At 44.0% G+C, this 72,089-nt stretch overlaps 1 protein-coding gene across 1 annotated transcript; it reads right to left on the reverse strand.

Moving 5' to 3' along the window:
- Nucleotides 1-34,331: 34,331 nt before the first annotated feature.
- On the reverse strand, nt 34,332-56,922 carry LOC126443296 (protein roadkill-like). The gene is made up of 2 exons (XM_050090905.1): nt 56,357-56,922; nt 34,332-34,713 (listed from the first exon to the last, which is right to left on the reverse strand). The coding sequence occupies exons 1-2, from the start codon at nt 56,920-56,922 to the stop codon at nt 34,332-34,334; spliced, it is 948 nt and encodes a 315-aa protein (XP_049946862.1).
- Between the last annotated feature and the right edge of the window lie 15,167 nt (nt 56,923-72,089).

The raw sequence follows: 72,089 nt of genomic DNA on the forward strand, positions 1-72,089 counted from the left end.
GAAGACGAGGAGAAATCAAAGTTCTCATGGAAAGATTTAAATGTTCATTTCTCCCGCAGGCTGTTCGAGAAGGGAACACTAGCCACGTAACTTGAAGGTACAATGTAGTTCGATGAACTGCTTAAATATGAACTGTAGAGTGATCATACAAATGTAGATGTATGATGTACTCCTTCGCTGGTGGGCTGCGAACGTTTGACAGCACTACATGTAAGTCAAACAGCCTGTTTGCAGATAATAACTGTGTACTGCGTAACGTCGAGTGAGTCGACGCTGTACGAAGATGTACTCACCGAGGTCTTGGCAGTACGTCTCCCACATCAGTCCATCGCCGTAGCTTATTTCGTCGGTGACGCTGGCGACGTGGTTGCAGACACAGTCGAGTATCGAGGTGTTATTTGCTGCCAGCAAAACCAGCAGCGACGTAGCTACGCCCGCTGGGTCCATTGTCGGCTACTCACGCAGAGGATGGAACGAGAACACACACGGTACGTACCGCGGGGAGCACTGACTGAGTGTGCGCTACGTGCAGCGGTAATGTTTCCGCAGGAAGGTTAAACCGCAGGAAGCGTGACGTCTCTCAGCCGTGACTCGCTCATTTTTCCCTTTACCTTACCAGTCATCAACTGCTGACACGCATTCGTCACAAAAGAGTATTTGTTTCACAAATACGCCTGCAACGTGGACTTAGGACGACATCGTGTTACACTAAGAGACGTGTAGCAGATGTCCAGGCGTACTGATTTACTATTTCGACACAAAAATCTCATGACGTGCCAGTCTTTGATAATGAATTGGGAACTGATACACATTCAAGTGCCAAAGAAACTGGTACACCTGCCTAACATCATGTAAGGCACCAGCGAACACGCAGAAGTGCCGCATGCACTCGACTACTGTCTGAAGCAGTGCTGGAAGGAATGAACACCATAAATCCGCAAGAGGGAGTGGAGATGTCTTCTGGATAGCACGTTGCAACACATACCAGATGTGCTCAGTGATGTTCATGTCTGGGGAGTTTGGTGGCCAGCGGAGGTGTTTAAACCCATAAATGTGTTCCCGAAGCCACTTTGTAGTAATTCTCGACGTGTGGGACGTCGCATTGTCCTGCTGGAATTGCCCGAGTACGTCCGAATGGAAAATGGAGATGAATGGACGCAGGTCATCAGGCAGGGTGCTTACGTACGTGTCACCTGTCAGAATCGTATATAGACGTATCAGAGGTCCCATATCACTCCAAGTACACATGCACCACATCCTTACAAAGCCTCCAGCAGCTTGAACTCTCCCTACTGACATGCAGGGATTCATGAGGTTGTCTCCATACCTGTACACATCCATCCGTCGCTAGAACTTGAAACGATACTCGTCCGACCAGGTAACATGTATCCAGACATCAATAGTCCAACGGTGGTGTCGACGGGTCCTGGAGAGGAGTAAAGCTTTGTGTTGTACCGTCACCAAGGGTAGACGAGTGGGCCTTTGGTTCCAAAAGACCATATCGATCATGTTTTGTTGAATGGTTCGCACGCCGATACTTGTTGATGATGCAGCATTGAAATCTTCAGCAATTTGCATAAGTGTTGCACTTCTGTCACGTTAAACTATTCTCTTCAGCCGTCGTTGGTACCGTTCTTGCGGGATGTTTTTCCGGCCGCAGCGATGTCAGAGATTTGATGTTTTACCCGATTCCTGATATTCACTGTACACTCGCGATATGATCGTACGGGGAAACTCCCCACTTCACCGCTACCTCGGAGATGCTGTGTCCCATCGCTCGTGCGCCGAGTTTAGCACAGCGTACAAACTCACTTAAATGTTGATAACCTGCCACTGTAGCTGCAATAACCAATATAATGATTCCGCCAGACACTTGTTGTTTTACATAGGAGCTGCCGACCGCAGCGCCTTGTTCTGCTTATTTACATATCTCTGTATTTGAATATGCATGCCCATAACAGTTTCTTTCGCGCTTCATTGTAGATCTGCAAAGGGCGTTCAAAAAGTTTTGCACAGTGGTCGCTAATTTTTTTATTTTTTGCAGGAGGAGAGTTAAATTTTTTGTGAACATACTTGGAACATTCAGGTATAAATTGGTATATAAAGGTATTTCCTTTCATTTACAGGTGAGCGATAATGGACAGTGAAGTAGATGCCAGGTGGCGACAACGGTCGATGATGGAGTTCCCCTTCCATACAGGCGATGACTCTGCCACATTCATTCACAGGAAGTTGCTCCCTGTTAATGGGGAGGACAGTGTGAATCGCAGCAGTATCCAGCGATGGTTGCAGAGGTTTAAAGAAGTTGATTTCTCTCTACTGGACAATCCACGATGCGGTAGACCATCGACGGCAGTGAGTGACGTGAATAAGGAGACCATTGACCAAATCATCCAAAATGACAGATGTGTGACGACACGACAGATTGCTGAAATGACTCGTTTGTCATTGGGTAGTGTGGTATCACTGGTACAGTCACTAGGGTACAGAAAAGTCTCTGCACGTTGGGTGCCCAGATTACTGACAAGCGAAATGAAAACGATGAGGAAGAATGTATGCTAGGGTCTCATGAAGACCTTCACTGAAGAGTGGAAACAGTGTCTTGACGGCGTCATTACACAGGATGAAACATGGTTGTTTTCGTCCGAACCTGAGAGCAAAGTCCAATCCATGGAGCGGCAACGTCCAGGTTCCCCTCGGGAGAAGAAAAAAAGACTTTCACGAAGAGCAGGGTGAAAGGTGATGACCTCGTTCTTCTGGAATCAGTGTGGTGTCGTTTTCATTGACTTTTTGGAACCTAGCTCCACAGTTAATCGGCACCATTACTGTTTGTCAATGGACAAGCTGCGACGTGTCATCAAGACCCACAGACCACAGCTTCAGCGTCAGTTCATCAGACTACACCGTGACAATGCCAAACGCCATACAGTTCTTATGCCTCAGAAAAAGATCAGGACAATGGGTTGGAAAATTGTTCCTCATCCTCCGTACGGTGCGGACTTGGCTCCATCTGATTTTTACCTCTTTGAAGGCCCGCTTGCGCGGTAAAACATTTGATAGTGGGACTTATTTCCTGTGTCAAGCGATGGTTAAAAGTCAATCCCCAGAATTTTAGCAAAGTGCATTTACGTCATGGAAAGAACGTTGGGCCAGATGCGTCACAGCTGATGGAGGCTACATAGTGTAGGCTCAATGTAGAGCTAAATGTTCCAAGTATGTTCACAAAAAAGTTCATTCTCCTCCTTCAAAAAATAAAAAAAATTAGAGACGACTGTGCAAAACTTTATAACGCCCTTTGTGCATTATATCAATTCGTAATTGCGAATATGGACAACCATAAGCTGTGGAGTGGAATGACGACAGTGAAAGTTTGTGCCGGACCGGGACTCGAACCCGGACGTCCCACTCGTCGCGAGTGGCCGCCTTGCCATTAGGCTATCCGAGCGAGACCCGCGGCAAGCCGCAAACACCTGTTTGTTGTCAACCATGTCTCTGCAAGCTGTACTCTTACCTCCATTATGTGTATTCCAACACAGGGGAGACATTTCTGTATAAAGTCGCCTGCCTACAGTCGGAGGATGAATACGACATTGCAGAGCCTGTGTTATTCCGAATTACGATGCAGGCACGTCGAAGCGAACTTCACATCGTAATTCGGAATAACACAGGCACTACAATATCGTATCGTTATATAAACCCGTCGATAACTGCGTTTGTAATAAAAATAAATTTGTTGATCAAAATCATTGTCGATCGATACGTTATGCAGGAAATACGCTAATGAGCGAACACATGACCACGATGGCAGTCCGGGAAGTTGAATGCCGCCAGGTACCGCTTAGTGTGTGTATATATTGTAGTAAGTGTGAGGTGTCGAGATGGCTACTATTGGCGAGAAAACTGCGCTACTAGGATATTAGTTGAAAAGACAAAGGCACCACATCAGCTGGGGGGGGGGGGGGGGAGTAGGTGGTGGTTGTGAGGGGAGGGGTGGAGAGGGGGGGATTCCTTCGAAATGGAGAAAGCTCCACCCCTACAGTCGGATCTGAAAATCGCAACACCAAGGAGCAGTTCTGCAACTGAAACGTAAGTTTGGAGGCGTCTTTCTGCTTCAGTATGATGATGTCTGATGATGTCTATGCAGATTTAAGAGCAGTGCCAGTCGCACAAGAGTGTGGCTAGCAGCGCCACTATGGGGATGCAAATCAGGTTTCCTTTATATACTTTCTGCAATGTTCGTGAGCGTTAATTACCTTTGAAACTGTCTGCCCCCGGTAGCTGAGTGGTCAGTGCGACAGAATGTCAATTCTACGGGCCCGGGTTCGATTCCCGGCTGGGTCGGACATTTTCTCCCCTCAGGGACTGGGTGCCGTGTTGTCCTAATTATCATCATTTCATCCGCATCGACGCGCAAGTCGCGAAAGTGGCGTCAAATCGAAAAACTTGCACTTGGCGAACAGTCTACCCGACGGGAGGCCCTAGTCACATGACATTTCATTTATCTTTGAAATTGGACTTTGCCATTTGATGTTTGTCACTGGGGCTGAAAGAGGTTGTGTATTAGGGCTACAAGAAGGTCCATGTTCCTTTTGCAACATTACAGAAAAACTTGCCCCGAATGTTGCCACTGTACATCATTGTTGCCAGAAACGGTCACGACAATGTACTGCGGAGCCAATAAGATTGGACTCCAAACGGCCACGTGGAACTACAGAGAGGAAAAACAATTGTGTTTGGCGTATGGCTCTGGCGTACCGTACTGCATCTGCAGCGGCAGCTTGGGTGGTAGTTGGATACGTTATGGATGCCTTGTAGCGTGCATTCTACTACCTACAGACCAGCGACATTGCAGAGTTGAGTGGTGTCAAGCGAGAACTCAGTGGAGCGCAGCAGGGTGGAGGTGTCGTGTGTTTCCTGGTGGAGGCTGGTTCCACCTCGGTGCCAGTGATGGCCGGGAGTCGACTAGGAGGAGGCGACTTGAGTGCCTGCAGCCGACCCGCCTGCCTCCTAGACACCCGGGGTTACGGTCTGCAGTGTGGCTTCGTGTGAAGGCTGGATCACTCTCGTGGTTACTCCATGCACCCTGACTGCTAAGTTGTACGTCAGTCTGGCGATTCGACCTGTTGTCCTCAGAAGCGGCCTCCGAGTTCTGCTTTGCTGCCGTGAGGCGATATGCGAATGAACTATTTACTGAACTCTGCATTCCGTTATAAATTCCCCAACGTGATTCTTATGCACTTAATGATACCAAGGTAATGCTGTTCCTTATCTATATAAACGATTTCGGAGACAATTGATGAATCGTCTGAGGTTGTTTGTAGATGAGCACTATGGGACTTAACTTCAGACGTCATCAGTCCCCTAGAACTTGGAACTGCTTAAACCTAACTAACCTAAGGACATCACACACATCCATGCCAGAGGCAGGATTCGAACCTGCGACCGTAGCGCTCGTGCGCTTCCAGACTGAAGCGCCTAGAACCTCTCTGCCACTCCGGCCGGCTTGTTTGTAAATGATGCTGTCATTTACCATCTAATAAAGTCATTAGAATATCAAAACCAATTTGCAAAACGATTAGAAAAGATATCTGTATGTTGCGAAAATTGGCAGTTGACCCTAAATAATGAAAAGTGTGAGGTTCTCCACATGAGTGCTAAACGGAATCGGTGAAACTTCGGTTAGACGATAAATCAGTCAAATTTAAAGGCTGTAAATTCAACTAAACACCTAAGAATCACAATTAAGAACAACATTAATTGGGAAGCACACATAGGAAATGTTGTGGGTAGGTGAGCCAAAGACTGCGTTTCATTGGCTGAAGATGCCACAGATCTACTAGAGAGACTGCCTACACCACGCTTGTCCGTCCTCTTCTGGAGCGCTGCTGTACAGTGTGGGATCCCTACCATTCAGAATAAACGGACTACATCGAGAGTGTTCAAAGAAGAGCAGCACATTTTGCATTATCGAGAAATGGAGGAGACAGTGTCACTGACACGATACAAGATTTGGGGCGGACATCATTAAAACATAGGCGTTTTTCGTTGCGGCAGAAATTTATCACGAAATTTCGATCACCAGCTTTCGCCTCAGAATGCGAAAATATTTTTTGACGCCGACCTACACGGGAAGAAACTATCATCATCATAAAATGAGGAGATCAGAGCTCGCTCAGAAGGATATAGGTGTTCGTTTTTTCCGCACGCTGTTTGAGACTGGAATAATTGAGGATTATCGTGAAAGTGGTTCGATAAACCGTTTGCCAGGCACGTAAATGTAATTTGCAAAGTATCCCTGTAGGTGTAAATATAGATTAAGGGTCTACTGCGAGTGATATTACGGACTTAAAAGGCCGTCTATGGTTCTTACACTTGCTTGCATAAACTGTGAGAATAATTAATTTAATGCATGAAACTTCCTTGCACATTAAAACTGTGTGCCGGACCGAGACTCGAACTCGGGACCTTTGCCTTTCGCGGGCAAGTGCTCTACCAACTGAGCTACCCAAGCACGACTCACGCCCCCTCCTCACAGCTTTACTTCTGCCAGTACCTCGTCTCCTACCTTCCAAACTTTACAGAACCTCTCCTGCAAACACGGGAAGTTTGGAAGGTAGGAGACGAGGTACTGGCAGAAGTAAAGCTGTGAGGAGGGGGCGTGAGCCGTGCTTGGGTAGCTCAGTCGGTGGAGCACTTGCCCGCGAAAGGCAAAGGTCCCGAGTTCACTCATCAAACAACAGCGGACAATTGATACACTCGTTAATATTTCTGTCAAACTGATTTCATGCCTAGAGCATGTCCCACTAAGGTCTCGTTTTCAAGACCCAACGTGAAATGCCTCCCCCTTGTTTTCTAACACAAGATTTACTAAGAAGATAGTAATAACTCAACATTATTGTAAAATGAATAGAGCACATCCACAACTCAAAATATCTACAAAAATAATAACAATAATAATAATACCATAACTAGTAATAAGTAAAATTTCCACAAAATAACTTTTTTCTACTAATTTTCTCTGAAAATAACTAGATCGTACAATCAATGCTTATTCCCAATCCATTCTGCCACACGTACAGATGTAGTGAACAAAGACTCAGAAAAAGCTAAACTGCAACAGTAAACAGTGCAAGAAACAACTAACGAAATGTGACTGACAGACTCTCGAAAAATATATATAAAAAAAGCACCAAATGAAATAATTACCTGGACAGTACAGTAACAGAAAAATAAAAGCAAAGAATGGATTGTCTCGTCTTTACAAGTAAAACGCAAACTGTAATTGTAAAACGAAAATTGTTATTTTGTAAGGAAAAGTCTATATACGTTCAAAAAAAAAGTTCGAGTCTCGGTCCGGTACAAAGTTTTAATCTGCCAGGAAGTTTCATATCAGGCCACACTCCGTTGCAGAGTGAAAATCTCATTCTGGAATTATTTTATGCCTGTTTGTTTTTAATGTTGTTACTTTCTTTTTTATTACCACAATTTCTTTGCGATATAACTTGTGGCTATTTAATTCTCGTGAGCTGCTATGAAATTTTATTGTATGTATGTCTACTATCTTTCTTTTCTGCGATACATTCTTTGCTTTAGGAATAAACCTCATTGCCTTCAGATGTAGCGTCTGTGACTTAGATATGACGTCGGTCCAAGCCATAGAGTAGAAAAATCTCTGGAGTGTGCACTGCGTGATGCTCACGTTGTCAACATTAAGCAGAAATTATCACGTGATCTCGGCATGACTGTTTAAGAACAGTTCATCTTGGCCATTGAGTCCTGTCAAAACGTTCCACAATGCATTTCAAATGGCGGCATTCAGTCAAGCCGTCAACAGACCGTAACGTCTCGTCACGTCACGGCAGGTCAAGGTTTCCCGGGAAGGAAATGTCGACGGTATCATCGTCTGCTAACGTCGTAAGTTAACCTATTTTGCCGCATTCACGTGTATTATGGTAGTGGATATTGTGCTTTTGTATCTACTTAATCTTTATTTTTATTATTGTGCTTTATTTTCGTGGCAAATTGTAAATGTTTCATGCTGACTTGCAGGTTTTTTGCATTGGATGTTTTTACACAAGCAGTGTGAGATATCCGAAAGCGACAAACTTATTTAGGTTTGACAGTAACAGAACAGATGCCCACTATCCCACAGCGCAGAAATGTCGACGTTTTGAAATGTTGTTTCACGTCTTAGCACAAACGAAACTGATCAAGAACATGCCTTATGAGGTTTACTTTGGCCATTAACAACCTTGTTTCCTCAGTTGCAATACTATACTCTCACACAGACTAAGGGAACTGACGCTACATGACGTGACAGACAGTGTAAACACACGCTGACTTGACGGTGCAGTTAGATGACGCCCGCTCATTTTACTCATCAAAGCTGAGAGAACAATTTAATCCTGGTATCGAATGCAAATTGCCATGGTGTCTACAAAACACCTGTCCCAAATACACACCACATACGAAGGGTCTCTGTCGGTACTAAGGATATGGCGGCATTCCAACTTTGTGGGACGTTTTACGGACAGACATACGCCGCCCCGAAAATCAAATCCGTCCATCCGAATGTTCACTCTGTGGTCAGAGCCGAGGGTGAAACGGGGCACTAGAATTCATTCACTGCTTTTTTACCGTTTGTGTATCATTAAATGAGGCGTCTTCGTCGTCCTTGCGCCAATGATATTCGTATCCTTAACACCAGTGCAATGCTGGCACGTTATGTTGGCTTCTCATCTCCCTAGAACTGAAATAGTAGAGGCTGCACGAATTCGAGCTGCTGATACGTTGATTCGTTTCGCTGTCGTCTTTGGCAAAGGCAAATTCTCGCAATTTTCTGTAGTATGGTATGTATGACACATGGACATGTTTCTCATTTAAACCTGTGTATGATGTGGGTATTCCTTTCGGCATGGTGTCACATTTTCATGCTATGAAGTGCTGTTTACACCTTGTAGACACAGAAAACACTGATCTTCCAAAGATGTATTTGTAAGTGTATTCACAGAAAACATAGTTCTTCCAAAGATGTATGATTTTATGTACCTATGATCTTCCTGTGAGCATGTGTTACGGTACAGGGGCATACAACCTATGCTATTCATCTTTGGGCGTTAGTCAATGAGTATCTTCCATAGTATATTTTCAGACCAAATTCACTACACATGTAACTACTGTACTAATGTTCATTCTGTGGCTCAATTATTTAATGACTGGAAAACATATTTGCTACCTGTTTGTCATATATTTAGACGATTTTGGATTTTCTGCATGCTGCACAACCATTTCAATAGATCTTAACGATGACTTCACTTAACAATGTCTAATTATACCGAATGAACGTGGTAATGACTTAAGAACAAAACCATGATATTAATATAGGACAAGGAAGTCTGTACAGTCAGAAGGCGGAAGTATCATTCAAGAGCTGTGGTCGTCATTGCTTAATGCTGTGTTTCATTTCGGTGATATGTAAAGTACAGCAGTGAGCATCACTTACCTGTCACCTCTTACACACTTGTGCATCCTGTTATCTGATAGGTTCGCCGACGACGAGTTCACCTAGCAGCCTACACATGAGCAATATCTCGCTGGCAATGTCACCAGCAGTTGTTGCTAGTGATTGGTCACAAAACACACCAGCGATTTATATGGCAATTTTAATCAGTAATTCCAACGCCACTACGTCTGGAACACCTGCTAACGGAAATTATCTGCAGTGATTAGCAAAACGTCGTATGTGGATTAATACTCGCAGAAAAACAAGAGTTGAAATTTATTAACGTTGTTTTGGGATGTTACCGACTGGAAATTGTAACATGTCAACTAAAATGGCGTTCAGACTTAAACTATCTGCTCTTCTTCCTTTCCCATTATTTTGGTATTTCTAACAAGGCGTCAGGATTAACACATTGCAGTTTATAAGTGTTATGGATATTTTATGCTGTACTACATTGTTGTCAGTTAATTTTTCCAAAATTTCCCTGGAAAGAACTACTCACGACAAATCAAACCTATTCGTGAAAAATGCGTGTTTCTCCTAACTCATACACATTTTTAAGGCATAATATCCAGGAACCCATAACAGAGAGAAAAAAATCGTAGATGCAAGTCTGGAGAAAAATGCTCTTCAAAATCTATTGACACTGCTTTTACCGAAATTTCCACTGGAAATTAGATATATAGGGAAAAAGTTTCTGTCGCGATTTCGGCTGGTTTTTCGAATGTGACCACATGCACACGTCCGCTCTAATGTCGAGACCTTAGACTTTACAGCAGGGGTAAGTTAATATAACATACTAAAAATCTGGAACTACCGGAATAAATGCGATCGCGGATAATGGCATTGAGCTACAGGTTGTTCGGAATTTCCCGTTACAAACTTCTAATACTTGTAGAGGGGAGTAGGTACATAATATTTTGAACAAAAACCCATGGCCGAAAACGTACGGTTTGTTTTCAGCTGTTGAATTCATCCACTTCTACTTGAGGAATTGTATTATGCGTTGTTGTTGTGGTCTTCAGTCCAGAGACTTGTTTGATGCAGCTCTCCATGCAGCTATCCTGTGCAAGCTTCCTCATCTCCCAGTACCTACTGCAACCTACATCCTTCTGAATCTCCTTAGTGTATTCATATCTTCGTCTCCCTCTACGACTTTTACCCACCGCGCTGCCCTCCAATACTAAATTAGTGATCCCTTGATGCCTCAGAACATGTCCTACCAACCGATTCCTTATTCCAGTCAAGTTGTGCCACAAATTTCTCTTCTCCACAATTCTGTTCAGTACCTCCTCATTACTTATGTGATCTACACATCTGATCTTCAGCATTCTTCTGTAACACCACATTCTGAAAGCTTCTATTCTCTTCTTGTCTTAACTATTTATTGTCCATGTTTCACTTCCATACATGGCTACACTCCATACAAATACTTGCACAAACGACTTCCTGACACTTAAATCAATACTCGATGTCAACAAATTTCTCTTCTTCAGAAACGCTTTCCTTGCCATTGCCAGTCTACTTTTTATACCCTCGCTACTTCGATCATCATCAATTATTTTGCTCCCCAGATAGCAAAAGTCATTTACTACTTCAAGTGTCTCATTTCCTAATCTAATTCCCTCAGCATCACATGATTTAATTCAACTACATTCCATTATCCTCGTTTTGCTTTTGTTGGTGTTCATCTTATATCCTCCTTTCAAGACACTGTCCATACCGCTCAAATGCTCTTCCAGGTCCTTTGCTGTCTCTGACAGAATTACGATGTCATCGGAAAACCTCAAAGTTTTTATTTCTTCTCCATGGATTTTAATTCCTACACCAAATTTTTCTTTTGTTTCCTTTACTGCTTGCTCAATATACAGATTGAATAACATCAGGGATAAGCTACAATCCTGTCTCTTTCCCTTTACACCCACTGCTTCCGTTTCATGCCCCATAACTCTTATAACTGCCATCTGGCTTCTGTACAAACTGTAAATAGCATTTCGCTTCCTGTATTTGACCCCTGCCACCTTCAGAATTTGAAAGAGAATATTCCAATCAACATAGTCAAAAGCTTTCACTATGTCTACAAATGCTAGAAACGTAGGTTTGCCTTTTCTTAATCTATCTTCTCAGGTAAGTCGTAGGGTCAGAATTGCCTCACGTGTTCCAACATTTCTATGGAATCCAAACTGATCTTCCCCGAGGTCAGCTCCTACCAGTTTTTCCATTCGTCTGTAAAGAATTCGTGTTAGTATTTTGCAGCCATGACTTATTAAGCTGATCGATCGGTAATTTTCACATCTGACAACACATTCTTTCTTTGGGATTGGAATTATTATATTTTTCTTGAAGTCTGAAGTCTTGAAGGCCTGTCTCATACATCTTGATCACCAGATGGTAGAGTTGTGTCAGGGCTTGCTCTCCCAAGGCCATCAATAGTTCAAATGGAATGTTGTCTACTCCCAGGCCTTGTTTCGACTTAGGTCTTTTAGTTCTCTGTCAAACTCTTCACGCAGTATCATGTCTCCCTTTCCATCTTCAACTACGACCTTTTCCATTTCCGTAATATTGTGCTCAAGTACATCACCCTTGTATTGACCCTCTATATACTCCTTCCACTTTTCTGCATCCCCTTCTTTGCTTAGAACTGGTTTTCGATCTGAGCTCTTGATATTCATACAAGTGGTTCTCTTTTCTCCAAAGTTCTCTTTAATTTTACTGTAGGTAGTATCTATCTTCCCCTTAGTGAGATAAGCCTCTACATCCTTACATTTGTCCTCTAGCCATACCTGCTTAGCCATTTTGCACTTCCTGTTGATCTCATTTTTGAGACGTTTGTATTTCTTTTTGCCTGTTTCATTTACTGTATTTTTATATTTTCTCCTTTCATCAATTAAATTCACTATATTTTCTGTTACCCAAGGATCTCTACTAGCCCTCGTCTTTTTATCTACTTGATCCTCTGCTGCCTTTACTATTTCAACTCTGAAAGCTACCCATTCTTCTTCTACTGTATTTCTTTCTCCCATTGTTGTCAATTATTACCTAACGCTCTCTCTGAAACCCTCTATAACCTCTGATTCTTTCAGGTTATCCAGGTCCCATCTCCTTAAATGCCCACCCTTTTGCAGTTTGTTTAGTTTTAATCTACAGTTCATAACCAATAGATTGTGGTCAGAGTTCACATCTGCTCCTGGAAATGTCTTACAATTTAAAACCTGGTTCCTAAATCTCTGTCTTGCCATCATATAATCTACCTGAAGCAGTCCAGTGTCTCCAGGCCTGTTCCATGTATACAACTTTCTTTCACGATTCTTGAACCAAGTGTTAGCTATGATTAAGTTATGATCTGTGCGAAATGCTACCAGGCGGGGTCCTCTTTCATTCCTTACCCCATTCCATATTCACCTACTACTTACCCTTCTCTTCCTTTTCCTACTATCGAATTCCAGTCACCTATGACTATTAAATTTTCGTCTCCCTTCACTATCTGAATAATTTCTTCTATCTCATCATACATTTCATCAATCTCTTCGTCATCTTCGGAGCTAGTCGGCATATAAACTTGTACTACTGTGGTAGGCGTGGGCTTAGTGTCTATCTTTGCTACAATAATGTGCTCACTGTAATGTTTGTAGTAGCTTACCCGCGCCCCTATTTTTTTATTCATTATTAAACCTGCTCCCTATTTGATTTTGTATTTATAACCCTGTATTCACCTGACCTGAAGTCTTGTTCCTCGTGCCACCGAACTTCACTAATTCCCACTATATTTAACTTTAACTTATCCATTTACCTTTTTAAATTGTCTAACCTACCCGCTCGATTGAGACGTAACACATTACAATTATTGGGTAACAGTTCGAAAGGAAGCATAACGAAACATCCACTTATCACTATAATACATTAGTTTGTATCAACACACTACGCCCTTCCTTACACGTCGGTGATTACATACAAGCATCGGAGTCATGCTGGCTTTCATATTCTTTGCAGCAACACCCTCATACTGAAATTTTTAGATCGCTATTTACAGGTCCTCTCAAAATACGGAAAGTAAAGAGCTGGCCGTAGAAGCGATTTGCTTCACGGTATCGAAGATGAAGAAGAGGTCACAGCTCTTAAGGTAAGTGCTTTAGAGCACACGTTTGCTAAGGCTTTTTTGTTTCGAATGATTGCCGCTGGAATATCCGCGAATATCGAACGTCCCTGCTGAGACACCTTCTGCATTTGTGTCTGTCAGGTATATTGTAGCGCTAACAGTAGCCCGGCAGTCATTTCAGGCTTCACAATATAGTTGGCGGCACTGCTGCACCAACTGGTTGTCACCAACCCGACACCACAGCACCACAGCTATCGATTCGTTCAGTACAGCGTTTTCGAATTCAGATCATTCGTGTGCCGCGCAAGGTATGATGAAGATAAAAATGTCGTCAGCGTCAAAGTAGGTGCCATCAAATTCGTAACACGTATTTTCTGATTCGCATATCGGAAAAACCCAAGCCACAAAAGGCATTCGATATGACCAGAAAGGCATGCTGTTATGGCATTGACGACAACACATCAAAGTTTTCTATTTGTTGTGAAAGACAATCAATAGTTACTGTATCGGTTCTGCCTATGAAGGTTGTAATGTATACTGACTATTGTGGAACAGGGAGAAACAGAGAGAGAGAGAGAGAGACAGAACGCTAAAAACTATCTGCTTTTCGAGCACATATGTGATTCATACATGTTAACTGGCATAAGACAAATGTCACCAACGACATACGAACATTTCAGCTCATTTCCCACCTGATCTGGAGGCGAGTAACTCACACCGCAAAAATTCGCAACTGCGACTGGTTACCATCACAGCTGTCTCCGCTCTCCTGCTGACTGGTGAATTATTCTTACCTTTGCGCCGAGAAAACTTCCTTGTCCACACTGAGAACTGAAATTCAAATCTCGTGTTACCGATTTCTTTAAAAGAAAACTAGTAACTTCGAATTCTCTTTTTATGCAGGTGTCTATTACAGAACAACCATGACTAAAGCCGAAAAGGAGTAAATAAGATTTTAGAGCCGCGTTTCTCGACCTTTTCGACTCTTTGGCACACCAACTTACGTGACACCCCTGCATCTGACCATTTTTCGTAGATGCAGAAAAGCGAACACATTATGTTCATACAATACATCTTTTTATTATTATGCGTGTAATAATGATGAGTGATTACTCACGAATTCAGCTATTCCAAGAAATGGTTTGGCGATAAATTTTTTGTGGTCAAGATGTTTTATCTGCGGACCACGGGAACAAAAAGGACTCCGCCCGAACACGCTTTGAAGGCACAACGGTTCCGACCAGCCGCCGTGTCATCCGAGGCTCACAGGCATTACTGGATGCAGGTAGGGATGGGCATGTGGAGAGCACACCGCTCTCCAGGCTGTTGCCAGTTCTGGTGACCTATGTCGCTGCTTCTCACTCGAGTAGCTCCTCAGTTTGCCTCACGAGGGCTGAGTGCGCCCCGCCTGCCAACAGCGCTCTGCAGACCCGGACAGTGACCCAGCCAGGTGCCAGCCAAGCCCGACAGCGCTTAACTCAGGTGATCAGATGGGAACCGGTGTTACCACTTCGGCGAGGCCGTTTGCTGGAAGATCAGAAGGCACTGAGGATCCTACGACACACCTGACGTGTATTTGTGTATATCGCGTCGCAGCGGCTGCGTGTTGTCTAACCACAGTCTGGAGTTAACAGGTTACTCTCACCACACTGGTGCCCGTTTTCCTTATGCACAGCGACGGCAGCGCCCCAAGCGGACAGTAACCAGCACTCCTGAAGACGATAGGGGATGAGAGCCGGCAGTAGTGTGTGTGTGATGACTTACAACACAGTTTTCACAAGAGGCAGCGCGTGTAGTGCAGTAAAAATCGGCATCAACTAAAAAACTGCGCCGTATTTGTCTCTCTTTAGTTTGCTAAAGACCTCGGGAGGTACAGAGTGGTACATTAAGCGGGGTTTACACGGGCAGGTATCGGCCGCGCACGTCAACTTACACATGTAAAGGTGCACGTGTGGACACCTAAAATAGCACGTCGTAGCAACTGGCGCATGTGGAGATGAAAACTGAAACCAGGTGTACCTAGTATCTTGGCTCGTTTTGACTTTAGCCATTTACCTACCTTCGTGCAAAATTTGAACCCATTTATGCAAGTTAAAAGTACAGAAGCTGCACGTTTCAAAAAATTCGCGGAAAAACGTTTTTTCTGAATGCTGTTGCACGCAAAATGCTATCGCTGCAACTACAAATGGTGCCATTAGCTGTGCACTAGTTTCATCCCAATTAAAATCTTTTGCAAAACGAATTAATCGCATTCCACAACTTGCCTGGGCGCCAGCTCGGGGTCGTCGTTCGAATCTCGCTTAATACATTACTCTGTAACGTAGCTGCACTAAGACAGATGTCGAATGGCTACACAAATGGCCGCCGGTTCGAAGTAAACCAAAGGCAGTTAACCCTACGCAGCCAGCTCAGACAGGAACCGAGCACCAACACCTCCCTCCCTCCCTCCCCCCACCCACACACACTGTTACAGTGGTCCTGCGCTGTAACGATAAGTAGCCCGGGACGGGAAAAACAGTCTCGTAGCGAACGTAATTCAATGATTACTGTCAGTCATAACAAAAAAGTTAATCGAACTGTCGATTTGAGAACAACTACGGCGATGGTACTAGTCCCACGTTACCCAGTATACGTATTGGCAAAAATGTTACTCCAATTCTATCCAGTTAATGAATTTTTCGCCCCTGTATTTTGCACGGCGCGTCTTTTTCAGTAAGCCGAAATTAAACCTCCTGGGAGATTAAAACTGTGTGCCGAGATTCGATCTCGGTCCGGCACACAGTTTCAGTCTGCCAGGAAGTTCCATATCAGTGCTGACTCCACTGCAGAGTGAAAATGTCATCGTGGAAGCCAAAATTAGACGCACCTGTGCAACTGTGTTTTGTTAGTCTGCTGAGGATGACAACCAGATTCGCAGTGTGTCTCAAACTAACCGGTGCTCTTTCACCCTGCACTCAACACAGAGCATTTTCTTAGAGCAAGGTTGCCCAATCTGTGTCCTGTGGAACATTGATGCTCCGCGAGGACAGAATATGTGCTCCACGAAAAAATGTTTATAACATGGCCAGTTTTTTCGTGAACACCTTGACGATATTAATTTTTATTTCATTTTATTATGATTACTGTGTTATTAGTCATGAGTTAAATTGAAGTAATCACTGAATAAAACAAATCCTTCTCATTTTTTAAAGTTTTTTTTAACATTCAAAACAAAAAAGGCGTTCCGTAAAAGTACCAGCATTCTCGAAGAGTTCCGTCAGAGGAAACGTTTGGAAACCCCTGTGTTAGATGGGTACTTGATATTACGTTACAGTGTTTGTGCCACGCCTTGTCCGTCTCTGCGCTATATTCGGAGTAGATAAAAGTGAGGCAAAGTACCTTAGGTTTCAGAGCAGTGTGTTCTGTACGAAGCTTAACAGAGCGGCACAACGAATGGAACCCTATACGAAATGGGCAGTGGCGAAATACTCCGTGTTGGTGAAAGAGATGTAGGAGAGACGAGCACTACCGCAAAACACAAGGACAACAGACTCTTTCTCTCTCAGGAGTTTTCCATCTTCAAGATGTCCTCTATGAAAATGGGTAGGTCGTAGATTTGTGTTTACAGACGGGGAAAGTAATATCGTTGAGTTTACTGGATTACAGCGAACGACATTCTGTGCTCCTTCTTCTACATTCGAGGCATACGAGGGTTTGTAAGGGTGAGTGACGCGTGTAGGTAGAGTGCACCACACGAGGACATTAAGACAAGAAATGGAGAACGAAGCAGCCGGCTGCGGCAGCCCTCGAACTGGAAGCTTTGGACCGAAGTTCGCCTCGTGCGCAGCTGTGCGCAGCTGTGCGCCGCCGGTGTAGTGCGCTGCTTCGTGAGGAAAGCCTTCGTAGGGCGAGCACGGCGCGGCTGAGTCCGCGGGGGGCGCAGCCGGGAAGCTGCTCCAGCGGAAGGGGGGGACCCTCACGTCTGGAGCAAGGTGCGGAAGCTTAGGGACGGTACGTTTTTGTAGTACACTCCGCAAACGAAAGTAAAGTAGAATAATACACATTACTTTGTTGTACCAACCAACTAGGAAAGTGTTTTCAAGGCCGTTCCGCTCCCCACACAGGGTGGAATGGACCTCGACTTTTCCTCTTTTTTTTTTTAAGTTTCTTCGATGACACGTCTTAGAGGTGAGCTGGGATCCACCGTCCTCGCTGCCTGTGCCAGCACACGAGTCACCAGCCCACTGTTTGCTCTTCTGTCAGGCAATCCGTCCCTCAGTTGGAGTCCAGTACAATTCCTTGCGATATGTTCATGCCGCATCTTTGTCGTCTTCGTATGTTTCATTTTCTGTAGAGTCAATTTGTTTTTCTTTTGTGTTCCTCTCCTATAAGGGAAGACATGTTTCTTTTCCTTTCTTCTTCTCTTCTCCAGCCAGCAGCCTGATCTCTGCTCTATTCTGTTCAGATTCTTTAGCTTAAGTGGTTTCTTGGTCTCTTGTTGTACCTCATTCTCGTAGGCAGATGATGTGAGAATAGCGGTTCGACCTGTCTTTCTCGTCACTCTCAGGTGCTCTGGATACTGGCTTGACATTTTCCGGGGTAAAACCAGGGACGGTTGACCCAGTGGAGTTACTTATGGACGAATTTGGAGCGTCAGGCGTCAAAGAACACTGACGGCTTTGCTCCAGCTCAGTATTTTATAATCTGGCGCTGCAGTCAGCTTGCACGAGTCCACGAGATGCGTCGGGGGAGTCAGCGGGAGCGTCAGTGCGTGGGTTTTGCTGAACGGTCGGCTGAAGGCTTCTGGGTGGCGGCGGAATACCAGTCGTAGCGGCTGGTGGCAAGTCACCGCCTGAAAAGGCGTCGAGGATCGTTGGACAAACACCAGTCTTCTGAAATCATTTCATTGCAGTTCTCATGTTGGCAGCAAACACGTAGGATGAGATTTGCCACAACATAACATATTTCCCCGGGTTCTATCTTAACCACCTTCTCAGTTTGTCATCATAATATGGGCATTTGGAGCCGAAGGCCCACAAACCTTTACGCCTGGCCTGGGCCCGTCAACACCGACATTGGACTGTTGATGACTCGAAACATGTTGCCTGGTTGGATGAGTCTCCATTAAATTGATCGAGCGGATTGACGTGTAGAGCTATGGACGCTGCGTGTCAGCAGTGGACTATTGAAGCTGGTGGAGGCTCTGCAAAGGTGTGGGGCGTGTGCAGCTGGAGTAACGTGGAACCGCTGATACCTGTACATACGACTCTGACAGGTGACACATACATAAGCGTCCTGCCTTGTCGCCTGCATCCATTCATATCCATTGTGCATTTCGACGGACTTGGGCAATTCCAGCAGGACAGTGCGGCACCCCTCACGTCCAATATCGCTACAGAGCGGTTGCAGGAACACACTTCTGAGTCTAAGCACTTCCGCTGGGCACCAAACGCCCCTTAGTGAGCATATCTGGGGTGCCTTGCAACGTGCTGTTCAGAAGAGATCTCCACCCCCTCGTACTCTAACGGGTTTATGGACAGCAGTGCAGGATCCATGGTGTCAGGTCCCTCCAGTACTACTCCAGACATTAGTGGAGCCCATGCCACGTCATGTTGCGGCACTTCTGCGTCCTCGCGGGGGCCCTACACGCCATTGGGCAGGTGTACCAGTTTCTTTCGCTGTTGGGTGTATTATATTCTGCTACCTCAAATGCTCTCTACTGATTCATATATGAGAAGTAGTAACAGAGTTGTTCTCCACTGATTTACCACAGCAGGTTACCAAGCGTCTTCTGGCTGCCGCCATTTACTCTCCCATCGGCTGCTTTTTGTCTGCAGACAGAACATGCGATACTCGAAAACTGGCTTCGAGCGGTAGAGAAATGAGTACTTCTTTCTTTCATTTGATGAAAAAGATATCTACAGATTCCTATAAGAAATGTAGTACATCTGCATAGGTACCCCTGAAGCCACCGTATGGTGCGTGGCCGAGGGCACCCTGTACAACTACTTGTCAGTTACTCTCCTGTTCCACTCGCAGACAGAGCGAGGCAAGAACGACTCTCCATATGCCTCTGTATGAGCCCTAATTTCTCGTATCTTCTCTTCGTGGACCTTACGAACAATGCTTGTTGGTGGCACTGGAATCGTTCGGCTGTCAGCGTCGAATGCCTGTTTCCTAAATTTTCTGAATAGCGTTTCTCCAAAAGAACTATTATATCGAGTGCGTTTTATTTGGAAAGTGAACATGCCCTACTCAAAAAATAGCTTCAAGAGGTAGGGAAATGAGTACTTCCTTGATTCGTTTGGTAAGTAATAACGTCTGGTTTGCATTGTACGAAACGTAGTAATAGGGTTGTTCTCCTCTTCTTTATCAGCAGGTTAACGACCTTTTGACTGCCAATATTTACTCAGCAATCGACAGCCTTTTTCTTGCGAAGATGAAATGCGTTACACGAAATCTGGCTTTCAAATGTAGAAAAATGAGTACTTCCTTCTATCGGATGTTAAGTAATTAGATCTGGTTAAAATTTTTAATATTACATTCTGCTACGTCAAATAATATCTACAGATTCCTATGTGAAATGTAATTTTGAAAGTTTCCTTTAAAATAATTGCTTTCATTTTATTTGAGATTTCGTACTAGTTTCCTGTTTAGCCTTCGCTGCATTTCCAATAACGAGAGAAACGTAATATAATTGTCTGCCAGAATGCGACATGTTGCATAATCGTTCTAAAAATGTGAACTTTACTATTAATCTCTTTGATTAAATTAAGTTGTTCCTACGCGTTAATGATCTGCCAAATAATGCTGTTCATGAAATGGTCTCTGTGCTCTGATAATTTTCGTAGCAAACAAACAGATCGTGAAATGAAAATATCTCACCTGGTAATTTAACTGCTTGGAAACGCAGTGCTTGGTGCTCTCTGCAAGCCAGTTGCGAATTTCTGACTACAGTTGCTGAGAGCCCAGTGCAATGCTCCAGACAGCAAGTAAACTATTTCACACACATCACTGAGTGAGGCAGTCCTTAAATGAAAATGACTTGGATCGAGGTTGTGGACAATGCTCGTAGATGAAATGTCTCTTTAACCACCTTTTTTAAAAATTATCTGATGTATTATTACTCGTACGCAGTTCATATTACAAATTTATTGACGCTGACAAAGGACGAAACCGATACCAAACTCTCACTCTCATAAACGTTAGACAGATAATCAATAAACATGAAAAATACCTCACAGTGAAAATTACAGAATCTTTAATGAAAAACCTGAAGTTCCCTGATGTGGATGTCTCATTCAACGTGCGACTGCGGTGTCACTAAATAAGTGATGTTGCCTTCATTCCACCTCATACTCTTCCCTGATCTCATTTCATTCCAAATCACTAGTCAAGTCTTCCCCCCCTGTCTCACAATATCCAGCCACAGTTCACTTTAACTCAGACGCGCCCACCTCCACGGCTGCTCTGCCACGAGTCCGCTGCTCGGCGCCTGCCTCGCTACCCCTCTGACGTCACAACTCCCGCTCTCCTCGCTGCCAGGCAGTCTCTGGCCAAAGACTGCCCGTGGAGAATAACAGACTCGAGACTGTCGTTTGGCGTCTCAGGCACACATAGTACGTATAAAGTACTGAAATGCAAATGAAAAACTCACAGAAGGTCGGAAGAAGAGTTTTAAGGAAAATACTGGGAGCTAAAAGAGATGATAATGCTGAATATACGTTAAGACCAGAGTGCTGTACTTGAAAACTGAAAAACTAAGTGATGTAATGTGGAAGAGAAGACTACAGTTTTTTGGAGGTATTTTCGGAATGGATAACAACAGACTAACCAAACGTAGAATCACATTACTCTGTAGCTACCAATCCAAACCCGCATGGTTCATAGAGAGTGAAAAGGACATGGAAAACGCTGGAATTACTATACACACAACAGGAAACAGAATACATTTCAGAAAGTCAGTACAAAAGGCAGAATTTCAGGAGGGAAAGAAAACAACTAGACGAGAGTGGACCCAACAAGAAAGGGAACAACACACTAAAAGGAGGAAGGAAATCTGGAAACTAAGGAAATCTAATACAATGAAGAGTAGCCAAAGTTGATTCATCGTACCCTCCAAATAGGTTATTTGAAAGAAGAAGAAGAAGGAGAAGAAGAAACTTACAGTAGACCTATTTCACAATCTATTTCGCTATCCCACAGCCTCTCCAGCCAGAATTTTGCACGAGGATGTCTACACATGTCAAAGATGGTACTGAAAAATTCGTCTGCGTAATATTACACAAAAATAGTAGAAAACTAGGAAGTAGTGTAGTATATTATAAAGAAACATAAAAAGATAACAGAATATGCAATATATACATGTGACTGGCATATATGCAGTGTAAACAAGTCATGAAAAACTTTTTTGTTTTGTAAGTGGCAGTGCTCCGTCGCTGATAAATTAATTTGCAAAAATCATCGCCCATTTATTGCTCAGGTGCACTCCAAGTAAAGTTACAAATGTTGTGTATTTAGAATACGCTACATTCCGTTTGGAAGCAGTGTGCACAAGTTAAAGAAAATTGTCCACTAGATTTGTGTGCACTAGTTGTAAAGTCATTAACTGCGGGAAAAATGACACTGACGGCATTTTCCTTTGCCGTTATTCTGCACAAAATGTCGTGAGACTGGCTGTGATTACGTCGTATTTTTGTCGTAGCAAATGTGTATCGAAGCAATGTCTTTTCGTGGTTTTCGTACACGAAGCTGCTGGCACGAGTGTTCACAGTACGCTATGCAGATCATGCTGGAGTGTCTTCCAGCACTCACTCACAGCGCTGTGATATCTGACCAGGTGAGAGCGTCGCACCCTGACTGTGTGGGAGGCGGCTGAGGGCGGACTCGGTGGATGCTGTACCTGTCCACAATGAACCCAGAGACAACTCAGAGCCAGACCGCTCTCAAAAGGTACCTCCACGTCACTTTAACAAAATGTCTGTGAAGCCATCTAAAATCACGATAATCGATTTGGCTTGCCGTCGCAAAGAAAACGTCCGTAATACGTCCAACTGTCTCACAGTGCAGAGAATATCTCTACCCGAGTCCATGAATGTGCTGTTTCCGCAAAGTACGTGTATCCTGTAACAACGCAGTGAAAGAAAATAAATCTTTTACATTTATCTAAAACTACATAAATTATGGTGACTTCTCAGATTAAAAAACAAAGGATAACAAGCATTTCTTACGAATATTCAAATTACAATATACACTGCTGTGTTGGCAGTGACATGTCAGACAGAATAATCAAAATCAAAATCGGTTTCACGCTGTGAGAGAAAAGAAACATTAAAATACAGTAACCACTACATGTACAATGCGTTGTGAGAATATCAGTAGGCAAACATTGCCGTCTGCCTTCTTACTGTTCACACGAGCATGCGTCTGCCACTCGTGTTGTTATGCAAGCGTACAATACTGATTTATGCAGCGCGTATGTTTTTATGTACTCGAGTAGATGCCCATAAGGATACAGGCTAAAGGGAGGGAAAGGAATGAAATGTGAACAATATTTTACTTCTGTAGAGAAAAAAAAAAGAAATTATTACATCTGTCTTTTGCTTCTGAGTCACAAAACATAAAGCAAATGAAAATGTGTTCACGAAACCTATGCACGTGCCAATTACAAGTAACTGCCCCAAATGAAAAATTTAAGTGGTATCAGGAAGAGTACTTAATATCTACGAAAAAGTAAAGTCAAGGTGCAGAACGAAAACAATTAAGAATTTATCTCTTTCCGATTAAGTCTGTTATCTAGAGGCGAAAAAGAATGAGAAACGGTATTATCCTATAAATGAGAAAAAAATACACTAGCGCAAGCAAAGTCAGAAATTCATCAAAGCAAGTGCATCGTAATAAGAGTCTTCAACCCTTCTCATTGCTGTTCACAAAAAAAATGCATATTTTTGAAACAATGTGTTTATCTTCCTGTAAATTCATAGCCTTGTATTATCGTTTTGCAACACCTTTTCTCAAACCATTGGAAGTACTACTCGTCAGAGATACAGACCAAAACATGATCAACAAGGAATGCAACAAGGGCAAAATCATCATGTAGTCCGTGACAATCCCTAACATCGATATGCCACTTCATATCATAAATAATAAACGTCTGCATAATAATCATAAAAAGATCACTATTCTCACTTCCTATTATCTCATCGTATTCTCATTATAAAAATCTATAAATCATTGCTACACATATTTCATCTATAATGAAGCCTTGAGTCTTCGCTTCACATACGACACCTACAATAAAATTCTGACAGTGAATGAAGAAATCCTGGTTATATCTCAGGGTTTGAGTATCTCAGTGCAAGACGCTTAAATTGAATATCTGCTCCGATTACTGACAGTACGTGTTATACCTGTGAAAAAAATATATACTCTACCTGTTTTATCAGTACTGTCTGGAATCCGTTGTTCCATACTTCTGTACGTTAGCCTGTAAGAGAAAATGCTTTGCGACGCGCAAAATTCTATTTATTGTTTCTCGTGTTGGTTTTATCTTCTGTGGTGCCTTTGTCACTGAGGGAAAAATCATTGCTGTCTTCTTTTACGTAATCTCTGCTTGTAAAATGATGTAGTGTAAAGATCGGGGTGAGTTACGTTAGAGCATGACGTGATGTGTGCTCTGTTGTATCTATTACATAAAAATCATGGCAGTGAAAATTAACATACAAAGTGGCTTGTACTTATAGTACTGTATGAGAAAAAATTGTTATTTTCATGTACACATACATGTCAGTGAAACAAAAACTGTAGAAAAAGCTTAACTACTACTTGCAAACGCTTGACGTCATTAGAGAGTGAAATACGTGTTGTCAGAACATAAGTGTTGTATATTGGAATGGTGTAGTCATATCAAGGAAGAGTAGAAAGTCAAATAATTATACAATGAAAGGTTTTATATTGGTGAGGTGATGGAAACCTCTGGAAACTTTCGTTCTGAGTGTTTCAAGATGTACTGCGTTCGGAAGTGTGATCCGTCGACTCCGAAATCGTCCGTTATACAGGAATACAAATATTTGACACCTGTTCTTTGCTTTAGAAGACAAAGGGTGTGCTCGAACTAAAACTTTTTGTCCAACTTTGAATTTTCTATTGTGACTTACCTTCTTTATTAGCATTTTCCTTTTCTGAGCTGCCTTTTTTGTATTAGTAATTGCAATGTCATTCAATTCACGATGACGTAAACATTGTGACTTGCGGAGAGAAAGAAGTTCTTTTATTTTGTCTGGCGGATTTTTATTCTTCAAAACTAAATGCAGCGAGAGCAAAGTTGAATCATTAGAAATTCCATGAACGGTGTGCTGAAATATCTGCCCCTTCAGTGTGTTGTTTGGTTCGTCTGTTGCTGCTTCACAAGTGTCTACCTTGGCTTTGATTCTTCACCTGTATTGGCGAGAGCAAAAGACGTGTCGGTGAAAAATTGTGTATACCATTGTGTATTGTTTGTGTGTGGAAAAAGCTCCAATCTGTTAATTTCCTGTTCCTCGATGGAAATGCTCTTCTCAAACTCTAATGCAACTTGCTGGTTATTGTTGCATAGAAGAATAGAAGAGTCTTTAAAGCCCAAAATCGCTTCATCTTCTATCAAGAAATCCATACCCAGCATAACTTCCGTTATTAAATGTGGGATGATCAAAAACCCTGCATAAAATGTGTGGCCATGAAGAGTAAATTTTGAGTGTCCTCTAACTTTAGTCCTTTGTAACGGGATCGTAGAGCAAGAATTACTTGCATTGCGTTCATTACATGCTGCATCACAAAACAGTGTAACTGGAGAGCCACAGTCAGTTGCTGCGGTGAAATTATGCGAGTCAGTTGGTACGTTTATAACCGGATGGTACACATTCATTTGTTGCTGTTTCTTTGCCCTGCAATAGCGTGTGTCTTATGTCTGCCAACGAGATGATACGCTCTGTTACTGTGTTCATATTGTGAAAATGTGCAAACTCATTAAATCCTGAACTTAACTGTTAATCTCTTGAATTGAACAAAGTTGTCCCTGTGCTTCAGTGGTCTGCCAAATAATGTTGTACATGAAATGGTCCCTGTGCGCTGATCATTTTCGTAGCAAACAGATCGTGAAATGGAAATGTCTCACCTCGTAATGTAAGTGCTTGGAAATGCAGTGCTTGCTGCTCTGCGCACGCCAGTTGCAAAGTTCTGACTGCAGTTGCTGAGAGCTTACAGCCGATGCTCCAGCCAGCAAGTAAACTGTGTTATACACACCACTGAGTGAGAGACTGCTTTAAATAAAAACGACATGGACTGAGGATGTGGACAATGCTCTTAGGTGAAATATGGCCCGACAAACAGTTTTTACATTAACTGATACATTATTAATTCTATGAAATTTATGTTACAACATGCATTAACATTGAAAAAGGACAACATTGATGTCAAATGCTTACTCTCACAATTGTTAGAAAAATAATTGACAGACATGAAAAAACCCTTACAGTGAAAATTAAGCAATCTTTAATGAAAAATCTCAATTCCCTTCACATGGCTGTCTAATTCAACAATGAATCTAACTACGCGCGACTGCAGTGCCACCAAATAAAAAAATGTTTCCTTCATCCCAGCAGCGATGACAAAAACGAACACACCTTCCAGCGACACAGTTGCCCTGAGGAAAGACTGCGAGCGAATAATAAGCGACTCAGAAGTGTCTCTCAGCGTCTGAGAGATACGTAGTAGGTACAAAATCCAGAAGTGCAAATAACAGACTCCCAGTAGACCTGTCCAGTGACAGGTTTGTTCTCCTGCTCTTTCTCGGCAGGTTAAGCTGTGTATTCTGGCTGCCACCATTTACTCTGCCACCTGCTGGGCTTTAACTCCAAATAACGATGAGCTACTGGAAAACTGGCGTTGAGAAATGGGCAAATAAGTACTTCAGTCTTTCATCTGGCAAGCGATTACATCTGATTAACGATTTTAATATTACATCCTGGAACCTCGAATGCTGTCTACAGATTCCTATATGAAATGTAGCAATGGCTTTGTTCGCCTTCTTTTTATCAGCAGGTTAATGAGCATCTTATGGGTGCCGCCACTTACTCTGCCATCGACTGCGTTTTATTTGCAAAGGGAAGACGCGCTGCTGCAAAGCTGGCTTTCAAATGTAGAGAACTGATTACTTCCTTCTTTACTCTGGTAAGTAATTACATCTGGCTACATTTTTAACATTACATTCTGCTATCTGGAATGCTGTCTACAGATTCCCTTATGAACTGCACTAATAGCATTGTTCTCCTGTTGTTTTTCAGCACATTTATGAATTTATTCTGGCTGCCACTATTTTTTCTGTCAACAACTGTGTTTTATTTGCAAAATGAAGATGCTCTGCCCGAAAGAAAGCTTTTAAACACACAGAAATCAGTACCTCCCTCTTTCATTCGGTAAGTAATTACATCTGGTTAACATTTTTACTATTACGTTCTATATACTAAAAGCATCACCTCGGTTCCGAGACTTCCGGAAAATTAATAGATGCAAATTTCTCCACAGAACTCACAGAAATAGCTTAATTAAGAGATTAATGGTTGATTGTTAATAACGTCGAAATAATATATAATCAGAAAATTGAAACTACTGACTTATTTTAGTCTTTCATTATCATAAGAATGTATATTAATTCACTTGATGGCTGCCAGACACAAATCCGTCTTGTTTTCATTTGATGTGGAAGCTGTAAACGAAGAGAGACCGGCAATATCACGAAACATACACACGGGTCACGTGGAGAATGACCCCGCACTGTAACTCAGCTTGCTCTGCGCAAGCGCGAATCTGGCATTATTAAAAAAAAATTTCTGGGTACCATCTGGCTGCTCGCTGCTGCTGCTCATACGGCAAACAGCCGCGTTTCAAGTAGCCAGGAGCGGGAGAAGGCACTGCACATACGCGAATTCAGCTCTGCGCATGCGCACGAACGCGCTGGCAGCTGCTCACAGGAACCTCGGGTTTCCTACGCAGTCGCCGCCGCGCGTGCGCAGTGGCGCCTGTTTGCTGGCGCTGCCTAGCAGCTGCTCAGACGGACGTAAGCAGCCGTAGCAAGACGAAAGGCCCCACAAAATTGTCGCCAGAAATAGAAAATACTTTTTTCCGTTACAGATGTGACACAGGCTGAACTTAATTTAATGTTTATCAGCGTATGACGCGGAATGTACAAAGTAGCTGTTTAGCGGAAGAGTGGAACTGTTTTCTGGCAACACTTCGATGATTAATTCTGGTTGGGAAAGACGGTAGCTTTTTAGTTTCATTCCGTTCAGCTAAACACAAATCTAGAAAGAAGAGGGATTTGGTTCGTGAAAGCGGAAGGAAAGCGTGACGCATTACAACTGTGACAACACTCATGTTGCCATTTTTCCAGATGTCGATGAGTCTATCACTACTTTGTGTGTGGGTGACGTTGACCTTTCCACAAGTCCTGCACTTTCCAGCCGATTGACACAGGTAACAATGAACACCTGACCCACCCACAGTGATAATGTGTATTACCCTGTATCCGCGTCTTAACGCCTCTCAATGAAAGCGTCCCTTTATCGCAAATTCAGGGACTGGTTTCATTGTTCACGGTAGAGTCACTGTGAACAGCGATCGTATTCTTTACCATCAAACGAAACGTACTAACACCGAAATTTGAATTATACAGTTTTAAGACCTTCTTCTCGCTACCTTCTTTATGATCTTTCTAGACGTGATTTTCTGCGATGTTTTCGAAGCGGGTAGTCCAACTTGGTGAAGCTACAAATTCTTTCGCTCCTTATATCGTTAGCAATATCGGAAACCATGTCCTGCAAGATGGTGTTTCTGTCACTGATTCACTTTTTTATTGCTTCATAGAAATAGGTCCAAAGTGTGTACACTAAACGTCGTGATTATTAACGACCGGATTTCACGTTATTCTGCATCTTCCTATTCATCGGATTGCTTTCCACCAGGGCTACCAGTATGTAAGCATTCCTTACCACACACTTCTCAGCACGTTCTTTCATCCCATACACCAACGCTTTCTGTACTTGCGGCATGGAAATTTTAACTCTTAAATTTATTTCGGAAACATTTGCTGGTCATCTAAGTCACTATCGTTGGCCGTTTCTTTACGAGAGTAACTGCCTACGATTTCTTCACTTCGGAGAACCAGCAGTCGGTTTTATCGAGCATTTCAGTCCCAACGAACCACATGCTGCACTATTCAAACGCTCATCTGAGAGGTTAACTACAATTTTGTTCTTCACACAGTCCTTACAGGTGTTTGCCTTTGATGCGTGTTTCACTTTGATGCATTCAGTTTGCGCCAATCCTAAATCTCCGTAGCAAGCTGCGAAACATTCACGGCACTCACTATGACCTGGGTGGCGAGACTGAACGCGAAGAATTTTTTTAACACGAATTACGCTCATGAGGTCATGGTGCGGATTTATTCTTTGCTGGGCGTTGTGTAGCTGTTGCTGTGGATAAATGACGAAACGTGTAAGCAGTGAGCGTGGCGGGAATTGTGTACGACGTGAGATCGACTTAACGGCACTACTTTGAGTTCTGGAGGACACGGTGTGTGTTTTGCCGTAACCTCTCACACCTCGCTACAGCCAGCAACTGGGTACAGGAGTGCGCTGAGTCACCTCTACACAGGGTGTTCAGTACCACGGCGACGGTGTGGAAGATTGCGTGCGACGTGGTACGACATGATTAATGCAGTTCCTATCGCAATATTGGGTATAAATAGCAGAGGACGCGAAAATACAAAACTAAAGCCAACAGGCGCTCGCCATCCAGAGTAGCTTAACTAGGGTCGGCAGACGAGAATCGGTTTATTCAAAGAGGTACGGCCGTGTGGGCGTCTCTCCACACATACAGAATTCACAACTGTCGGCCGAAACCGGGCAATATTTTATGCAAGGATGGCCGCCCTGCATTGTGTAGGATGCGGTAATGAAGTTACGTGTGTAAGTGGTGGTGAAGTGTTGGTCTGTTTCTACTGTACTCCACTCCGTTCCACCCTCGATTTGATTCAGGAGATGATACTGCCACTAAACTGGACGCTCACGCTTTTTGGAAAATGCCCATAATGCAGAAATATCTCGTGTCGGCACTTAAATGAGAAATGGAAACGGGGTGTCCTATTTGCTGTGTCAATTTTCAAGTACTTTGGGCCATAAATCTGAATGAACTTGTGAATTTGATAAATGCACTCAACTTCTGTAGTATCGTTGTAATTACATTCGTTGTAGATCTGTTGCCGACTGTGGTGTCACCGCCAGACACCACACTTGCTAGGTGGTAGCCTTTAAATCGGCCGCGGTCCGTTAGTATACGCCGGACCCGCGTGTCGCCACTGTCAGTGATTGCAGACTGAGCGCCGCCACGCGGCAGGTCTAGAGAGACTCCCTAGCACTCGCCCCAGTTGTACAGCCGACTTTGCTAGCGATGGTTCACTGACTACATACGTTCTCATTTGCAGAGACGACAGTTTAGCATAGCCTTCAGCTACGTCATTTGCTACGACCTAGCAAGGCGCCATTACAAGTTACTATTGATACTGTGAATCATGTACCGTCAAGAGCGACGTTCACCAGATATGGATTAAAGCTAAGTACTCCACCAGCTACGTCCGTTTTTTCTAAATTCTAATATCCTTGACCTGCCTGCCTGAGCTAAAACGCGTGCTTTTCGGCTTCCTCCAGTAACACAGTGTTGGCTCTCCTGCCAACCAAAACACCGACAGCACAGGTGTTGCTTCCTTTCACGGCAGTAGCAGGCAGTGTGTGTGTCGGGCGGTCTGGCTGTGTACTCGGCCTGCCGTGTGCTGGAGACAGCGTTAGATCAGGGGGACTTTGTACCGACATACGTCGAGTAATGAAAACATGTCCGTATTTCACATACTTGTAACTGTGTAGTTTGTTATTGTTGTGACACTGCGTATGGCTGAAGTTTTGAGCAGAAATTTTATAATGCGACGTTTTGTCTCATAAGTGAAACAACTGTTGTCGAAATAGTGTTTAGTGTTTGTACACCGTATACGGCCATCAGGTAGGTGTAACCTGCTGAGATACAACTGCGAAATTACTAGTAGAGCAGAAGAAAATATCTTTGTAATATCGTGACATTAACTGCTAGCCGGACGCTGGTGTCTGCGATCACGGCTGAATTTTGAATTGTTGAGTAGAACTGGAGCTCGAATCGCCAAACAGTGTTGCAGATTTTATATGCTAAGTGATAATCCCGATTTAGTTTCGGCCTCCCCGTCGCGTGGCCGGTCTTCTCTCTCTCTCTCTCTCTCTCTCTCTCTCTCTCTCTCTCTCCCTCTCTCTGCTCGCAGCGCCCCTACCGCCTGTTCCCGCCCCGACCGCTGCTTCTGCGCATGCGCGGCCCTCGGCCGGATTCGCTGCCCGCATTCCGCGTCGCGCCCCCACCTACGACTTTCCCCGCGGCGTAAATGTCGCCCCCTGCAGCTACTTGTACGTGGATAAAAGTGCCGTAAACGTTTTTCCCTAAACCACCAGACCGAATGTTTACGCAGTTTTTCGTCACGTAGAGAGTAACGCAGCAAGTTACAGGTGTGGATCGCTTCCCACAAAGAACTCTTTCTTTGGCTCGAGTTCCATTGTTGACATTCGGATCTCTGTCATTTCTGTACTGTTCACTCGTGTTCTGGCGTGCGCCGACGCGCACTTGTATGGAAATCGGTGCCTTAAACTCATCGCTGTGATCCTAAAGCGTACTGTACGATGCTCTTCAACTTCTCCCACTGACACCCACGCTGTTTGTGCTGCAGAGGAAATTTTAGCGCTGACTTCTCAGGTAGTCTGACGCCTGTTTCTCGTCGCTCTTGCTGAGCAGAACGACCTTCCCACCTTTCTTTGTATTCCTGTTTACAGTCATCCTCAGTGATGCTGTAACGGCCTTGTGATCGCCGATTCCCAGTTCTACACCAACAGATTAGAAAAGTTCGAGTCTCTTTGTTACCGGCAGGTCTAAGATGTTATCTTCACCATTCGCTTCTCAGATTAATGGCTCGAGGTAGTTTTTGGGTAAAGCACTTGGATCAATTTATTATGATTCTCTGGCCCTACCACCATTCTTAGCCACATCAGTCTTACTGTATAGATGGCAGGATAAAGTTTCCACCTAAAACTGTAACATGGCCAGCAAATTCACGCGAAATATTCTCCAGCTTCCGCTCAAACTGTTGCGCCACTGTTGCTGCTGAGTCTATAGAAGCGTCCGATCACCACGTTTGATTCAACTTTAATGCTTGTCTTGACACAAATTATTTTACATTCGGTATCTCCACTGATCTCTCTAATGTAATCCTACTTCTCACTGCTTTAAACACCAGCGATCGACCTGTCTTTACGATCTACGTTTCGACCGGAATTTAGAATCTCGTTGCTACTGACTTCGCGTTTCACCCAGCTTTCCGTCCCTGCTACTATGTGGACATTGTTACCGCTTTTAAGCGAGATTAGTTCTGAGAACTTTCCGCAGACGCTGCTGCAGTTAACTAATACCGTGTTGAGACAGTGAGAACAATTCAAGGCCAAGTTCTCCAGATTATAGCGTGCTGCATGCGTGACGGCGCTGGATCGGTTGTAATAAACACGTCACGAGTTGAGTGGATTCTGGGAGCAATGGCCGCCCAACGTCGGTCTGTCGCCAAAGGACGAAAAACCAGACAGAGCTCTTAACAGACGAGTAGTCGGAAGATATTTCTCGCACCGTCCCTAAGGACTAACCTGCCACGGCCTTTCACTTACCGAATATTCTACAGTCCTCCGTTCCGAATCATTGATACATGGGAAGCATGTCAACAGAAACGGCAGAATTTCAGCTCCGTTCTCGATTGGTTCCTGAGTTACAGTAAGCCTAGCGTCAGAATGAACCTTGTCCACTACAGTTGTGAAGCAGCTTTTTGGAAAAGGAGGACAATGCAATTTCATAATCTCAATACAGTTCAACAGAACTGTACAAAAATTAAATTTTGAACCGAAGTACGTGAAGGATGCGCTCGGCACTTCTGCTAATCGTAATTGGAACTGATACTTTGAGCTAAAACTTATGAAAGCTGTTTACTCTTGTGGACGTGGAAGTTTTTCAGTCGATTTCAAACTTTTTTATGAGAGTACAACACATTGGCGACTGGAACAGGAAAAGGCTGAAACTCCTGTGGTACTCAGAGTATCCTCCATCACACACCAGAATGGATCTGTGAAGATATCATATCATTTCAGACGTTTCTGATCGGTAAATTGTTTCAGAAAGATGTTATCTTGTGAATTTTTAAGCAGTTTGACACAAACTCAGATGTGTTAAATTTTATGTTCATTTGCATTATAAATACAAAAGCAGTTCTGGTACAGTCATTGTTTCCATGTCTAAAGATAAGTATTAACAGTATCCAGGGCCAACATTTTAATCAAAGTCATTAGTTTTGTAGACAAGTTGCGTATATAAATTACATTCAAAGCGGCCTGCTCTCTCGCAGGCAAATCGTTTGATGAACTGGCTAGAGGGGATTTCGCATCGTGTAGCGTGTCCTTCACATACATTTTTATACAGTTCTGCTGCACTGTATTGAGATTTACGCATATCGATATCAAATTTCAACAATTTCGCACATGGTTCAAATGGCTCTGAGCACTATGGGACTCAACTGCTGTGGTCATAAGTCCCCTAGAACTTAGAACTACTTAAACCTAACTAACCTAAGGACAGCACACAACACCCAGCCATCACGAGGCAGAGAAAATCCCTGACCCCGCCGGGAATCGAACCCGGGAACCCGGGCGTGGGAAGCGAGAACGCTACCGCACGACCACGAGATGCGGGCTGTACGAGTCAAAGTAAGTGTAATTTTATTACCTGTAGCTCCATGACTTGCGTCACCGTCTCAGCTGTGCCGTTGTGACCGATGAGTGTGGAGACTCGTGTGCGTCGTTGCGAAATTGCTTTCGTGTGCTGAAACTCGGGCCCCGGTGTTCTGTCTCCAATACAACTAGGATTGCTTTGCTCGTTGCAATCTTTTACGTCAAGTAGAGACAACAGTACCAGATAGAGAGGATTTCCTTCACATTTTGTATGCGTGTCCTGTTCTGGTCTCATTGTGTTTAGTTAAACGTAGACTGACTGTATGGTTCCAGATGATGGTCGCATAATGTGTTGTGAATACTGCTACTAATATCTCATTGTTATTAAACACAACAGGTACGGTAGAGTAGAATGTTTGCTGAATATGGAGAAGTAAATTGAGTCTGATATCAGGAGCGAGAATTCTGGTGATAGAAGTGATACAGCGTTAATCTCGGTATGTTGCAAATTAGAATAGTCTGATGTAGCACCTTGCAGACTGGTGTGAAATACTTTTCAGCGATCAGATGTTATAGAGCAGTTGTGATTGTTCACAATGAACTGTTGACTTTTGCCATGTTTACTCTGGAAGTGTACTCGAGACATTCTTGTTGACAGAAGGATTGTCCGTTGTTACCTGAATTATTTTGCTGTTATCTGGAGTTGTCCGGGTTTTGCTACAACGTTCCGTAGAGTATGTGTGTGCTGTATGTTACTTGAGGAGGCCTGCAATTAGTGAGTCACAATGGGATTGAGTTTTTTGGATCTTTATTTAAAAAATTATGAATATTGCTCTCCTACAAATTGTTTCAGTTTCTGTTTTTTTGCACAGAGTTGGCTGGACTGCCTGCCTCATGACAGCATCTCCACCAGCCGCCTGTGGTTGTGCAGCCTGGCGAAGTCGAGCGCTGTCTCCCCACGACGAGTTGTGGCCCCCCTGTCGGCCCCCGCGACGAGCAGCGCAGCCGCCACTTCTGCGCGGCCATTGAGTGCCGCAACATGCAGCGGCGTCCACCCACCCTCACTCCTGGCGTCCACCGCCGCACCCGCCCCCACCAGCAGCCTCGCCACCTCGACGTCTCCCCTCCGCGCTGCATAGTGCAGGGCGGTGAACCCCCACACGTCCCTCGCCTCCACGTCGGCCCCTGCGGCGATCAGCGCCCTCAGCTCCCCCACTGCCCCCTCCTCAGCCGCCTGGACCAGCCTCCTGTCCCTCTCCTCTGCAGAGAGGCTCCTGCACAAAACACACAAACTGCCACTCTCTGCTGCAAACACACAACACACAGAACAAGGAAAACAGCCATACGAGGAAACAACTGTTGCGAATACAAATCTGTCCTGAAACAAACCTACCGTATTCCTCCTCCCACAGTACAAAACAGTGCGCAATTGTGTGGATGTATTAAATTACGGCAAATCTGTTCTACCCCCCTCATAAGAAAATCTTCATTCATCGTCCGTTACAAATAGCATTATACAACCTCTGAAAGAATTTCATTACCACATTTTGTCACACTCATTCCTGCAAGTTGAAAGGTGGCTACACTGAGCCACAGCGCCAGAGATTGCGCCAAAGAGTTTTATTCCGCCGCCTCCACTGGCAGTTCTTGTCGAGATCTGGCAGTAGTCAGTGCTTGCTGAGATGTCGTAGTAAAGAGTTCTGGTCGAGAGGTCGTGCTGGAGTGTGCTTGTTGAGATGTGGTAGTAGCGAGTCGGTGTTGAGATGTTTTAGTAGCGAGTGCTTGTTCCATGTTTTATGCAGTTGTTTGATGGGCTAGACAGCAGATGTTGTTCTAATGGAGATATTGTAATGATTAGAGTGCTTTTCATCAATGTACACTCCTGGAAATGGAAAAAAGAACACATTGACACCGGTGTGTCAGACCCACCATACTTGCTCCAGACACTGCGAGAGGGCTGTACAAGCAATGATCACACGCACGGCACAGCGGACACACCAGGAACCGCGGTGTTGGCCGTCGAATGGCGCTAGCTGCGCAGCATTTGTGCACCGCCGCCGTCAGTGTCAGCCAGTTTGCCGTGGCATACGGAGCTCCATCGCAGTCTTTAACACTGGTAGCATGCCGCGACAGCGTGGACGTGAACCGTATGTGCAGTTGACGGACTTTGAGCGAGGGCGTATAGTGGGCATGCGGGAGGCCGGGTGGACGTACCGCCGAATTGCTCAACACGTGGGGCGTGAGGTCGCCACAGTACATCGATGTTGTCGCCAGTGGTCGGCGGAAGGTGCACGTGCCCGTCGACCTGGGACCGGACCGCAGCGACGCACGGGTGCACGCCAAGACCGTAGGATCCTACGCAGTGCCGTAGGGGACCGCACCGCCACTTCCCAGCAAATTAGGGACACTGTTGCTCCTGGGGTATCGGCGAGGACCATTCGCAACCGTCTCCATGAAGCTGGGCTACGGTCCCGCACACCCTTAGGCCGTCTTCCGCTCACGCCCCAACATCGTGCAGCCCGCCTCCAGTGGTGTCGCGACAGGCGTGAATGGAGGGACGAATGGAGACGTGTCGTCTTCAGCGATGAGAGTCGCTTCTGCCTTGGTGCCAATGATGGTCGTATGCGTGTTTGGCGCCGTGCAGGTGAGCGCCACAATCAGGACTGCATACGACCGAGGCACACAGGGCCAACACCCGGCATCATGGTGTGGGGAGCGATCTCCTACACTGGCCGTACACCACTGGTGATCGTCGAGGGGACACTGAATAGTGCACGGTACATCCAAACCGTCATCGAACCCATCGTTCTACCATTCCTAGACCGGCAAGGGAACTTGCTGTTCCAACAGGACAATGCACGTCCGCATGTATCCTGTGCCACCCAACGTGCTCTAGAAGGTGTAAGTCAACTACCCTGGCCAGCAAGATCTCCGGATCTGTCCCCCATTGAGCATGTTTGGGACTGGATGAAGCGTCGTCTCACGCGGTCTGCACGTCCAGCACGAACGCTGGTCCAACTGAGGCGCCAGGTGGAAATGACATGGCAAGCCGTTCCACAGGACTACATCCAGCATCTCTACGATCGTCTCCATGGGAGAATAGCAGCCTGCATTGCTGCGAAAGGTGGATATACACTGTACTAGTGCCGACATTGTGCATGCTCTGTTGCCTGTGTCTACGTGCCTGTGGTTCTGTCAGTGTGATCATGTGATGTATCAGACCCCAGGAATGTGTCAATAAAGTTTCCCCTTCCTGGGACAATGAATTCACGGTGTTCTTATTTCAATTTCCAGGAGTGTATATGAAGGTAACAAAACTCGCTTTTTTTCTCATTATTTCAATGTCTTGAATAATGCGTCATTACAGGTTCAGTCAACAAAGCATCTGGCTTTTCTTGTATTAGAGTGTAATTCTGCTTTTCTTGCGTAATTATAGTATTTCTATTTTCTTTAATTACTTCAGTATGAATGACATTTAAAATTTCTTGTCTTATTGAAGAAGAACTGTGCCAGATGTGTACGTTGAATCACACTTCCACACACAGAACAGCTACACTTGTGCTTTGTTGGCTTCGTAGATTTTATAGTTGCTGGGGACTTAATTAATTGTGTTAACGGAAATTTTCTTTCATTCTTTGTTGTTGTTCTATGCAGTCTTTGCCTGTACAAAATGTTCACTACATGAGCCCACAAGAGAAAACTGCTCTGTGTGATTATCGGTTTACATGCAAACTGACACTTCGATAATGCAAATACCAGAAAACGTGTTATTGTACAATACACAGCCATTACGCTTGCATATTCAAATTTATTGTAATAAATGAAAGCTCAGAAAGCAGCATCCTCCTTTAAATGGCACGACAAAAGTTTTCTCACTTCGCTACTATCTGGGAATGCAATCCAGCAAGTAAAGACGAAATATCTCAAGTATGGTTTCAGTCACAAGTAACAAAGAGTGTCCAAGTTGAAACTTGAAATGATCTGCCATAAAGTTTTGTTTCCCGGAGATTCGAACGCAGCACTTAATCGGATGGTTAACTAAGCAGAATGAAACGCCAGAAACCGTCATTTTTAACCAGCAATGAGATGACAAACTGAAACCAGGAGACGAAAGTGTTTTGTGTTATGGGCATTCGAAACCAACACCTATCGACACGGACCTCTAGTCACGTGTAGACGTTATATAATGACTTACTTCATTAGCAGCGAAATGTGCGCATTTCTGTATTGTAAATAAAATTATGAAAATTTTCTGCTGACTAGCAATCGAACCCTGGACACACAGTTGTTGACTACATACAAAGATACCTCGACTGTGCTATTCTCTTTCACCAGTAGCTAGGAGTGGCATGTTTGAAAGTGACACGAAAGGGACGAAAAGCTGCCCGTCTGACTTGGGACTCGAAACCAGTACCACCATTATTGTTAACAAAGCCCAGAGAATCGGTAAAATCAGAATAATTTCTCACATGTATTTTTTTGAGCTCATGTTGCAACTTAAAGTGACATGCCAGGATTCGAACCCAGGGATGTGTCTCTTGTGAACGTCTTTATGACTTTGCAGACAAGTGGAGACAATGAAGCAGTGGAAATGCATCATCTGAAAGTGATCAAACGTGACGAAAAGGGAGATCCGAGTTCGAATTCCAGTCCATCGTCAATATTTTTCACGTAAGAGTCAAGTGCGCTGCGGACTTGTACAGCAATTGGCTCATTGATTTTAAAAAAATATCGCTTAAGAAAGGTGACTGGTGACAGAGTTTCGACCCGGCGTGACTTCCGCCTCTGTCAGGGCCCAACCTGTAGCGACTCTCCTCCAGGCTACCAGAGGTGGGAGAGATGCTGCTTATGCTTGGTAAAAATGATTGCCGGATGTGAGAAACGAACCCAGACCTTCAGCATATGTAACAAGAATCATTTCAACTTTTTCCTAACTAGCAACTACTACCACGAATTAAAATTCATGCGAGTTGCGGTATTCGAATCCAGTACACGCAGACTAGAAACTCGCGCCCTTAACCCCTTTTATTTCATTTAATTTTTTAACCATTCCGAGGTCTGGCCACGACGCCTCCCCCATACCTGTCACCGAGTCGCTGCGCTATTTTCGCGCATAATTTTTTTATTTCTTTTATTTCTAATTTTTTTTTTATTTTTAGCACTTGATCTGAAAGACCATGTTTGCACACAAACTAACTCAGCTGAGAGCGACGCCTTCCAACTTCTGTGTTCACGATGGTTTGCTTTCCGATTTATTTCTCAACATCTTGTAAATCGCCCAATGCCTCAGTTCCCGAGGCTCGTTTGGCAAGTTTGTCTTCTGCCACCCCTGAGTACTGCACGCGCTGGAAGCTCCGTGCTGCGATTCCTGATACAGCGGGTGACGATGAGTGTAACGCAGAACAGCAGAAATCAGCGCAGTCGCTTCTGTACAAAAGGAGTTTCGACATACGGAACGAAGTGAAATAAAGTGTACTAAAAAGTACGACGTGTTCTGTCGTGAGGACCAGCTTTTCCTCCGAGATTCCTTCAACACAAAATATAATGCTTCTGAGCTAAGTATTTTAAATTAGATTTCTGTTTCCTTAAAAGTAAATAAGTCAGTAAGAAACACCGTTTAACACAAAAGAGCTTAAGGACGATACATTACGATGTTCTTGCGTTACGCCTTTTTCTATTCAGTTTGCACACTGCTGCACGTAACTGTATGTACTGAAACATGTTGCGAAGTTCCTCTCGCAGTTTCCCGCCTCAGCGACGCACGCGCCGCCCCGTGGCCCGCTTGTGCCCGGCGTGCGTGCGGCGACCCACCCAGCGCCCGCCCGTCTCGCTACCCTCTGCTGGCAGGTGGTGCGTTGTCTGTCCTCTTAGCCAGTTTACAGCATTCCTTTATTCACGCGGCACGTCGCTACGATTCAAGAAAATTGGAAGGCAAGGTACTGGGAGTAGAGTTCGTGTTATTGTGGCCAACAATTGTCTGATAACTCACCAGATGCCCTTCACTTGAGCGCGTACGAACCTCGCCTGCTGTCAGGTAGTAATTCTGTCACGTGCTGCCGACCACCCAGGTGGACTGCCTCAAGTTTCGCTTTGGTTGCTACTTTCCTGTTTACTGCCCTCTACCGAGTAGTTTTCACACTCGTTGGTAGGTGAGGGGTGCCGATGTTTGTCCAGATGGCCCTCCAGCCGTAGTGCGGCTACTTTTGTACAGTCACGTTTCCGCTTTTGCTTCTCATTAATTCCACGTACATGTTCTTGACTTTTACCATATTCGACGGCCAACTCTGGTTTGAGTATAACTGAGTTGGAATCAAAATTGTTCAAAATGATAAAAGCCATTGGCGACGTGCCGTACATCTGTGGGTGGATTCGAGACAGTGGGAGTAATTTCGTGTGGTAAGTGCGGCGTGAGGACCGTCTGTGTGTCTTCTTCCGCATGTCGTGTGTGGAACACACGAATATAGTTTCTCACTTTCTCCCAAAGTCGGTGAGATTTAATCCCCACCCCTGTTTCCGCCTGAGATGGTCAACGTGTCAAACTTTATCTTAAAAATATTACCACGAGTTAGAAAATGTCTCGTAGCTGACAGAAATCTTGCTGCTGTTTCATGTGGTATGGGTAAAACATGTGCCACGCAGTTGACTTTAGAGACCATGTACATATGTGCAAAGTGTGCCCTTTGGAGGTCGTCAACTCTTCTCGCCCTATGTTCTTTGACTCCAACTGGCACGCTGGCAAGCACTTTCTTAGAGTTTGCAGCTGCAGTACGATTTATATTAGACCTGTAGTCCAGAGCCAGAACTTGAACTGAGGTCTCGCGTGTTTTGGGGTTGTGTGATTTTATGTTGCTTAGCTTCGCACCTGATGCAAGTTGGTATTTGCTGGTGCCCTGCAACGCCTTCTGCGACTCGCTCTCGCCGGAGATCACCACATCCATGTCACCTGTGTACGCCCTACACACGATATTCTGGCGACATGTGTGTGTGTGTCTGTGCATGCGTGCAGCCCTCGTAGCTGTTTCTGCAGAGCGGCTAGCAGGGCCTCAGCGGCAGTGGCGAACGAGGCCCTCCACACAGGACCACCTCGGCGCACACAACTCTTGAGTGCGAGCTGCCTGGTCACCTGACCACTGATCATGATTTACAAAGTGCAGTTCTTCGAAACTCTACCAGTGATGTCGGCAATGGATTGTTTTCAGAAGGCACTGGTGGCTCACCCTGTCGAAAGCCTTCTCGAAATCGAGCTGCATTACAGCCAGCTGAAGCCTGGGAACACGTGCCGTGCATATTCACAAACAGTGTGTGGTATAAGGAGGAAAACATAATTTCTAAAAGGGTACACATTAACAGTTTCTTGAATCATTGACCTTTGGATCAACTGGGTAGTAAACTGAAATTGTGATGAGGCTTAAGGTGGCGGCGGTACGAATTGCTCGATGGTTTTCGATCTGGAAGCCTGTAACTCTGTAAGAGCAGGTGTAGGCAGCAGACAGAATGGCTACTTGGCTGGTCGCGCGACCAGCACCTGCGGCTGGCGCAGCGTTCCCCAGTCAAAGGAGCCGGGTCTCCATTCAGCTGGCGCTGCTACTGCGCTCCCACTGCGGTACACTTCGCCAGTAGAGAGACTCAGTAGCGTTAAAATATGAGATTACTTACATGTTCTGCGCGGAATGGTCTTTCTGGAATCAAGGAACAAATTTGACACCTCTGTGTTCAACCTGAAGTGAGAATCTGTCATGTTATTTATCGGAAGTGACAACAAAATATCAACTGAATTGACCAAATCAATGATCACGTGGTTGCCAAATGAATTCTGTGACGTTCCCAATTCTGCGTTAGATTAGCGAGACGGTGAATACGTTGGCTCAGCTGATGCTATGATCACTGGCGATTTTGCCTCGTGAAGACGCGAAGACACTCCAGAATGAGATTTTCACTCTGCAGCGAAGACACTGTCTGCTGCAGTACTGACCAGGGGCCACAATACGTGAAGCATTTCCCAGAGTTTCGTTTGCATTTCTCTAACTTATATTTTGATCCAAAGCACTGTTACGAATAATATCCAGACTCAACGACGGCAAATGTAACGTCTTACATAGAGAGCAGAGGTGATTATTCGGATAGTCGCACTCTTCAGTAGCTATTGTATCTATTTCTGTTTTTTGTGCCTTACATGTGCTGTAGAGATGCAGCTCATTCACCATGAGTGATTCGCTTTTTTAGCACCACCTGACACTATTTACATTATGACTCAATAACTTTATTTTTAATATTATTCACTTAAAGCGGTTTTCCTTGCAGATACGTACATTGGCATCACCAAAAGACAGTGTAACACCGATTACAAAAGATTTTTCATAAGGTTCGAATAACACACTGTTTCCAATCAGAAAAGCAAACAGTACAAGAAAATCTTATCAATGACCAATCGAATGAATACAGTACAAGTTCGATAACGGTAGATAATGTGGGAGACTACATTCCTGATGATAACGCATTTCTTATATTTAGCTAGCGTGTTCAATAAACCAACAAAACAACCAATGAGGTATACGCTGTACGAACACAAAGGAATTGCAACTTACTAAGCTAACCTTACAAGAAAAATATACTACAATAAAACAATGTTCCCATAGCACAAACGCCCATAAATAGTCATGAGTTGGCGAGATATTGTGCCTTCCTGTGCAAAAACAGGCTGTGACCAAGTGCAGCCCACAGTCATAATGAAGTTGCGTTGCAGAACTGCCACGGAAGTATGTGTGGAAAAGTAGCAGTGTGTGCAGGCATATAACGAAATCAAGTTAACAGGTTATTCAGTGCCCCAACTAAATCTCTACACTTTTTTCTGCATAAAAATTATCTCTGTACAAGACGAAACAGCAGCAACTACGTTTTCAAATCGTTAAGTTTTCACTTTTAGACCTACAGTGCACTGAATCAAGACAGGAAAAAAAAGTTTTCTAAGGACTTTTTAACTGCTTGTGGATCTACCTGAGGGTAACTCTTCCACACAAGAAATAAAAAAAATCTTTCCAGCGAGACTTCAGCCTACATCTACCACAGTCACCCTTTTGGTGGGTTAACGCTTCACCCCTGAGCTATCGCATCAACCATCTCATGTAGCTCTCTCCTTGACCCCGTCGGTGTAAAAGGTTAAAGTGGTTTTAGTTTGAGGTTGAAACGAGCTTTCTGGACTCGGAAACATAAATCTTCTAATCTATACCATCGATGACAACGACAGGAAAATATCAGGTGGATGTGTCAGGACGATTCTCTGCCACTCCAGGAACCAAGTCGGAGTTCACAGTGCTGAAATGAAATCAGTCGGAAATTTGAGGGAAGGAAAAATAGGATGACTGCAGGAACAATTAGAAAAAATCGAAAAGAAAAGGAACATAAGAAGGATGCATTCAGCAAATGGAAAAGGCCGCAACAACCTTCAGTGAAATTAAATGCAAGGATGACTACACAAAGAGTTCGAAAGGAATCCCAGTGTTAAACGGGCAGGAGAGGGCAGATGCCAGAAGACAGTGCGTTAAAGACCTCTGTGAGTGGGAGGAACTAACAGATAACGTGACAGAAGAAGAGATGGAAGCCGAATTGGAAAACGTGTGGGACTGGCCATTACAATCATAATTTCGCAAAGCTCTGGAAAACTTGGACACAAACAAGGTGGAACGGTTAGTTAACATTCCTCGGAACTTACATGATCATTTGGGAAGGTGAAAATCAAATGACAATTCAAGTTTGTCTGTAGGATCCATGAGACAGGAGTCATAACAACAGACTGCCAGAAACACACCATCCAAACACTACAGAGGCGAGCAAGGGTCGATATTGCGACAGCTTTCTCGTAGTGAGCTAAACATGAATCCAAATTACTAACAAGAATAATTATAACACGCAGAAGAATCGAAGATAAAACTGAGGGTCTGTTCGAGCACACTAAATTTGGAGTAAAGGATCGAGAGAGGCCTATCAGACCTTCGACCTGATTGTGGAAGGAATGTGTAAGAAAAATGCAGATCTTTATTGGATTTGTAGATCTTTAAATGACATTTGACAATGTGAAATAGTGAAAGTGTATGAAACTTTAAAAAAAATAGGTATAAGACATAGGGAACAGCAGATAACACAGAATATGTACAATAATAAGGAAGGATTGGTGCTTTGATTAAAAAACGTGAAAGATAGCGATGATGATAGTCTCCGCAAATATTCAGTCTGAACACTAAAGAATCGTTGGTGGAACTGAAGAAACTTCCAGGAATTTAATTAAAACTGAGGGTAAAAAGCATTTCATTGATAAAATTTCCTGGCGATATTTCTTTCACTGAAAGTGAGAAAGAATCACTGGAGTTGGTGAATGTAATAAATAGTCGAATGATCACTGAATTAGGATTAATGAACAGAAGAAAGAGGAAAATATTGGGGAGTGGCGGAAATAACATTGATGGCAAAGTTTACATCAGAATTAAGGACCACGAAGCTTACAAATTGCAGGGATTCTGCTATGTGCGAAGCGTCTTTACACTTAGGGACAAGGCGAGGTTGTTATAAAAAGTCATCTAGCACACGAAAACAGGACATTCCTCGCAAAACAAGGCTACTGGTACAAAAGATAGTCCTTAACTGGGGAAGAAACCTCTGAATGTATGTTTGTAACAAAGTACTGTACGAAAATGAATCGTGGATTACGGGAAAAAACGAGAAAGAAATCGAAGCATCCTAAATGCGGTGCTATTGGAGGATGTTGAAATTAGGTGAACTCATACCAGAGGAACACTGAAACGTCCCTCCAGAATAGGTGAGGATAACAATATGTGGAAAACCGTGACATGTACAACGGTCAGCGTAATAGGTTACATGTGAAGTCATCAGAGGTCAACTGCCATGGTGCTAGAGGTAGCTGTAGAGGGTAAAACCTGTAGGGCAGGACAGAGATAGGAGCGCACAGCACAAGTAAGTGTGGGCTCTGGGTGCTCACAGCACTTTAAACTCGTTGGTCAGACAGACAGAAACATGGTCAACAGCAGGCAGAGTTTCTGCTTCGCATGTGTGTTGTTACTGGGACTGGCTGTTACTCCATACTGCGGCGGGTCGACCAAAGTCGTCCACACCCTGACGAGCTGACGCTCTACCAACATTCGCTTCTCTTTGCTGCTTGACGAGCATACTTGTTGTTACTAGCGGAAATTTTATGGCAAATAATTGTTTTTCTTTTTGTCCTGTCTCAGTGCTGCCAACCACCCCAAATGGTCTCACAAACATGTGTTTATCTGACCCCTACTAGACCACTCCAATATGCCAAGAGTGCTGGACGTTTACCTCTTTTGACAGAGAGAGTCACACATTCAGTGCAATCACAACGGCTCCCCGCCACCAGATTTTCTGTGTACGACGTTGGCGTATGTGCCTGAGTTATCGCTGACATTCGCTGCGTGAGAATAAATCACTGAACTGTTAACAATAACTCACTATTTTCCCTACCAACCTATTCTTAATGACTCTCTCTCTCTCACGATGCAACCTCCTATCATGTCGATACAGCCCCATTATTCATCTGACTGTATTGTTCTGATTTTAGTGCCAGTTCGCTTTGCTGACCGTCATTAACTCTAGACTCTGCATTTACACTTTGCTTTTCGGTATTTAAATCTTATCTACCACAGAATGGTCGTGTGTGTGTGTGTGTGTGTGTGTGTGTGTGTGTGTGTGTGTGTGGTGAGGGAACTTACCGCAAGCGAGAGACAGTGGCGTCATCAGGTGCAGGAGTCGTGGGCAGTGCAGCAGCAGCAGCAGCAGCAGCAGGAGTCCGGCGGGTTGTGCCGGCAGTGGTGGTGGTGGCGGCGGCGGTGGCGGTGGTGGTGGTGGTGGAGGTGGTGGTGGGCCTCAGCTGTGCAGCGGCTGGTGGGCTGCACACACAGAGAGAGAGAGAGGCACAGTGTGAGCAGGCGTGTCCTCGTGGGGTCCTGGGGACGGCTCACTGCAGCGCACACACACACGTGGAACACACGCCGACAACAGGAGTAGCGGTCCAGTAAATACAAATGAATTACCAGTGCGGTAATCACATTCATTTGCACCACCTGAGTTCCCCACAGCAGTTGCTCACCATACCACACAACAGGAAGTTCAAAATCAAGCATGAAGAAAATGTACACACAGTGCCTGACACTTACACGGAACTTAATTACAGACCCACTGTACGGGCCAGCTCTGGTACTATCGTTCTCAAAGGTATCCAAATGATCTGAACTGGATTGTGCCTCTTTGTACGTGACCCACATAACTTAACTACCTCGCATTTCATGTGCACCCTTTTAGATATTGTCGTTTTACTATACATAATAAACATCCTAGGACTGGTTGGGTGCCAGTCCCTGATGTGTGGCATCTGAGACCAGTAGAGACCAAAGTATGTGCTTCAGGTAGAGGCATTTGTACGTCTGCCTGTCTTTGTAGCTGTTGTAATGGTAACAGACAGTCAAATGTGAAGGACAGGTGGCACTTCCAAAATTTGAAAAATATCGTGATTAACACTTTGAGCTACTTCTCAATTTCCTTATTTAACAACCACTTTTGAAATATGTATGACTTGTAGGACAGCAGCTCCAGAAAAAATTTCAAGACATTTGGCTTACCATGTGCAGTCATTACTGAACAGTCCTCTGTGGGACTTGCTCATCAGTTTGCAGCTGGTTCTGTCCACACCGCTCCCTGTGTGAGAGACCCCCTACTGTGTGTGGCGGAATTACTGCAAGTCTACACTCTCTGTTCTGTGATATTTGTATGACTGCTTCAGCGCCTCAGCGTCTCTGGCTATCAAGAAGGTTAAGGAGGAAGGTGGTGGTGTATATTTGGTGTATAAGACAGACCTGGAAGAATTGGAAGGTTCCAGCCGTATTATATCATTCCCAGATAGAGAATCCGATGAATTGCAAGAGGTACGCACGAGCAGACCTAGGGTCAGTTAGTTATGGTGGTGAACAAACTGAAAAGAACTGTTAGGAGCAATCAGTGTGCAGATAAATGGGATACTGAAGAGCTGACGAAAGGAATGGGTTCTTCAACTTCTGTGACACTGCAGATGACGCGATAATGAATGTCTCAGCTGGAATTTCAGGTGAACAGCAGCTGATGTCTCTGACAACGCGAAACACGAAAATTGAACAGAGAAATGTTGGAGCAAGGAAGGCAACTCTGAAGAAATCTGAGCAAACGAAAAAATACATAAAATGATTGATGAAAGACAGAAGTACTAAAATAGCCAGGGAAAGCCAGGAATAAAGTATTACAGGTCGCTAAAGAATGTAATTCTAAGTTCGAGGGACGATGAAGTAGAATGACTGCAATAAGTTTCAGGTAAATAAACAAAAAGTGATCGTAGGATGCACGCAATCAGCACATAGAAAAGCCTAAAGATACCTCAGTGAAATTAAATGCAAGGATGACAACACTAACACCCACCCTTCCAGATGTCAGACTCTCAGATCGGTGCCAAAAGCCGTTATGTCGATGGAGTATGAACCGAAACAGGGCACGTGTAAACGGTAGTTAAAAGTATCACGAGAGCTGCCGAGCACGGGAAGAGCGTATCGGTGAGTAACTGCATCCTAGATCTCGCGTGGATGAGAAGGTATAACGTTCAAATACCACTAGTGACAACCGTGTTGGCGCGAAGCTGTTACATGGGACAACATTTTCCTGACATGTACAAAGACTTTCGGGAGTTTGTAGCAATGTTCCTTTGACAGTCTGCTTTTTCTGCTTCGTTAGTGGAACATCATGTACTTATCATTGATATTATTATGTTGTCTATTATTGATTATTGTTATTGCTGTTATTTCCACGTGTGTGATGCAACTGTTTCTTTATTTTTCGGTTCTGGTTGTATATTCTGTGAAACTACTAAAGCACTCTACAGCTTTACTGCTTTCAGTGAAACGAACCGAAAGCGGACTACCAAGAGAACATTGCTGTGAACTCCAAACAGCCATTTTACATGTCATGAGCACGTCCAGTATTAGAATCAGAATATAAGAGAGCTTTGGAAGGCTTAAGATCCAATAAGGCAGATCATATACATAAAATTCCATCATAATTTCTAAAATCATTGGGAGAAATTTGCAACAAAACGACTATTCACGTCGGTGCGTAGAATGTATGTGTCTTAGGACTTCGGAAAAATACCATCAACCCAATACAAAGACTGTTAGAGCTGACAAGTGCGAGAATTACCGCACAATCAGCTCAGCAGCTCATGCATCCAAGTTCCTGACAAGAACAGTATACAGAAGAATGGAAAAGAAAATTGAGGATGTGCTAGACGACAATTAGTTTGGCTTTAGAAAAGGTAGAGGCACTAGAGAGACAATTTTGACATTGTGGTTGATAATGGAAGCAAGACTAAAGAAAAATCAAGACACGTTCATAGGATTTGATGACCTGGACAAAGTGTTCGACAATGTAAAGTGGTGCAAGGTGTTCGAAATTCTGAGAAAAATAGGGCTAAGCTATAGCTAGAGATGTGTGGTATACAATATGTACAAGAGCCAAGAAGGAATAATAAGAGTGAACGACCAAGAACAAAGTGCTTGGATTAAAAAGAGTGTAAGGTGGGGATGTAGTCTTCCACCCTACTGTTCAATCTGTAGAAAGAAGAAGGAATGAAATAAAGGAAAGGATCAGGAGTGGAATTAAAATTCAAGATGAAAGGATATCAAGGATATGATATGCTGCTCACTTTCCTATCCTGAGTGAAACTGAATTAGCATCAGGATTGATGGTCATGAAGCAGGTGAAGTTAAAGAATTCTGCTACCTGGGCAGCAAAGTAACCAAAGACGGATGGACGAAGGAGGACATCAAAAGCAGACTAGCCCTGACCAAGAGAATTCTACTGATATAAAACATAGGCCTTAATTTGCAGAAGAAATTTCTAAGAATGTACATATGGAGTACAGGATTGTATGGTAGTGAAACATGGACTGTGGGAAAACTGGAATAGAGAATCTAAGCATTTGAGCTGTGGTGCTACTGGCGAATGTTGAAAATTATGTGGACTGACGAGGTAAGGAATGAAGTCATTCTGTGTAGAATCGGAGAGGAAAGGAATATATGGAAAACGCTGACAACGTGAAGGGGCAGAATGATAGCACATCTGCTAAGGAATCGACGAATGACTTCCATGGTAGCAGAGGGAGTTACAGAGGCCAAGGACTCCAGAGAAAGACAGAGATTGGGATACATACAGCGAATAATTGAGGACATAGATTGCAAGTGCTACTCTGTCCTGAAGAGGTTGCTGGCACAAGAGAGGAATTAGTGATGGACCGCATCAAACCAGTTAGAAGACTGATGACCCCAAAAAATAGCGCGTCGTCCCATATAGCACTTTCACACATAATACGGTAAAAATTTAGGGTCGTTGGGTTGTGAACCCATGATCTTTGATACAGGAATCTTAGGCTCTATCAACTTCCACATGAAAGCAACATACGTTACATACTGTTAGGCTTGTGAAGTGCTCTGTAGTCCTGGTGTTACTTTTAATTAACGTTTATGTACTCTCTGCTGGACAACAGCAGACAGCACGAACTAAACCGCAGTTTTTGTTGATAAGCTATCGACCTGCAACTTTTGGTACTGATCTGAATGTCTGACATCTGCAGGGTTGGGCGTAAGAGTTAGAAAAGAATTTCGCTGCTAAGTGCAGGGGGGCGGGGGGGGGGGGGAGGAAAGAAAGAGAGAGAGAGGGAGGGGGGAGAGAAAGGGATGGCTGACAAAAGTACAATGAGCACCTCCATGAGGGAGGGACTATTGAATGATATGATGGAAGGGAAACTGAAAGTCGAGCTGGAAAACATAGCAGACTGGTCATTAGACACAGAGTTTAACAAAGCTCTGGACGATTTGTGCAAAGAGAAAGCGAATGGTTAAATAACATTCCCTTGCAGTTTATATGATGCTTGCAGGAGGCTGCAATGAAACGACTATTCAAATTCCAGAATGGCAGAAGTGAAGCTGTGAGCACCGGGCGTGAGTCGTGCTTCGGAAGCTCAGATGGTAGAGCACTTGCACGCGAAAGGCAAAGGTGCCGAGTTCGAGTCTCGGTCGGGCACGCAGTTTTAATCTGCCAGGAAGTTTCAACTATTCAAATTCATCTGTAGAATCTATGGGACTATAGACATAGCAACAAATTTACAGAAAAATATCATCTACACACTCCACATGCGTGTAAGGACCACTAAATGCGAACGATTTCGCACAATCAGCTAATTAGCTTATGAATCCTAATTGCTGACACGATTAATATCTACAAGAAAGTAAGTTTGGATGTAACAAAGGTAAAATCACCAGAGAGATAGATCTAATCTTCACTTCAAAAGGGAAGCAAAGTTTAAAGAAAGTCACGCAGCCTTCATTGCATTAGGCCACCTTTAAAAAGATTGACAAAGTAAAGTAATGCGACATGTGTGAAATCTCAAAAAATATGAGTGAGATATAGAATACAAGCACATTATATAAATTACTATATGTACAATAATCAACATGGAACAGCAAAAGCTGAAGCAAGGAATACTGTCATTAAAAAGGTGCAAAACAGAGACCGAATTAGTATCGCCAAGGGTTCAGTTTGAACATCAAGGAATCGTTCGCGTAATTTAATAAACTTCCAGAAATTTAATTAAAATTGAGGGTGAAGGCATTTCATTGATAACATTCACTGGTGTTATTACCATGTTCACTGAAAGTGAGAAAGAAGTACCCAAGTGGTTAACGCAATAAACAGTTGGATGAGGACAGAATTATGATTTAAACTAAAGAAAGACTGAAATATTGGGGAGTAACAGAAATAACATCAGTGTCAAACTTAACGTCAAAATTAGGGACCACAAAGTAAATTAATTTGAGTGATTCTGCTACCTGGGAAGCCAATTTACAATGAGGGACACAGCGAGATTGTTATATGAAGTAATGTAACAGAGGAAAACAGATCATTCCAGGCAAAACAACGCTACTGCTGCCGAAGATAGGCCTCAATTTTGTGATAGAATATCTGAAAATGTACATTTGGAGCACAGTATTGTATGAAAATGAATAATGGATTATGGGAGATACAGGAAGTGCCTTGGAGCATTCAAATTGGGATACAATAAAAGGATGTTGAGAATTAGGTGAATTGATAAGAAAGGAACTGTGGAAAGTGGGATATATCTGAAGACATCAGGGAATAATTGCCATGGTAGTGGTGGAAGCAGCAGAGAGTAAAAACTGTAGACAAAGACAAAGATTGTACTACATCCAACAAATAACTGGAGACTTTGGATGCAAATGCTGCTCTGTGGTGAAGAGTCCGACCCGGCACCCCTTCTTCCCAGAAATAAATGATGGGATCTCAGCACTCTAAGTGTGTTGACAGACAGAAATGTGATCTACAGTTGGCTGAGTTTCTGCTTTGCATGTCTGTTGTTACTTTGACTACCTGCTATAGCAAAATAAAGTGGTACAATCATGTTGGTCTAAACTCTGAGGAGCTTAGGCTTAAGAGACCACCTCTGCCAACTACTGCTTTTGTTTTGACTCTTGAACAGAGTAATTCTTGTTACTTGCACAAGTTTAATCCAGGGGTCTAGGATCCTTTCTTCTCTTTTGTTTCTACCAACGACCCTAAATTGTCTCATAAATAAATCTGTCTTTACTCATCCCCTGCTACTGCATTCCAATACACCATGATATTTAGAAGTTTATGTCTCTTTAAATATAGTGTTACACATCATGTGCTCTCATAATCCCTAACTGTGACTGGATTTTCGGTGTGTGAAGTCGCCTTACATGCCAGAGTTGTTGTTGGATTGGTTTACTGGTTCTGATGGGAATATACCACTGAAATGTTCACAATAGATCACTGCTTTCCCCACCAAACCATTTTTAATTGACCTTTCTCTCATAATACAACTTACTCATTCTGTGGATACTGCCCCATTATTCATCTGACCATATGTTATGATTTTCTTTCCATTTCATTTTGCTGACCCTCACTGAATGTAGACTGATCCTTTACATTTCCTTTCTCTGTTTTTCTACCTTCTGTACAATGTAGCGCTAATGTGTGCGTGCATGTGTGTGTAGTGAGGGAACTCACCGCATGCGAGAGACAGTGGCTTCTCCAGGTGGAGGAGATGTGGGAAGTGCAGCTGCAGCAGGTGTCTGGCGGGGTGCGTTGGCAGTGGTGGTGGTGGCGGTGGTGGTGGTGGCGTCAGTGGTGGTGGTGGCAGTGGCGGTAGTGGCGGTGACGGCTGGTGTGCTGCACATACAGAGAGAGCAGAGTGTGAGCTGGCTGGCGTATCCATGTGAGGATGTGGGGGTGGCTCACTACAGCCAGCCATGCTGAGGGGCCGTGCACACACTGGCAGGTGGCAGACGACAGGTGCCGAATGCTGCAATAGCGGTCCAGTTAATACAAATGAATTGCTGTTGAGTTAATGACATTCAGATGCACGCCTGAGCTCCCTACAGCAGTTGATCACAACACCATACAACAGGTAGAAATCTTGAAATGACATTCCATAGAGTTTTGCATTGGATGCCAATTTGAACCCAGAACCTAATAGAATTGTTAACGATTTACTGGGATTTGCTTCCAGCACCTATCATTGTTTTATAGCTACAAATACTCGTTAAACACCGTTTTAGAATGCTTAAATAATAATTCTTATATCCTTCAAATGTATAACATTGAATACATCACTGCATAAACAGTTTATACATTCAAATAAAAATGACAATAGATAAACGAACTTATAGTAACCTGTGTAACAACACATCGAACAATATCTCTACCATCTTATGCATGAATCTACTTGTTTCAGTTAATTATGCCCTTTAAGGCTATATGCATCAATGTTGAATGTTATGTGAGAAAGAGTATGCACTTTACTATGCAGTTGCATGATACTTTTTTTTAGGCCTGCGCTACATAGGCTACATTTACTGAAGACATGCATCGTCTTTGCCAAGATCAATGGTGTGAATAATAACAGAATAATAATGAATGACCTCCTCCAAAAACTGTTATATTGGATAAACAAAGTTGCTTTGTAGCTTAATACCACCTCATGGTGAAAAAGAAATTCCTTTTGAAATTGTAATAAAAGCACAACACTTTCAGAATAACAATGGACTCAGTGTCTGAGCAGAATAATGACTGTCTACGAATGACGTCCTTATAAACCAAATACATCTCTTCTTTTAGTAAAATTATAAACCTCTAGCACAAAAATAAAGCACTACAAAATAATAAACTGCTTTGACACAATGACACATATGGCAGCTATAAATGCGACAACACTATCTGGAGAACTTTCTGGAAATACGATTGATACTTGTCGCCGAGTTAATTTTGTATGATCGAGTGTTAGTGTAACCATAGATTCGTACGAAGTCACAGCTGCTCAGTTAGGGGCCAACACTTCCTACAGAAATTTCTGCATCATTCCATAATGCCAATAGTGCAGCTGACCGTTATTTATTTCAGCGATTACAAAATCAAGTCGAAATTATATATTTCACAGCGCAGGTATTTGAGGTTAAGATGTTCAAAATGTTACTGCTGAGCTGGGGAGCTGGGAGTTTAACACAGATATCCCTTTCCGCAGTTTTTGACCCTTTTTGGACTATACAGTTCCATCGTTTTGTTGCTTCCCCAACATTACCAACTCTTCAGGTTTTCCAAGAAAAGTGCAAGTCTGGTTTTAAATAGTGGGCAGGTGTAAAAATTTTCATCGGGTCACTTCAAGTCGTAGCATTTGCATTGCAAATCATAGGTGAAAGGCAATAGTAATTTTTTTACATCTCTACATGCATTGTCAACAATAACGATTGGTGCCAGTTTCGACTCTGTCGGGCACAGAACTTTTTATCACATCATTTCAGGTTTATAAATTCCACTTCTAATTACTGGTGAAAAACTATTTGACAGTCAACATGTCTTCATGTGTAGTCATCAGCGGTGATAGTATGTACGGGGTTAGAATCCCAGTCAGCACAGAACTTTTCCTCGTGTAATTTCTAGTTCAGGCACGAGCATATCTCGCTAGTGGTGAAACAATCCAACTGGACAGCCACGGCGCTCTTCTGGTTGTGAAGGATATCTTAATTTAATTAACAGGATACTCCGATCATCAGTCTTCAAAGCATGTGTTAAAGACTGGGTTTTGGGAGGTACATATAATGAAAAGGTCGACAGCGCGTTTCGACCTGAGCCAGAGAAGAAATTCAGTACAGTGGGAAGTGTGGGAAGGTGTGAGGATGTAGCAACGCGAAATTTACTTGGCCTAACAGAGTTACCATATAAATCTAAATTTCATCCAAGAAACACAATTAAGAGAAACTGAAGTATTTTTCAAATGAGCCACCTCACTTTATAAGCACACACAAAATGATGAGTCGCTCAAAGTAAGCTGTGTCATTTCCCCATTATGGAAAACAAAGTGTGTGTGTGTGTGTGTGTGTGTGTGTGTGTGTGTGTGTGTGTGTGTGTGTGTGTGTGTGTGTGTGGTGGGTGGGTAGGTGGGTGGGGTGGGGGCTGGGGCAGTGCTCAATGTTTGTGACTGATGATATTGTGGTCTGTAAACTCACTACTGAAACAAAGTGAAGTTTGTCCTCCACATACAGGAGACATGTATGGTAAATTGTATGAGAAACTTATGTCTACAAGGTCCTGGCACGGATACAAGGAGAAGAGGATAAACATGAGGTAATGAGACATCCTCCCCAAAAAATGCAAAAGCACTGTATTATTGAAGTAAAAAATTATTCTGCTTATATGCAACACTTTTATACATCTTATTTTAATTATTATTAAAATCCTAGGCGTCTGTGATGTATAAAATTTGAGTGTGAGGGGCAATGGGGGGAGAAGAGGGGAATCATACAGTAAAAGACGGTGGTAGACCCAGAAAGGAACAGGATGTCTCTGTCTGCAACTGACGCCCATAATGTGTGCAGTATGCGGCAGTGAACTAGGTGAAGATCAGGAATTACAAGGATCTAATATACATCAAGAGAATTTGTAAAATGTACACAAGGATTACTGTCAGTAAAAAGGTTACTGTTAACAAAAACTTTCTCAAACTTAAGACCTTGTGTCATTCCCATAGTGTGAAAAAGGAGTTTGGAGTAATGTAGGAAAATATATTTAGGTGCGATGTATTAATTTTTTTTTCAAGAACATAACTAAAGATTGTAATATGATCGATGTTTCAAACATGAATTTTCATGTTGATGTCTATTGAACAAAAGAGAAACACATTGAATGATTTACAGTATAGGCTATAAGTTCACTGCAGTTGTTTGAGGGAATGCATTTAGCGTCACCTCAAACACAAGCTTACCAGTATGTCAAATACCACACAAAATATTACCTAAGTATTAGAATACAGCTGCAAAATAAATGATGGCTACTAGACTTGTATGGACATATGTAACTGTAAGATGGTGCACAAAAAAGGGAATTTTGGTCTCAGAATCTGTTTCATGTTCAGACTATGAGAGGTGGAATAGCAACAGTAATAGATGGGGTAGATAATATCATAGGTAGTGCCACAGTGGAATGCAAGTCTGTGGTGTTCACTGGGTGGCTATAGAAATCCATAGAGCAACTGAAACAGGCGGAGAGGTGTGGGGTACTGGTTCATCAAAGACACAGTAGAGCATGGCACTAAAGGGAATGTATCCAAGTATTGTATGAGGTTCATATAGCGGCTGAATAGAGGGGAGAAGGAAGTGAGGTGGGAAGACTCAATTATATGGGACCAGCCAGAACCGTCGCGAGGACTGGTTTGTGTTCCTGTGAGGTGGTCCCAGCCTGCGAGAGGTGTGAGCAGCCATACACTGGAGCACCAATGCTTACCTCGACAGGTTTTCTGATCATCTTCCATACAAGACCTGACAGCGAACCATTATTCTGTCATATAATGTTCCTTTAGAGCAATTCAAAATCTTCCATGTACTGCCTGGATTTGGAGAGAACAAAGAATTATGTTGGGGAGGTTACTGGCATATGGCTTGCATGAAGAAAGAAAGTGACAGAGAAGGAAGCTGTAGTACTGAGGTGTGAACAGCGATTACTCTGATATTCTCCTTTACTACATGAAGAAAATTCCGCCACATCAGCTGTCGTAAACTGTAAACATGTTGCCGCCCTCCTCGAACCGTTGTGCAGTACGCTTCCTTGCTCGAGGTGTCGGCCAGAAGTGACGCACTCGGTCGTCGTCTTCATGCAGCGTGACTCTGTTCAGAGGTGTCTCATTGTCATCAGCCACAGAGGCACTGAACAACTTTAAACGCTGCTCTATGCGAACAGCCTTACAGCGACCCTAAGGGCTGCCGGCTGCAAACTACACACATCACTGTGTTTTAGGCTGGGTTGGGCAGTACAGCTTTGTGTGCACAGCAGACTGCGTGATGCTGCATTCACACAGTGAATGTATCCTATTCTCCTGACACTTGATGCCAAAACCTAAAGAACCACTTTTCCTACACGTGTAGTTCGACAGATAAATGTCTACAAATTGGTTGTCTGATGATTTTTGCTAGAAAACATACCTGTTAATGGAGTGGACTCAGCTTAGGGATTCAGCTAACCTGACACAAGAGGACACTGATAGCACCGTGAGCTAGCAGGAAATGACGGTCTATGGTGGTGTATCTTACAGCAGTGACACATCTAAGGAAACTCAGTGGCAAAAATTATAGTCAGGGAAATACACACACACACACACACACACACACACACACACACACACACCACACAGACAGACACACACACACACACACACACACACACACACACACACACACACACACACAAAGCTGAGAGACACGAATGAGTGGGTTGTCTCGCCCTTACCTGCTTTTTGGTGGTGGATCATACAGCAACCGGCTCACTTCGATCAAGTCTTTTGGTTGATGAAGCATCGCATCTGCCCACCCCTGAGTGGCCATCACCTCGAACGCACAGGTCTTAATGAACGCCAGTGCAGCGTGCTTGAGGTCACTGCAGGAGTGGCGGACTGCGAGGACGGCCGCGGCCGCCGCGGTCTCGACGGTCAGCTGAGCGGCCACCTGCCGCTCGCACTCCGCCTTCAGCCGCGACACCCCGTACTTATCCGCTGCGGCCAGCAGCTGGGGGGCCGCGCCGGGCAGCTGGGGGGCCCGCAGGGTGTACAGGTAGGAGACCAGCTGCCTCAGCACCGGGCCCCCCACGTCCGGGATGCTCACCGCGCCGCTGCTGGCCTCGAGGGTGTCGTGGGCGAACATGGCGGCGAACACAGGGCTCCTGTCCGCCAGGACGGCCCTGTGCGCCAACAGCCGCGTGTCGCCCGCCTCGAGTATCACCACGGCGTCGTCCCCGGCGTCCAGCAGGTCCCCCAGGTCCACGGCTGCCGTCTCCGTGATGTCCTTAACCACTTCCATTGCGGACGATTCTGAAACACTGCATCACCGGGCAGCCCTTTCAGCTTACAGGTGACTACTGATACTTCTCGAGTGACGGTTCATAAAAAGTGGTCCATCACCAGCCAGTGGCAGTATCATCTTTGCTGTGTTAGACTGATGCCATTGGTGAATACCTGCATATCTTTAATAATACGTTTTTAAATAGTTACGGTTTTCTTTCAGCACATTTTATTTACGCGACAAGCTGCAGAAGGAGGGGGGAGGGGGGCAGACTTCATTTCCATAATTTTTTCTACACAGCGATTTTACTTGAACCGGCAATCGTTAGAACTGGACATCTACCAAAATACTAAGAAGGTTCTAAATAACTATAGCAGTACTTTATTCAACGAGATATTCTGTTCACTTCTTTCCTTCAAGGAAACAACATTATTTTATGGCTGGAATCTATATTATTCGTCATTGAACCAATAATTGTGCATGTAGCCTTGTACGAGTTGTTTCACACAGGTCTACTGCAACCCGGAGGGTGCTTCTGGGAAACATTGCCTATGGGAAGCAGGCCTACTCAGCCTGCAACTCATTCTCAACACTTCTCAAATAGTCCAACAGGACAACATCCGACGACCACACGCAGCACGATATGTCAGAGCCAGCCGCAGAGCATATACTTTCCCTTCAACTAACACGTATACTACTATTTTGTTACTTTAAATCCGTCTTGATTGCAAATTTTTTTTATTATTATTATTCATATGACCGGTTTCGGTTCATTCAGAACCATCTTCAGATCTGATATTTAAGTTACAGGAGTAACCCGTTCAATTCAGCAACTTTCACATGCTACGTCACATCTATTTTGTAGCAGAAGTCACTGAACCTCCGCATTGCAGATGGTACTGATAATAGTAGATAGCCACTCGATGATACAGATTCTGGACAACGAGGTCTAATTTTCGCTGAAGAATTTCTCAGTTCGTCCTTACACTGACTGTGTAGACTGTGTGCATTAGATGCCGAGACTGGACATTTGAATAAAATGGGAAATTACTATCTGCTTATTGGATTCACGTTGTTTCATTAGTAACAGTCGCTGAAGAATCGATTTTAAAACAGCAATTCAGAATAGTTCTGTAGAAGTGGAGAATCGACATGAGCCAGGTACCGACAATGTTCCTGCTGATCTTCTCGGTGTGCGAGCAATGAATGTGAAAGGTTGCCTCTATACTCTTATGTGTTGTACAAGTGAACGAGGGAAACTGTCCACAAATCTTAAAACAGACATTTGAATGTCCATCCACAGAAAGAAGAATGACTTAAAAAGAGAGAAAGTACTGAACATTTAAGATAGTTGTCCAGCGGAAATATTAACATTGTTTCCTCAAAAAGGTCAGGCCACATTTTAAGAAACTCAGTCTGGAATTATAAAAAAGTGCGGGGCTGGTGGTGGTTACGTGGACCACACACACACACACACACACACACACACACACACACACACACACACACACAAACACCTGAAAACCAAAAAAAATTTTTTTCACTTTATACACTTTTGTAGTAGTATTTATGTAGAAATAGCTCTAAATGCATTAACAAAGTTATTGATAGTATTAATAAAGCTACATCCACATCATTTTTACAAGAATGCCTACGATCACCATTGAATAAGAGACAGAACCTGAAAATCAAATCTTCAAATACAGATGTACTTCATGTATACGAAATTTGAAAAGGTTTATTTTGTTAGTTATTCATAATGCTATCTTTACTTCTTTACTGGTATTAGTTTTGAACTTTATTTAACAGTGTAATTTGGACTGTCATTTTTAGCTTCACTTCACACCTGATCAGTTTGAAGCAAATTGTAAGGATGGCGTTAAGAAACTGAAATCTAATGTAGTACCCACTATATTTAGCCATCGTCCTCAAATTAAGGGACGAAAGCCACCAAAGGACAGGGGTGTGCAAAGGGAACCCGAGTGCACTTACACTAGACAGAGAGAGCCAGGTACTGTTTAAATACATATATGTAACTAAACACAGACTTATCTATCTTATTCACTACTAACTTTTTATGAAACTTAAATTTCTCGCGTTTTCGTTCGACAAAACATTTTTTTGTTATTATTATTAATACTATTTCTTTTCAGGCAATGAGCAAGTTTGCGTTCTTCCTCAAGAAGTTTTGCCGGATGTTCACAGTTCTGACGTCGGATTACCTCCTGAGAATGACACCGAAACGGAACTAGAAAGTTTGAAAAGGAAAATCCACATGTTGCAGAAGCAACTACACAGTGCGAATGGTAAAATTGGTACAATGGCGGCATCTGTGAAACCTTTTTTAAACGACGATCAGATCTCGGCACTGCAGAAAAAAAAAACTATGCGAGGGACAAAGTGCTCACCAGAAATTATTAAGAAGGCTTTGAAAATTCGATTAGCTTGTGGAAGCGTTGAATACAATGCGGTAAGAGAACTGGGACAACCATTACCAAGCGAACGAACTCTACAAAGGAAACCTGAGTCTCTGGCAATCAGTCCAGGTATTTTGGAGGATTTCGTATCCGCTCTTAAAGTGAAGGTAGACACCACGAATCCTTTTGAAAGACATGTTGCAATAATGATGGATGAGATGAGTCTCACGCCAGGCCTAAATTACGTCGTTTCATCGAAACTCGTAATTGGCTATCCAACACTTCCAGCAGCTAATGGTTCGTATGAAAAACATGCTTGTCACGTCTTGGTATTTATGCTTGGTGGTCTAAGTACGCGATGGAAACAAATAATTGGTTACCATTTCACCGGGAAATCAATTTCAGGTAAAGAACTAAAGTCTTTCCTGTGGCAATTAATTGTGAAGTGTGAAGTGATTGGTCTGATGATAGAAGTTATTGTATCAGGTATGGGTGGACAAAATCAGGCAGTGTGGGGTGAATGTGGTGTTATTGCTGGCCGTCATAATGAAACAAAGAATTTCTGCCAACATCCATTTTCTCCAGAGCGGAATCTGTACTTCATGCCTGACGTAGCTCATATCTTGAAGAATGTGAGGAACACCTAACTAATTCCGACCACTTTATCCTACCACGGCAAGCAATTGCAGACAATAATTTGACGGGACCGGTAGTCTCGATTGAGCCTATCAAGAAACTGTACGAGTTTGACAAGGAAAAGAAATTAAATATTGCTTGGGATTTAAAAGATAATGGCCAGGCCATTATGATAAAATTAAGGTTGGTGCTGCTTACGCACTTTTAAATCACAGCCTTGAAGCAGTGTTACATTATGCAATAGAGGAACATGTACTTGAAGATTCTGCCACGTCAACAGCGTTTTTCATAGCCACAATTTTCCGTTGCTTTAAATTAATGACCTCAAGGAACAGGAAAACTGCCATGAGTAGAACCGTTGAGGACATACACAATGATGTTGTACAGTTCCTTAGGAGTGTCATCTCGCTGTTTGAAAATTTGAAAATTGGAAACAGGGGTATCTGGAAACCTGTACAATCTGGAGTTATTCTAGCAACATGCACAGCTATTAATGTCCAGGGTTATCTTCTGAGCGAAAAAGGTTTCCAGTGTGTTCTGTTGTGCAGGCTGTCACAGCATGCTCTGGACAACCTTTTCAGTATGGTTCGAGCCAGTAATCCTGTTCCAGAGTGTCTCAGTTTCAAGATGATACTGCGGCTTATTGCTGTGTCACAGTATTTTCGTCCCAGTCGCCATGGAAGTTATCAGACAGAAGATGGTGAATTTCTTGTCGACTACTTGGAACACAGACGGACGTACGACGAAGCAGAAGGCACAGACGATGCAGGCTGGCTTGCAAGTGCGAATTCAGACGTAAGCGATGTTGAAGAAATGCCACCTGAGGAAGCACAGTCTCTACATTATTTAGCAGGCAGAACAACAAAGCAAGTGCAGAAAAAGTATTTGCTTTGTGAAGCGTGCCGAGAACCACTTTCACCAAAGGAGAAGTCTGAAGTTCGAAGACTCACTGAACTAAAAAATTACACAGCTCAAGACAGCTTGCAATGCATTTCCCAAGAAATATTTCGCATTATTGAGATGACAGATAAAGTCTTTCGTGTGGATGAAAAACTGTTCCTGGAAGCTAAGTTGTCCCTCCAAGCACTGGAGGCAGTTGCACAGAAGTCATTCGAGGAACTCATTCAGAATATTCCTTCTTCTCACAGTGTCGTGGAAAGAGTTGTAGATGAATTTTTGAAGACTCCAATTTAGGTTCTTCAGAGGAAATATAACTGCCAGATGCAGAAGGAAGCCACAGCAAAGTGCAGTAGTAGAAGTATTGGTATGAGAAATGCAGCAAAGGTATTTTAAGAAGAAGAAATTTATTGTCTTTTACATGTTTTAGCTAAATTGATGCACCGGTAATTCGTAATTTTGTGTTTTTTCTATTTTTAATTACAAATAACTACCATCATTTGTAACAAACAAGTATTAAAAAAGGAAATATGTAAATCGAAGTATGCATTTGTAATTTAATATGTACTGTAAGTCATGTGTGTACCTCAGAGACGATGACTGGACTCTATCGTTTAAGCATGTAATACTTTTCACAAAGGTCAGCGTGAGAAAAAAATTACTGCTAGCTATATTTATAAGCGTCTATATCTCACAGGGGAACCTCCCCATCGCACCCCCCTCAGATTTAGTTATAATTTGGCACATTGGATAGGCCTTGAAAAACTGAACACAGATCAATCGAGAAAACAGGAAGAAGTTGTGTGGAACTATGAAAAAAATAAGCAAAATATACAAACTGAGTAGTGCATGGGCAAGGTAGGCAACATCAAGGATAGTGCGAGCTCAGGAGCGCCGTGGTCCCGTGGTTGGAGTGAGCAGCTGCGGAACGAGACGTCCTTGGTTCAAGTCTTCCCTCGAATGAAAAGTTTACTTTCTTTATTTTCGCAAAGTTATGATCTGTCCGTTCGTTCATTGACATCTCTGTTCACTGTAATAAGTTTAGTGTCTGTGTTTTGCGACCGCACCGCAAAACCGTGCGATTAGTAGACGAAAGGACGTGCCTCTCCAATGGGAACCGAAAACATTTGATCGCAAGGTCATAGGTCAACCGATTCCTCCACAGGAAAACAGTCTGATATATTCTGTACGACACTGGTGACGGCATGTGCGTCACATGACAGGAATATGTTGTCGACCCACCTAACTTGCACACTTGGCGAATGGGTAAAAAGATTCTTCTACCTTGCCCGATTTAGGTTTTCATGTGCATGTGATAATCACTTCCAAAAAAGTGATGAAAACATAAGAGTTTGTCACATAAACTGCAACAAATGAATGCAACAGTTTCACAGTCGCACAGTTTTCCCTGTGCTCTGTCAAAACATATGTTTTTAACGTTTTCAAATTTTTCCGTGTCTAGACTGTCAAATCCTGCATATGTCCAAGCAAATATGAACTTGTCCTGGAATTTTGGAGAGCGAAGTTGATTATGTGTGAGTGCCTGAACTCTGATAATTGTCTGAAAATAAAAAATTAAAGTTTTCACTCGAGGGAAGACTTGAACCAAGGACCTCTCGTTCCGCAGCTGCTCACGCTAACCACGGGACCACTGCGCTCCTGAGATCGTATTATCCTTGATGTTGCCTATGTGGCCCATGGACTACTCAGTTTGTATATTTTGCTTGTTTTTTCATAGTTGCACAAACTTCTTCCTGTTTTCTCGATTGATGTGTGTTCAGTTTTTCAAGGCCTATCCACTGTGCCAACTTATAACTAAATCTGAGGGGGGTGCGATGGGGAGGTTCCCTTCTCAGTGACAGAGTAGCAAATTTTCAGTAAATTTCACAGTAGGCGCCGAGTTATCAAGGATGTAACGATTAATAACGATAGTTATTTGTTCACTTGACACGCTGTCGTATTCAGGCGAATTTTACAGTTCCGTCCACAGGGCTGCCCTTGCGCAGTAGGCCTAAAATGGCGGCGGCCGGCAGGTTGGCCCTACTCTCCCGTGTACAGGGCTCCAGCGTGGCGCTGGCAGGCGCGAATGCCGGCCATTTCCCACGCCGGACAGTTGCCACACTCGCCCCTTCGCCGGGTAGCGATCCCTCAGGTAAGGGACGAGCTTCCTCGTACCTCTTCTGTCCGCTTTCAAACCGCCGTCTCCACATCTTACTGGATACGACCAGTACTTAAGGGACCTTCTTCTTCGACATCTCGGCCAAATACAGAGCTTCTTTTGCGAAATCGAAATATTTATAACTTTTGGGAAACGAAAGCAATATCGACGATTATGTCAGTACGTAATTAGTTCTGCCAAGTATAAATATAGATCCCTCTGCCTGTACGGTAGCTTCCTTTCACGCTTACTAATTGCGATGGAAACACTCCATCGCCATGGGAGCAAAAAGAAAGGAACGATGTAAAGAGGATGCGAATTTATGCTAATCATTTCTTTTTGATCACTGCATTTGTGCCTACTTTAATTACTACAACTGCATGCCCAAAAGACAATAAGTAAAGAAGAAATGGGTATGTGAATGTGGGAAAAGAAGAACGACATACTCCATATTAATTTACTCTCTAAAACGCGATATCCCTTGCGGTGAAACATTAGTTAATGAAGTGTAGGGGGACAAAGTTCAAAACATGACTGAAAATACGTTCACTAAATACAGATAAGAACATCTATGATTGACATGTCATCTAAAGCCGACGTACATTTTTAAAATGTTAGAAATAGGGAAATGAGCCGGCCGGTGTGGCCGAGCGGTTCTAGGCGCTACAGTCTGGAACCGCGAGACCGCTACGATCGCAGGTTCGAATCCTGCCTCGGGCATGGATGTGTGCGATGTCCTCAGGTTGGTTAGGTTTAAGTAGTTCTAAGTTCTACGGGACTGATGACCTCAGATGTTAAGTCCCATAGTGCTCAGAGCCATTTGAACCATTTTTGAAGGAAATGAAGTAATACAGAACGCTATGCTTGTAACGTACATTGTTGTTCTACATTCTTTAGCTCTGGTATTTACAGGGTCACAGAGAAAGCATCCTAGGTTTTCGAGGGAAAAGCTGTAATGGTAATTTTCTGCACTACAACAGAAACAAGAAGCACAAGTTAAGGAAAAATAATGTAATGTGCGTTCCAGCTCACAAGCGACATTGAAGCAGGTAGTTCCTGTGACTTAGTATGGACAGAGGTTGTATTCGACAACCGGAATAAATTAATAACTGGCTCCTTTTACCGACCCCCTGTCTCAGATGAAGCAGTTGCTGAAGAGTTCAAAGAAAACTTGAGTCTCACCACAAACAGGTACGCTACTCATACAATTATAGTTGGCAGTGACTTCAATCTACCTTCCATATGTTGACAAAAATACATTTCCAGACCACATTGTAGACATAAAACAACTTCCGTAACTGTTCTAAATGCTTTTTAAAATTATTTTTAGCAGTTAGTTCACGAGGCCATTCAAAATGCAAATGGTTACGAAAACATACTTGACCTCTTAGCCACAAATAATTCTGAGCATCACGACAGATACAGGGATTAGTGAACACGCAGTCGTAGCGAGGCTCAATTCCGTAACAAAGAAATTCACCAAAACTAAACGCGAGATATATCTATTTATAAAAGCAGCTAAACATTCGGTTGACTTCTTAGAAACATCCAATCCTTCCAAACTATGTAGTGAAGACCATATATGATTGAAGTTGAAAAAAATAGTATCAACAGCACTCGAGAGATTCATACCAAATAAATTAATAAGAGACGGAATTGATCCCACATGGTACACAAAACACGACAGGATGCTGCTCCAGGAGCACCGAGAAAGGCAAGTATAATTTAAACGAACTCAAAATCACCCAGATTCGCGAAGTTTTACTGAGGCTCGAAATTCGGTGTCCATTTCAATGCGAGATGCATTTAATAGTTTGCACAACGAAACTCTCTCTAGAAATGTGGCGGAAATTCCCAACAGATTCTGGTTCTATGTTAAGTAAACCAGTGGAAAGGGTCAGTAAGCGATGGGGAGGAGGAGGAGGGGGAGACGAGGGACCAAAACCTTCGGAGCAGGTAAAATCGTGGCAAATGTCCGCCGTGGCAAACGTCCGCACACCGGCAGGCGCACCGCCGCGCGGGATTAGCCGAGCGGTCTGAGACGCTGCAGTCGTGGACTGTGCGGCTGGTCCCGGCGGATATTCGAATTCTCCCTCGGGCGTGGGTGTGTGTGTTTGTCCTTAGGATAATTTAGGTGAAGTAGAGTGTAAGCTTACGGATTGACGACCTTAGCCGTTAAGTCCAGTAAGATTTGACACACATTTGGACATTTCTGCAGACGCGCGACCGGCTGGCAGGCGGCAGCAGCGGCGCAACTCACCCTGCAGGCGGAGCGGAGCAGAGCGACGCGAGGCGAGGCAGCGGAGCCGGCGGCAGCCGCTCTTATACACCTGCCGCGTGACGTCACGCCGGCCGGCTTATCTGCCGCGGGAGCACGCTTGCGCAATCCGCCCTTCGGATCCCAGAGGCACGTTCCATTCCCACGGGGTGTGATATGTCGCAATACACTCGATAACTGGATTAAACTCGACACGCTCGAGATTGAAAATTTTGTTTCGGTTTCAGTTTGAACGACGTCAAACAGAACCTTTCGGCACTCGATGTAGAAAATGTTTCAAATGGCTCTGAGCATTATGGGACTTAACTTCTGAGGTCATCAGGCCCCTAGAACTTGGAACTACTTAAACCCAACTAACCTAAGGACATCACACGCGTCCATGCCCGAGGCAGGATTCGAACCTGCGACCGGAGGAGTCGCGCAGTTCCTGACTGTAGCGTCTAGAACCGCTCAGCCATTCCGGCCGGAGACTAGATGTAGAATGGCCGCGGTTGTATCACAAATGATTGTGAGTCAGTTCTGTCTGATTCCAGTGAGTATCATGCCACGAAATGGACTCCTCAAATATATTATAGTTTTTTTGACATGAGATTGAATACTTTGGCACTGCCTGGTAATGGAATTTTTACAGCTGGAAGAATAGCGATTAAGGACAGTTCTTGTGGATCTACTGCGTAATAACGAAGATACACCATTAAAGTTTGTAGGTGATTTGGGGTGTACAGGGCGCCACATTCAGTACACGGAGCTGCCACCTCTGCCGTCAGCAGTCGCTCTGCTGTGGCTGGCCAGCAAGCTGAACCCAGCTGAGGCGACAGGTGCGGCACTTGCCTCCACGGTGCTGCAGCCGTGAGCCAGAGGCCGCCGCAGTGGCTGCCAGGTGGTGGCGTCCCAGCCTCACAGCAACCTTATGGTACCTGGTGGGCGATACATTGTCAATCACTGACCATGCCCCTCTTCCTGTTCCACTCGAGAATGCTTCAAAGGAGGAACAGCTGTGAGTAAGCCTCCATATGTGTTCGACTCACGGTCTTTTGCCAGATGACTGTTTGTCCATTCTAGGGACTTCGACAGTAAACCACACAGTGCTGTGGAGTGCGTCTCCTGCAGCGTCTGCCAGCACACCTGCCTGAGCGTATCCGTGATGCTTGCGTAACGGAACGTGCTGCTCTTCTTTGGATCTCCGTTAATTCCTCTATCGAACCTACCTGCTACGGATCCCAGACTGACGAGCAATAGTCAAGTATTGGTCGAACGAGTGTTTTGTGAGCTACCTCCTTTGTGGGTGGACTACACTTCCAGACAGTCCTTCCAATTACCTTGTATGGCTTTTACCTGCCTTTAGTTTCAGATCGCTCTGTACACACACATGTAGATATTTTATGGATGTAATTGCTTCCACTGGTTGTTCTGCAATCCTACAATCATCTATTAGTCAGTCATTATGCCTATTTATGCGTAATAAATTACATCTGCTTATCTTGAGGGTCAATGGCCGCTCCCTGCAAGCAAGTGTCGATACTCTGTCTCTTGAACAGAACACAACAGCAATTACAACCCAAAGTAGGAGAATATCGAGCAGGATTTAGATCAAACAGATCACGTCTGGAGCAAATTTTCAACCTCAAAACCATACTCAAAAAGCGAGGTCTCAGACAAAAAGTGTAGTAAGCACATTTGTACATTTCAAAAAGCATTCAACTCAGGAGACACGCCCTCACTACTCCAGATTTTACAAGAGAGGCGATTAGATCCCAAAACACGAGAAATCATAAAACAAACACTCATTGGCACGAAATCTAAAGTAACGTATATGGGGGAGATCTCAGAGCCCTTCGACATTCAAACAGGTGTTCAACGTAGTTCTGGTCAAAGTTATGGAAGAATGCGAGAAAGACCTCAAGACATGTGGGGTTTGGAAGCCAATACGACTCGGTATTGCCAAAGACAATGTCTACATACCAGATCTCGCATTTGCGGAATACCTGGCAATACTAAAAGAGAATAAGCAGAGGGCAGTGAAACAGCTGGAAATACTCAAAGAATGTGCATAAAAAGTAGGTTTACAAGTTTCATTTGAGAAAACTGAATTCTTTTGTTGAAAAAGAGAAATTGCAAGCAGGAAAACAAAATTCTGTAAAATTAACAGGGCCCGACATTTTAAATACCTTAGAGAATTCATTGAACCGACAGGTGTTGAAACAGTTCACATCAACATCGCCTCAACAAAATTAAAAAAGGATTAGGGTTAATCCAAAACGTCTGCAACTAAAAATCAATGTCAAGAGGGACAAAAATTCGACACTACAATACTGTCATAAAACCAGCAATCCGCTATGCAAGCGAAACACTAACTCTTAACAGGAAACAACAACTTGAAGACATCAGAAAAGAAAAGAGAAAGATAATCAGCAAAATTCTAGCAGGAAGACGTAACAAGGGCGGTCACATGCTACAATCGATTAATACAACAGAAAAGTTTTCAAACATCGAAAATGATATTAGCAGAAGGCGAATGAAATTTTTTGGTCATCTCAGCCGACTACCAGAAAATCGATTGACGAAGAGAATAATAGATTATGTAGCCACACAAGAATTCCGCACCTCGGCTAGATGAAATTCGAAAGGACCTAAATAATGGAAACATAGGACTAGCTGACTTCAAGAAAGAGACACTTTCAGACACAAAGAAGACAAATAGGAAGCTATATCAGAGAAACCAAAAGAAAAATAGTACAGACCAAAGGGATCGGATGTGCGTAAACAGGTCTTTTCGGAAAGAATGAATGCGTATTGGAAGAACAAGAAGAACTCAAAGAAAATAATTGATCGAGTTATATGCTCAACTTTGTCCATTTCTGAGGAGAATTCTCCAACAATAACAACACTATATATATATATTACACTGTGATAAAAAAATCGGCGTATAATACTCCATAGTGGCCGGGGTGGCCGAGCGGTTCTAGGCGCTTCAGTGCGGCACCGCGCGACCGCTACGGTCGCAGGTTCGAATCCTGCCTCGGGCACGGATGTGTGTGATGTCCTTAGGTTAGTTAGGTTTAAGTAGTTCTAAGTTCTAGGGGACTGATGACCTCAGCAGTTGAGTCCCATAGTGCTCAGAGCCATTTTTGAACCAATGCACAGTGCTACTCCGAAGCTCGTGCTGTCCTTCCGTCAGCTCCACAGCACTGCAGGCAACGGGGCTCAGGTTGGTGCAGCGTTCCCCGACTTAAGGAAGCCATCTGACACTGTCCCGCACTGCAGCCTGGTGGAAAAAATACCGGATTGTCGAGTATGGGACTACATTTGCGAGTGAATTCAAGAGTTTCTCATAGACAGAGCTCAAGCTGTCACTCTCAATGGAACAGAATCCTGAGATGCATGGGTAATGTAAGCAATACACTGAGGAAGAGTGTTAGTTTCGTTACTGTTTGCAGTGTATATGAATGATCTAGTAGAAAGCGTCGGAAGCTCTTTGACACTGTTTGCAGGTAGTGCAGCTGTCTGTAAGGAAGTAGCAACGCAGTGTCTATTTCCACAACGACCTGCAGAGCACTGATGAATGGTGCAGGCTCTGGTGGTTGACCCTGAACGTAAATAAATGTACGACATGACGCGTACGTAGGAGAACAAGTGCACTACTGTACAGCTACTCTGAGCAGCATGTAGGCGTAACTATTCAGAACGGCCTTGAGTGGAACGACCTCACGAAACAAATAGCAGGAAAAGCAGACGCCAAGCCGCGCGGGATTAGCCGAGCGGTCTGAGGCGTTGCAGTCAAGGACTGTGCCGCTGGCCCCGGCGGAGGTTCGAGTCCTCCCTCGGGCATGGGTGTGTGTGTTTGTCCTTAGGATAATTTAGGTTAAGTGGAGTGTAAGCTTAGGGACTGATGACCTTAGCAGTTAAGGCACACAAGATATCACACACATCTGAACATTTTTTGAACAGCAGACGGCAGATTGAGAGGAAGGATCTTAAGGAAGTGTAACTCAGACACGAAGAACCAGGCTTATAAGGCGCTTGTTTGGCCCATTGTTGAGTGTTGTTAGTCAATCTGGGACGCTTACGAGGTAGGTCTGAGAGACGAGAGAGAGAGTATGCAACGAACAGCGGTGTGTTTCGTCTCCTGCTCGTTTAGTCGGCGCAAGAGAGCTACAGATATCAACAGCAGACTCCAGGGGCAGACGCTACAGGAGAGGTGTTGTCTATCTCACATAGGTTTACTACTGACATGTCGAGAGAGTACTGTATGGGAAGAGTCGGACAACACCTCACTGCCTGTCACGTACATCTCGCGATATCAGCGCGCGCGAAAATTCTGGAAATCAGAGCCAGTGCGTGTCTTAGCCACGACCGCTCTTCCCATGCGGCATCCGCGACTGGAAGAGGGGAGGGGCGGGTCAGTTCGTGCGTCCAGAAGTACTCTCCAGCGCACGGAGTCACGTGGCTTGCGAACTAGTGACGTACGCGTAGTTGTATAATGTATCTCTGCACATACTATAACTTCTCATGCAAACGTGGAATTCAGCAACAGGCTAACATGACAATCTTTATCTGATTACTAGATATCATTATTGCATTGGTACCGATTTAAAGAGAGGTTTCTGTTTGCAAACGAAGCAAAAAAATACCGTCAGATTTGTTCCAGGTTTCCTTGCAGTCATCGTGAAGTTGCCCTTCCCTGTAGGTCACTTTCTTCGTCTGAGAATGCAGCCGGTGTTCTCCGCTAGAGTGTTTAGTGTGTTGAGGATATCAGCGTCCTACTGTGCCTTCTTGGGGAGGACACGTGGACACTGTAGTTTCTATAGAGTTTTCGCCTTCAGCACATCGTGCTGTGTTCAGCAAGTCGAAAATTCTCTGAGCCAGGCCCATGCCTGAGAAGATACGCCGTATTACTTTCTGGTAATAAACAACCTACAATGAGCTACCCTAGCTAATACATTTCTGTAGTGTAACAAGGTGTACACGTTGACCTGCGTGTGTTATTAGCCACCCGTCGTGTGTGGTACAAGGGGACGACGTCTCACGTGAGTGTTACTCTGTTGACGTTTGCCATGTCTCAGAGAGGGATTTAGTCCCGTCGGAGCGTCTCCACGTCAGACTGCAGACCCCCCTGCAGAGCCTCCCCCCCGCCCCCAGTCCCCCTCCCCCCGTATCCCACCCCCTGCCGCCCCCCAAAGCCAGGCTGCTCCACACGCAGCCCTCCTGCACGCACACACCTCTCAGCTGCTCCGTCTCCCAAACCTCCCGAAATGGAGCCGTTTCTCTCCAGTTGGCCCCTCACTATTTCCGAACGGCGCAGAATCGCAAATCACTGGCCCTATTGCGCAAGTGTTGACACCCGATAACGGCGACTCGTTTATCAGCTCATCACAGGTCTGGAGTGTTGACTGCCAGGTGCCCACTCACGTTTCCAGATAAGTGCCGGCCTATCAACTTGAGATCAAGGTCTCTGCGACCTGCAAAGAATGCGCCTCTCTCTACGTATAAACAATGTAGAACGTTTTCACACTAAGTTCGACATCTTAAGTATTTACCAATTTATTGTCGCATGTCATCCCACCCACGTATCGCAGCCCTAGACCACCTCTCGTTTCTAGGAATGTGAAATGTCGGAAGGCTTTCACTGGCCATTCCCACGTTGGAGGTGCGAGACTGAACACGTGCCGGCCGGACTGGCCGAGGGGTTCTAGGCGCTACAGTCTGGAACCGCGAAGCCGCTACGGTCGCAGGTTCGAATCCTGCCTCCGGCATAGACGTGTGTGATGTCCTTAGGTTAGTTAGGTTTAAGTAGTTCTAAGTTATAGGGGACTGATGACCTCAGAAGTTAAGTCCCATGGTACTCACAGCCATTTGAACCATTTTCTCTAATAACTTTAAATTCGCTCCTCGAAGTGATCGAGAGGCAAAATTCGGAATGAAAAGTGCTTGAAAGTGCTATGGTTTCCCGTGTCTATCCGCTATGTAGCTCACAGCATACACCTACATCTACACAGATACTCCGCAAGCCAACGTACGGTGCGTGGCGGAGGGTACTATGTACCACTACTTGTCGTTTCCTTTACAGTTCCACTCGCACAGAGAGCGAGAGAAACACGACTGCCTGTATGCCTCCGTGTGAGCCCTGACTTCTCGTAATTTATCTTTGTGGTCCTTAAGTGCAGTGTGTACTGGTGGCTCTAGAATCGATAGGCAGTCAGCTTCAAATACCGGTTCTCCAAATAGTATTTCTCGAAATAACGTCGCTTTCCCTCCTGGGATTCCCATTTGTGTCCCCGGAGCATCTCCGTAACACGTGTAGTTCGAACCTAGCGGTAATAAAAACCTAGCAGCCCGCCTCTGAATTGCTTCCATGTCTTCTTTCGGTCCGACCTGGTAGGGATCCCAAAGCCTCCAGCAGTATACAAGTGTAGGTCGCACCAGTGTCCTATTTGCGACATTGACTGTGGGTACTGAAGTCTTCACGTCTCAAAATCCAGTCGCGAAAATGCAGACAGAGGGTTTTTGTCTTCCTTTCTGACGTCTTCACAGTAACTACACAGGCCGCGAGTCTGGGTCCCGATGCTTTCGACACGGCACGCAGAATGAAACAGCTGTGCAAGGCAGGACACATTTGTATATATCATGCGACAACTGTCAAATATAAACGTACCTCAGCGGGCCGTACATTTATTACAAATTAGACCATTTAGAGAAATTTCGCGTTAGTATACAGGTTGGTCCAATGATAGTGACCGCGCCAAATATCTCACGAAATACGCATCAAACGAAAAAGCTACAAAGAAGGAAACTCGTCTAG

Source organism: Schistocerca serialis, unplaced genomic scaffold (assembly GCF_023864345.2).
Source record: "Schistocerca serialis cubense isolate TAMUIC-IGC-003099 unplaced genomic scaffold, iqSchSeri2.2 HiC_scaffold_1444, whole genome shotgun sequence".
In the NCBI taxonomy this organism is placed as follows: Eukaryota; Metazoa; Arthropoda; class Insecta; order Orthoptera; family Acrididae; genus Schistocerca; species Schistocerca serialis.

Coding starts and splice junctions, on each gene's coding strand:
- LOC126443296 (XM_050090905.1), bottom strand. CDS start 56,922: ATGGAAGTGGTTAAGGACATCACGGAGACGGCAGCCGTGGACCTGGGG. Junction 34,714..56,356: donor GATCCACCACCAAAAAGCAG/GTAAGGGCGAGA, acceptor TGTTTTGTGCAG/GAGCCTCTCTGCAGAGGAGA.